Below are 70,088 nucleotides of genomic sequence, written 5' to 3'. Positions count from 1 at the left end.
AGTCAATGCACAAGGAGAAGTATTTGACAGAAGATACACAATCAACATGTGTCATGTAACTAAGTACTGGTGAAACACATGCCAGAAACCACCGACAAAGTCAGAATCAGCTGACAGACTATGCTTCAATGCTTTCACATATTCACTACTGACATCTTAAACAAAATTGACCATCTTCAGAAACATGGTTGTATTTCTATCAAGCACTCAAAAAGGCAGTTAACAGTTTGCTCAAATGAAAACAAAACAAAAACAAATTATATAATTCATATATGGACATTTTGAAGTATAAACATTTAAGCAAAAATGCACTTATGATAAGCTAACTGGGATACAGATTTGCACAAGTTGAGCAAAAAATGAATTTCAGTCAGTATACCATGTTCTTTATTTTGTCTGCCTCATCCATGATTTCTTCAAAAGTTAAGCCAGTCCAATCCTATAGTATAAACAGATATTCGTCAGAAGAAAAAAAAAGAATCAACAGCTAAAACTATAGGAGAAGCAAAATAGAGTGGGAAAGAAACATTAAAACGTATGGGGAAAGGGAAAGGCTTCTATTCTGTGTCTTTGATGTCTATTCCAAGTAGCACTAGACCACTAGCTATACATTCTTTTGCCATTTAGCACAGTAAACGGATACATGTAACAGACTATTTGCTGGCCTGTTGCAACCACAATATATTATTCTGAAGGTCCCATTACAATAAAGGACTTTGAAATAATGTTTGGCACGACCTTGGTAACTTATCATATGCAAAATCTGGTGGGAAGGTGACAATAGATTTTTCACCAGGAAGCATTAGCCGAACACACATTTCAAAACCCTCTGGTACCTACAAAATGCTTCGCTGATTTGTAAATTTAACAGCAAAGTTTCATTCAGTAAAATCATTGTATAATGTGACAGATCGATGTGCTAATATGTCCGCCTCATCCATGATTTCTTCAAAAGTTAAGGCAGACCACTAGCTATACATTCTGTTGCTATTTAGCACAGCAAACCCGAGGACTTGGCTCGATCTGGCTTGGCCTGCTGACAGATGGCACAAGAAGTCACATACTTATGCACAACCAAAAACTGAATCCAATTCACTAACACTGCTGCTACCTCTGCATATATGGGAGAGTGATCTTCTTCAGTTGGCCAATCAAAAACTGAATCCAATTCACTAACACTGCTGCTACCTCTGCATACCTCCATGTTTAAGCCCCTCTATCACCCAAATCCCCTTGACTACAGACCCATCCATCTTGACCAAGTTTACTCATACATAGCTCTTTCACTTTGGTATAGCACACCAAGACTGGTAATACACAGATCACAAGTTGTGGTACCCCAAAGTTGGGCAAAATACTGAAATGTCCACTTTCAGAGGTCTGAAACAGCTCTGCACCCAGTCTGACAGGGATTTTTGTAACACTATTATCTCCAAATTACACACAGTAACAAGACCAATTATTTGCATAAACGTGTTCACCTTACTGTGGTCTCCAACGTTGCTATGGAAATTTTAGTCCAAAAGGAAATGGATTAATCACAAACATGCTCCAAACTTGGCACCAAATACTGCCTTTCAGCTTACAGCTACTGAACCCAAATTCAGACAGTGCAAACCCGACAGTCTACATTTTAGCCAGTTTTACTCCAGTATTCATATAGAACCACACAAACCTCACAATAGGATACTTACTCACCAACTAAGTCTATCCAAGTTTTTTATAATTGTCCCTGACCAAATATACTTGGATCAAATTCTAGAGGGCTCCAAACTAGACAACCTGCTGAATTTCAGTTTCAGCTAACTGAACCAACTTCAGTTAAAGCCAACCTGACAGTCCACTTTGAGTAGTTGTTACTCCAACTTTTGTATAGGATCATGTCCACCACCCTTTAAGGAAGTTGTTCACCAATATATGGTCTTTAATTCCTCTACAAGCACCATGGTCTAAAACCTTATAGAACAGCCACAAATGAGCTCCAAAACAGCCATCAATACTGAATTCCAGATTCGGCTACTATTTAGAATCTGAAAATTCAGAAACACAACAGCACCACTTGGAACCATTCTTTTTCCTGGGTTCCAATAGTTCCTCTACATTTTTTACATAGTGACCCATAGCTAATTGGTCTGGAACGATTAATAGCTTGATCTGGCTTGGCCTGCTGACAGATGGCACAAGAAGTCGCATACTTATGCACAACCAATTTCATACCCGGCCAATAAAAGAACTTCTTCATTTTCCTATATGGGAGAGTGATCTTCTTCAATGGGTGCTATAATAACCTACCAAGACAGAGCAAAACAAACCTCGGTGGACGAATCTAGAATGCAAATGGTTGTCTGTGAACCTGTTTGTTCGAATATTCTGTGAACCTTGGTGTGTTTGAGAACTATGTGTACTGTTTATACTGTGTGACAACAAATATGTTTATGTGTGTACTAAACAAATCGCTGTGTAAAATGTGTGCCAATTGATACCTATACACAATAGACAAACGATGTGTCTAAATTGTGGTTGTACAGAGTACTATGTGAAAACTTATCTAAGCCATTCCACTGTCCATAATAAGGTTTCTTTATGGAGAACGGAGAACCAAAAGAAACAGATCAGATTGAACATAATGATGGTCGCACACCATTAACAAACATCTCAAATACTATAGGTAAAGGTTATTACACGCGTGTCGATTAACGTTTCAAACGTAGTATGTAGGGGAACACTAATACACAAAGTTATATTGTAGCTGATGAAAATGGATCGAAATCGCTTGGTCCAAATGTCGATGCTAAGGAACGTAAGAGGCAAAGGGAAAGGGAAAGATATGCTGCGATGACCGTTGAACAAAGAAACGAGAAAAATAGGAAGCGTCGTGAAGTAAGCCAACGAAATAAAGGACTTGCTATACAGACAGAGGCATCTAGAGGTGATGAAAGAAGTTAAATTTCACATTGTTATTATACCTACATACATGTACCTTATACAAAGTTGACGTGTATTATTTTGTATATGGGTGATATACAAAGAAGACATTAATATGAAGACATTTGAGACAGTTAACTTTGAAACAAGTGGCTGTAGCGCAATTGATTTCACAAACTTTGCAACACAAGGTAATAGGGTATACCAATCACAATTTTTTTCACCCATCGTTTTTTAATACATATTTGTAGCCATGAAAATCATTTTGCCGCTGTTGATTTGGCAGTTCCAAATAATAACACTTCACCGACCGATAATATTATCGAACGAGAAAGGCAAAGGCATAGAGAAAGACGTGCAAAAATGTCAGTAGACCAAAGGAACGAGTTGAATAGGAAGCGTCGTGAGGCGCGACAACAAAACAAGGGACAACATATGATGTCCACTGTGTCAGGAGGTGATGAAACACGTCAAATTTAAATTAATGTTTATGTGCATAAACCTACACTTAGAAAGTAATGTGTTCATTGTTTTTTAGATGTAGACGAAAAAGTAAATGTGAATCAAGATGATGATAGCGATTGGTTGCATAGGAATGATACATTCAAGGCAGACGACGTTTTCACAACCAGAGACCTTCTGGCACCAGGTACATGACTGTTCACTTAACTAAATTAGCAAAACAGCTGATTTCTGGCGGTTTAACGTATACATGCTTTATTCCAGGCGGTGTGCATGAAACTGTTGGTAACACACCCAACCATAATGAAAGGGCCGCCTACTTTAGAGAGCTGTACAAAAACTTAACTCCCGCTGAGATGGAGTTTAGGCGTGAACGCCTTAGGTTGTATGATAATACACCAAAGCGGAAAGGGTCAAAGATAGAGTATATAAGAAAACGTAGAGCACTGTTGGCTGACACATTGAGTCAGGAGTCAATCGCCATGGAGTCCCCAACATATACCCCTGAGGTTGTACACCCTACAACAGATGCAATTGAACCTGATGGATTCGTAGTTACCCCCTGCGACTGGGTTATCCCTGAAATCGCCGGTAACCCGTTCCTGCCAGCTCCAACACAGACCGAGGATGTCGATTCACCGCATATGTCTACTGGACCACTAAGACGTAAACATGTGCCACGTGGTGAAAGACAAGCTATCTTAGCCCATCGAAACCGGCAATTTGAAGCATCCATTTCAAGGAACATGGCTACTACGACTGAGGATACTATCAGTGATGCTGGTGAAGGGGCTGATTGTACACAACCCCATATGACTACAGAGAACAACAACAATGGTAATTACTTTCATTGTTTTCAAGTCGGATGAGTTGTTGGTCATTTTGGCTGACCGACTTGGACGATTAATCGTGACCAGTCTCGATTGATCGGATGACTTGAAAACAATGATTATTATCCTATCTTAAATGGATGCAGCATGACGGCGATAGCGTGTAGTTCGACTAAACGTGTGTTTCCATCAGTACAATGTAGGAATCAATGTCATGGTGATATCGTGGCAACAAATGAGAGTGCAAGTATGACCGAACAAGGAAGTGGGGTGGATCATACCCAGTCGAAGTCAAGGGTCATTTCCAATGGTAATTGTTAAGAATCTTTATTCAGGTTACATATTTTTACCAACCCTGTTATCCTGAATGCCCTTGTATTTTATCGGGCTTGTATTTTCACGTTCCAGTTGATGACGATGACGGTGTCGTATTTGAAGACGATGCTGATGAGAACGAGGGATACCTATTCGCTGGGCAATGTACTAATTTCAATCTTTTTATGGTATGATACCAATGCTTATATAGATACATATGTCTTACTCTTTGTTTCCAAAAAATATCAGATGAGGATACCGATGAAGATATAGAGATCGATGGTAGTCAAGATGAATCGACTGCCACTGATGTTCCTGATCCGTATGACAAGGTGTACAGCAACATCCCTGAAGAAACACATATGCTCAAGATTGTTCCCAACTGCGGTTATTGCACCGCGAAGAAGTTTGAGTATGAGACACCTGGTTTTTGTTGTCGTGGTGGGAAGGTTGAGCTAGCCCCACTGGAGACCCCTCCCCAACTCAAGAGGTTGTGGGATAGTGCAGACTCTGATGCTAGGCACTTTCGTGATAACATTAGGTTTTTTAATGGATATTTCTCTTTCACTTCCCTATACTGTTGCCTCGATAGTATGACAACTAATGTAAGGGATTCTGGTATATACACGTTCCGAGCATAGGGCATGATGTACCACAATATAAAGTCATTTGGTAAGGAAGGTGGGGCAGAGCATAAACACCTTGAGCTATACTTTTATGATGATGATCCCACACTCGAGCATCGGTACCGTAAGTGTCGCGAAGAGCATCAACAGAAAGACAAAGAGGTTATTCGACAGATAGTCGACATACTACGTGGAAACCCGTACTCCGAGCACCTTAGGACCATGGGCCATGTTGAGAACCTTGATGACTATCGTATCGCGTTGAATCTAGACCAGACGTTGAACCAGAAGACATATAACACACCTCTCACTTCGGAGGTGGCCGCTGTCTGGATCGATGGGAGTGAAGGGCGAGGCCAGTTCAGCAAGAGTGTTATGCTCCATGGGAAGGACAGTTCAAGCCACTGCATCCGCTCATACCATGGATGCTACGATGCACTATCATATCCATTGTTCTTCCCTAGAGGCGAACTTGGCTGGCACGCAAATATCCCAAAGGTTGGAGTATCCATGGACGAAGTGGATGCATATCGTGCGACACATAGGGCAAGTAATGCAAATGATGAAGATGCGGGTTAGTTGTTTGTTTAAAATTTGATATATTTGCGCATTATTAACTATCTTTTCAGCATCACTCACTTTATAATCCTTGCGTTTGCAGAATCTCCTAGCCATTTATGTGTGTCTGTACGTGACTACTACTGCTACAAATTTCAGATTCGCCCCGGGGTATTCAATCCAATACTTCATGGAAAGCGGCTTTTCCAGCAGTTCGCGGTCGACACGTACATAAAGATTGAGAGCTCTCGTTTAGATTACATACGCAATAATCAGGGTCGGTTAAGGGCAGACCTGTACCAGGGCTTGGTGGATATCATGCTAGATGGAGATATTAGAGCAGAGAATGTTGGCAAGCGAACTGTGTTGTCGACGTCATTTATTGGCGGTCCTCGTGACATGAGACGTCGGTATATGGATGCTATGGCTCTGGTGCGGAAGTTTGGAAAACCAGACATATTTCTTACCATGACATGTAACCCTAACTGGGATGAGATAAGGAGGGAGCTTCTCCCTGGGCAGACGCCGCAAGATCGTTCGGATCTTGTAGTGCGTGTCTTTCATGCGAAGCTACAAGAGTTAAAGCATAGGCTGACTAAACAAGATATTCTTGGTAAGGTCCGAGCCTACGTCTATGTCGTGGAGTTTCAGAAGCGGGGTTTGCCGCATGCCCATTTTCTACTCATAATGCAGAGGAAGTACAAGCTCACATGTCCTGAGCAGTACGACCTTTTGATCTCAGCCGAGATCCCAAGCAACAAGTACCCAGAACTACGAAAGATGGTTATCAAGCATATGATGCATGGCCCGTGTGGGTCGCTAAACCCTAACTGCCCATGCACTAAGGGTCGTAAATCGTGCAAGAATCATTACCCTCGGCCTTTCAGTGACACAACGTTGCAAGGGAAGGATTCGTACCCTATTTACAGACGTCGTGACGATGATCGTAAAGAAAAGGTCCGAGGGTGCGAACTGGACAATAGATGGGTTGTCCCTTATAACCCATACCTCCTTCGTCTCTTCAACTGTCACATCAATGTCGAGGCATGTGGGAGCATCAAGGCTGTTAAATACCTGTTCAAGTACATATACAAAGGCCATGATCGTGCGTCTGTTGTTATGAGAGATGCGAGCAAGGAATACGATGATGTTGATGAGATCAAACAGTATAGAGATGCAAGGTGGGTGACTCCTCCAGAAGCCTTGTGGAGGATATACGGCTTTGAGCTTAGCCAGATATCTCCACCTGTGATGCAGCTGCAACTCCATCTTCCAAACATGCACATGGTGGCGTTTCACGAGCGGCAAATGGTCGAGCGAGTCGTCAACCGTCTAGGTGTTGATAGGTCAATGCTCACAGCATATTTTGAGGCGAATAGTCTTCACGAGGAGGCTCGTGGCATCCTATATCGTGACTTCCCTGAGTGGTACACTTGGCAGAGTGGTAAGGGTAAAGTATGGCAGCGGAGGAAACGAGATACAGGCGGACAAGTCGGTAGGATAGTCTCTGCTCATCCGGCTGAGGGGGAGCGCTACTATCTTCGTGTTCTCCTAAACCACGTGACTGGTGCCGCCTCCTATGTGGATCTAAGGACAGTTGATGGTGTCACCCTACCCACTTTTCGTGAGGCAGCAGAGAGAAGGGGACTGCTTGAGTCGGACAACACACTAGATGAGTGTCTCACTGAACGTGCTCTTTTCCAGATGCCATCGGCGCTGCGACGGCTTTTTGCCACAATACTGGTGTACTGTGAGCCAAGCGATGTGGCTGTACTCTGGCAGAAACACAAAGATTCTATGTCCGAGGACTACCAACACAGGAGTCAGAACAAAACTCATGTTGTGCAGATGGTATTGATTGACATTAGGAACATGCTGCAGTCAATGGGAAAGGACATAAATACATTCCCTCTACCTCCTATCATCGACACGTATGACGATGCTATTGGTACTGCTAGGGAGGTTTACGAGGAGGAAAGTATCCAACCGACAGCGGGAGATGTGGCTCTTAAAGACTCTCTTAACGAGGAACAGAGGGCCGCCTATGATAAGATTATGTCTGCCGTTGACACCGATCAGGGCGGATTGTTCTTTGTGGATGGACCTGGTGGCACCGGTAAGACTTATCTATACAGAGTGTTGCTCGCGACGCTACGCAACCAGGGCAAGATTGCAGTGGCAACAGCTACATCTGGCGTTGCGGCTTCCATAATGCCTGGAGGAAGAACCGCCCATTCACGCTTCAAGATACCACTCACTATTGACGATGGCGCTGTATGTAGCTTCACGAAGCAGAGTGGAACAGCAGAGTTGCTACGGAAAGCATCTCTCATTATCTGGGATGAGGCTTCTATGACTAAGAGACAAGTCGTGGAGGCACTGGACAATAGCATGCGCGATATAATGGGTCGCCCTGCAATACCATTTGGTGGTAAAACCATGGTCTTCGGTGGAGATTTCAGACAGGTCTTGCCAATTGTTCGTAAAGGGTCAAGGGCTCAAGTGGTCGCGTCTTCATTATGGATGTCTTACCTATGGGAGTCCATGTCCCACTTAAAGCTTGTTAGCAACATGAGAGCAAAAAACGACCCTTGGTTTGCGGAGTTTTTGTTGCGCGTAGGCGGTGGAACTGAGGACACAAATAGTGACGGCGACATTCGTCTTCCTGACGATGTGTGTGTGCTTTACAGTGGGAGTGACAGCGATCTTGACAACCTAATAGACTTCGCTTTCCCAAATCTCAATGAAAATATGTCTGATTCCACCTACATCACTTCAAGGGCGATACTGTCAACACGTAACGACTGGGTGGATATGATAAATGCTAAGATGATTGATCGTTTTCAAGGGGAGCATATGGTGTACCATAGTTTCGATAGCGCCATGGATGATCCCCATAACTACTACCCACCTGAGTTCCTAAACACATTGACGCCTAATGGGCTGCCCCCCTCATGTTTTGAAGCTCAAGATTGGATGTCCTATTATATTGCTCCGGAATATAGACCCTGCAAATGGACTTTGCAATGGCACCAGGCTGATCATTCGTGGCTTCCAAAGAAATAGCATTGACGCAGAGATTGTACTGGGTCAACATGTTGGAAAACGGATTTTCCTACCGCGTATATCGTTGTGTCCCTCCGATGAAGAGATGTTCCCTTTCCAGTTCAAAAGAAAGCAGTTTCCTATACGGCTTAGCTTTGCAATGACGGTTAACAAAGCACAGGGTCAGACTATTCCCAATGTTGGTGTATACTTGCCTGAACCAGTGTTCTCTCATGGTCAATTATATGTTGCTCTATCTAGAGCGACAGCCCGATCGAACATAAAGATTCTTGTCATCCCAGCCGTCGATGGGAAGAAAAAGTCAAGGAAGGGTGTAAAGAAAAACCCCACCGTAGATTGTGGGACATATACCAAGAACATCGTCTACAAGGAGGTCCTAACAAACTAGACCCATATACGACTGAAACGGAACTCAATCTGTTGCATGCTAAATACATGTAAATGCATGATGCCCTTTGGTGTATAACTGATTTCAGAATCGTTTTGTATATATCCTATGTTTTATGATAACTGATTTCATGATCGTTTTGTATTTGTATATATATGTGGCTCATGCTGTTTACCATTGGTTTGCTGCAAGTTGAGATTCTGTAAATAGAAATGGCTGATCGTGTTTTTCTGCAGAACTATTTAGAACCCATAGCTCTTATTAAATAACAATAATAATAAGGTAATCAATAGATACTAGGTAAGTGCCCGTGCGTTACAACGGGAACATATAATACCACAAAACCCAAGGCTAACCAATACCCATCATATTCGTAGTGTAATTCGACCAACTTATTTAATTTGATAGCTATCGCTATCTGGATGCATTAGCTACTATAACTCAATCATCACGCTAGGTATATTGCATTAGCTAATATGATATACCTTCACGATTAATGTTCATAAAGATTTCTAGCAAAATTCACTGTCATTAGCTACTATGACCCACAAAATTCACTGTTTAGCTAAAACCTCTAGCAGTGAAACGATGGATAACTGTCATGATACAAATATATTGCGTTTAGCTAAAGTCCTAGGAAAATAATACATGTAAGTATTCCCATTCAGACAAATTGGAGTTCTCAGACAACTTTACCCACACTGGAAACATGAGGAGGGCCACAAGTGCCACCTTTGGTTTGGAACAAATCAAGCACAAGCAGATTTATCTCAGCCACCACCACCACCATCAGCATGGTCAATTTTCAGAGCCTGAGCCCACACTTGGGGGACTCCATCAGACTCAGGCGCTGAACTGGCCGGCTTCCTTGGCTGGGTGCCGCCTCTGTCGAACAGCCAGTCCTCACCTTCCTGCCCAGGCAATTCCATCATTTGAGGGGCTTCAGGAATGTTGTATATCTGGCTAAGATACTTGCAGTCGGGGTGAGGTGGCTTCCTAGAGCTTGTGCCATTCTCATAAGCAGCCACCGGATCGACTGGACCTCGCTGCTGACCCTGTTGGTTGCCATTGACCTTCTCTTCCTTGTGGAGCCTTTCAGCCTTTTCAATATTTATGGCTTCCTGCTTCACAGAAGAGAGTGGCGCGGCTACATGAGATGTTGTACCATTCTCCACACGATTGTTGGGGAGTGCTGGTCTCGGCAACTTTGTAGGTCGCATATCAAGGTTGTCTGTACAGCAGCATCAGAAGTCTTATAATATAAAGCACCATAAAAACGGATAATGGTGTCATACAAGACTAGCATGCTGTTAAGTGCAAAAGAAAAAAAAGAAAAGCTAGGAACTCACTTTGTAAGTAACCATTCGTTTCAGTGTTCTTTCGCTTCTTCAGGTTCTCATCAGGCATAACAGATTTTCCATCATCAACTGGTGGGGCTATAGGAGGGTCCGAGGGCTTCAAGTTAACACTATCTATCGGATAACTTATACTGTTTTCTCTTGTTTTATTATGCTCTTTGTGGTTATGTTCCCTTTTCTCCTTTGCCTCTTTCTCCTATTTCTTCTCTTTGTGTTTATCTTTCAATTTCCTTTCCTTTTTCTCATGCCGATCACTCTTTTTGTCCTCTTTCTTGGCAATATCAGGTGCCTCATCTCTGACCTTCTCCATCCTTTCAGCTCTCCCGTCTGCAGCATTCTCCACAGCTGGAGGCTTTGACATAACCAGTTTCTGATCAGTTGAAATGTTAGCACTATATAGAGGACAATGAGGAAACTGGTTATCACCACACAGCCAAAGTATCCGGTCTGCATGCTTTTACATATCCCGTCTGCATGCTTTTACCCATATGCCTGACCATATGGCTTATTGAAGCCATTAGTGATATAGAAGACTGAGCTTTTTCTAGAGGAACAGTTAATGCAAAGAACATAGTAAGAGTACAGGTATTCAGAATAAACAAACATGAACTAGAGATTTATGCAATGATATAAACTCTGGTTATCACCACACAGCCAAAGTATCCCGTCTGCATGCTTTTACATATCCCGTCTGCATGCTTTTACCCATATGCCTGACCATATGGCTTATTGAAGCCATTAGTGATATAGAAGACTGAGCTTTTTCTAGAGGAACAGTTAATGCAAAGAACATAGTAAGAGTACAGGTATTCAGAATAAACAAACCTGAACTAGAGATTTATGCAATGAAATAAACTCCTCCTGTGATATAGATTTCAAGATATTCTTCAGTTGATACACATCTCTCTCCCTAAGTATAACCGCAAACTTTCTCCAGTCAAGGGCATCATTGAAAGGCAGATCATAGTAGTCTGACAGAATAACTAAAAGGATATAGAAGAATATGTATCAGAACAATGTAATCAGGAAGGAACTAAATTACTCTATTCCCATAAAAAGGAAATAGAAAGAACAATGAGATGCATTGCCAAAGTTTGTAAATAGAAATACTAACCAGGAACACAACCATAGTGTATTGAGTCAGATATACGGACACTGTTAACTTGTGAACCACCAGGACAGATACAGAACTTGGTACGGTAAAACTGCTTCTGATAAACTAGCTCGTAAAAGCATGCAGTTAATGAGAGAGTACAGGTATTCAGAATGACTGGTTGTGTGAATAGTTAGTATGCAGTACGGTAAAACTGCTTCTGATAAACTAGCTCGTAAACTAGCTGGTAAAACTGCTTCTGGTAAGAGTACAGGTATTCAGAATGACTGGTTGTGTGAATAGTTAGTCATAAATGTGACGTGTGAAGGTAAAGATTAATGAGAGAGAAAAGAGAGAAGTCATCTTTAAACAACATGCAAGCATTATATTTTAGTAAGGTAGCAAAAACAAGTTCACAGCTGCAATATTCCATATGCTTGCAGTTTATTTACATTGTCAAACTTAATTCACCATGAACAGCTCTAATAACTTAATTCACCATGAATTGCTTCTGGCTTTGAGCACTTCATCCACCCACTGAATTCGTATATCCTCAACAGCGTCATCATTATCAGCATTTGCATATGGGCTCTCATAATTTTCCAGAACTGCATAAACAACTTGTGAAATCATTGAACAGTAGTAGCTGAGAATAAAGGAGTGACAGAAATTATAATGGCATGTCATTCTACACTTCCAGGCTTCCTGCTATATGATGCCAGAAGCAATTGGATATTACAAGTTTACAGGTTAAGGGAATGACCAAAAGCTTTATCTTGCGTGATTTGGACAATTTACAGGTCTATGAACCACCCAGGACATGTCCAAGCCCACCATAAGGCATCCTATCTAGAACTCTAGATCTATTTACAACATGAATTACTAGAAAGTTCTGTGATTATACTATACACATACTTGGAGAATTAGGTATATGTCTGCAAACAAACGTTTGATGCAAAAATTGTCCGTGCTCCATCTACCCTAAACCCATCCCTGACATCACACTGCATCACTGCTATTCCATTTGACCATGTGATCTCCTCTATGTCCAGGTCGATCACGTGGAGGTAGCACCCCTTGGAGCATCACGTTGTCGGTCAATAATTTGGTTTCGGGCAAGGCGTCAGTGACTCGGTGATCACTAATGCGTGTTAAGCCAAGCGAAGCGAGAGGGGACAGCTCAGCTGATAACGCTGGTGACTGGAGAGCCTAGCACGCACCGGACCCGTGAAGCCAACGGCGAGACCCCGTCCCAGGTGCAGTTTACAGATCCCAGGTGAGAGCAGGGAACAAGCTAGGAGATCGAGGAGGAGGTTCACCGTGTGAGCAGCATAGACAAATCATAGATCCCAGGTGCAGTTTACAGATCACATAGACAAATCACAGATCCCCGTATGAGCTGCTCACACGCATGTTAATCTTTCAATTATTCATAGTTGATCAATTATTCATAGATCCCAGGTGCAGTTTTGTAAGTGCAATCAACCCTAATTGTGGGTTTTGGTGATTAATGACAAAACAAACTATGATTCTAACAAGTTTGCTCCTAGTGTGTACACAGTATTTCTACAGACAGGAGAAGCACAGATCCTACGATAATAAAAGTATAAAGCACAGCGGATTTAAAATTCCACATCCAATGGCGTGCTCCAAGTGCTATGAAACAACGGCGGTGCTAAGTTTAAAATTCTTGAGTCATAGGAATCGCCGTACAATTAAGAGAGATCCGCGACGGTTAAGTAAGTTGTGAAACGAGCCAAGTTCAATTCTTTTGAAAACTCCTTTGAGATCATCTTTTCCAGATCATGAATGCTCTTGAGAAAAACAAATTTCACTTCCCACAAAGTCTCCACCTAAGTTCTCTTCAAAATTCTCAAAGTCTGGTTTCAGCCCCCAAAACCGGTTCAACCGGTCCTGAAACCGGTTCAACCGGTTTTGGTACTGTTCATCCTGCCACCTCTGCTCTGACCTGTCTGACAGTCAGAGCTGTCAGAAAAGTCGCAGCAGATATTTTTCTGAAACCGGTTGAGCCGAAATTTGACCCTACTCAGCCGGTTTTGAAACCGGTCCAGTGTCCGGCTGAGTAGACCAGTGGACCGGGATCCCCCTGGTAGAAACCGGTTCAACCGGTTTGAAAACCGGTTCAACCGGTTTTTTGCCCTTTTCCTCCCAACGGCTGCCAGCTTTTGGGGGATCCTTTATATACCCCCTCACACTCTCTCTCTCATTTACTACTGCCTCTCCCACGAATCTTTGGCTGACCAACCCTCAAACAAGAGCATTCACTTCACCTCTCACACCCGCAATCACATCTCCTTCAATCATTTGAAGGACCCTTGGTGTGAGGTGAACTCGATCGAACTCGCCGTCTATTTCATCTCGATTCTCCCATTCTCTTGTTCTTGAGCTCGTTGCAAACTTAACCGTGTGCGGATTTGTTACTCTTGGAACCTCGTGTTCCTTGACGGTTAGAGGTTGCTTGGGAGTCTCCAAATTTGTGGACGACCCCAAGAAGTTTGTATCACCCGCTCCTTGAGCAGATTTGAGAAGAGATTGCCTTGACCTTTGTGGTCGGCTTGTGGAGGATTAGGGTTGGAAAAGACCCGGCCCTTTGTGGGTTCCTCAACGAGGAGTAGGACACCTTTGTGGTGGTTGCCGAACCTCAGGTTATATCGCGTGTTCTTGTGTGTTCTTGATAAGCATTTCATATTCGGTGGTTGGTTCATATTATTCATTCAAGTAGTTCTTGTGTAGGGCAAATCTTTAGCTATTTTCTTTACTACTTCGAATTTGTTCAATAGATTATTAAATTCAAGTTGAGTGGGTTCAAACTTGTTCAGTTGTGATTAAAATCGACTGAACCGGTTTGCACCTGTGCAACTTTAATTTAACCTATTTCGAAGTTTTTAGTGAAAATTTTCAGGTGTAGCCTATTCACCCCCCCTCTAGGCTACTTTCAATTGGTATCAAAGCTTCGTGCCTCGTTTTACGCTTAACCGCGTGAGGAAACGATCATGTCTACACAACGGGACCATGTGGATCCTCTTCTCGAGGAAATCCCCGTCACATCTACCGGTGAGGAAGTGGACCCCAAGGTCCTCGACCTCGCCATGAAGATTGCCGAGAAAATGTTCCTCAAAATGAAAGAGGAAGATGCTAGGAAAAAGGCCGAAGAAGAGGAAACAAGAAGAAAGGCCGAAGAAGGTAAAGGTAAGGGAACATTTGATTATAATGACGATCTAGTGGATCTTTTGGTGTCTAAGGTATTGAGCAAGGTAAGTCTCAACACCGAAGGATCATCTACCAAAAGCAAAGGTAATGACTTTAGCAAAGTTCAATTCGATTACTCTAGAAATTATATTCCCAACTTCTCTTCCGCCCCACTTGGAAAGTTACCAACTCTTAGTGAGTTGAACTATGATGAGTGGGCCGACAAGATGAAGTCGCATTTAATCGGTGTGCATCCTAGTCTTTGGGAGATTGTTAATGTAGGTATGTATAAGCCCGCCCAAGGAGAAGAGATGACTCTGGAAATGATGCAAGAGGTTCATCGAAATGCTCAAGCAGTGAGCATAATCAAAGGTAGTCTTTGTCCGGAAGAATACCGGAAAGTTCAAGGAAGAGAAGATGCTCGTGACATTTGGAACATTCTTAGAATGTCACATGAAGGAGATCCCAAAGCTAAAAGACATAGAGTTGAAGCTTTGGAAAGTGAGCTTGCAAGGTATGATTGGACAAAGGGTGAGTCGCTCCAATCACTCTTTGATCGATTGATGGTATTGGTCAACAAAATAAGAGTACTTGGGAGTGAAGATTGGAGTGACTCCAAGGTCACAAGATTGTTCATGAGAGCTTATAAAGAGAAAGATAAAAGTCTTGCAAGGATGATAAGGGATCGTGATGATTATGAGGACATGACGCCTCATCAACTATTTGCAAAAATTCAACAACACGAGTCCGAGGAAGCCCCCATCAAGACAAGAGACTCTCATGCCTTGATCACAAATGAACAAGACAATCTCAAGAAGAGCAAAGACCACAAAGCAAAGAAAGTGGTCGAGACCTCAAGTGATGAAGATAGCTCAAGTGATGAAGACACAGCTATGTTCATCAAAACTTTCAAGAAATTTGTAAGGAAGAATGACAAGTTCCAAAGGAAAGGAAAGAAGAGGGCATGCTATGAATGTGGCCAAACCGGTCATTTCATAGCGGATTGTCCTAACAAGAAGGAACAAGAAGCCAAGAAGGAATACAAGAAGGATAAGTTTAAAAAGGGAGGCAAGACCAAGGGATACTTCAAGAAGAAGAAGTATGGACAAGCTCATATTGGTGAAGAATGGAACTCCGATGATGAGAGTTCTAGCTCCGAGGAAGAGGAAGTGGTGGCAAATGTGGCCATCCAATCTACCTCAAGCGCGCAACTCTTCACCAACCTTCAAGACGACTCCTACATTCCAACTTGCCTCATGGCAAAAGGAGATAAGGTAACTTTGTTTAGTAATGATTTTTCAAATGATGATGATGATGATCAAATTGCCATGAAAAATAAAATGATTAGAGAATTTGGCTTAAATGGATACAATGTTATCACAAAATTAATGGAAAAGCTAGATAAAAGAAAGGCAACTCTTGATGCTCAAGAAGACTTGCTTATCCTTGAAAAGGAAAGAAACCTAGAGCTTCAAGAGTTGATTCACAATAAAGATATAGAAGTAATTAACTTGAAAACCTCTATTGATAACCTTGCAAATGAAAGGAATGCACTTGAATCAAGCATGTTAAGCTTGAATGTTCAAAATCAAGAACTTCAAGTGCAACTTGAAAATTGCAAGAACATCAATGCCCCCACTTTAGTATTTGAATCTAAGTCTAGCTCTAATGATAATTCTTGCAAGCATTGTGCCAAATATCATGCTTCTTGTTGTCTAACTAACCATGCAAGGAAGCAAAGCCCACAGGTGAAGGTCAAAGAAATTTTGAAAAGATGCACTAGCAATGATGGGTTAAAGAAAGTTGAACCCAAGTACAAGTCCCTTAAGCACAACAATGGTAAAAGGGGGCTTGGGTTCAACTCATCCAAGGAAAACCCTAGCACAGTGCATAAGGGGTGGAGATCCCCCAAGTTCATAGAGGGAACCACTCTATATGATGCCTTGGGGAGGATCCACTCCTCAAATGACAAGTCATCTCAGGTAAAGGGTAACTTGAGTTCCACAAAGAGTAAGATGAAGGAAGTGGGATCCTTAAGTGGACAAAAATCTAATGCTCCCATTTCCCACTCATATCTTTGTGATTATATGTTGACTTGGGATTCAGGGAAATTGGTTGTGAAATATGTGGGTGCCTACACTAAACAAAAAGTCATGAAAAGAAGTGTGTGGGTACCCAAGGCTATAACTAACACTGTAGGACCCAATTCAATTTGGGTACCTAAAAGTATAGCCTAAACTTGTTTTGCAGGTCTACTCCTCTGGTGGGTCAAGTTGGGTGCTTGACAGTGGATGTACAAATCACATGACCGGGGAGAAAGACATGTTTCATACATTGCAACTAACTCAAGAAGCACAAGAAATTGTGTTTGGAGATAGTGGCAAGAGTAAGGTGATTGGTATTGGTAAAATTCCTATCTCTGACCAACAATCACTTTCAAATGTTTTATTAGTAGATTCCTTGAGCTATAATTTGTTGTCTGTTTCACAACTTTGTGGAATGGGTTATAATTGCTTATTTTCGGATGTGGATGTGAAGATCCTTAGAAGGGAGGACTCCTCAGTTGCCTTTACCGGTCGCTTGAAGGGCAAACTTTATCTTGTTGATTTCACAACAAGTAAAGTGACGCCTGAGACTTGTTTAGTGGCAAAATCCGACAAGGGTTGGCTATGGCATCGCCGACTAGCTCATGTCGGTATGAGGAATTTGGCCAAACTTCAAAAGGATAATCACATCATTGGACTAACAAATGTTGTATTTGAGAAAGATAGGGTTTGTGGCGCATGCCAAGCAGGAAAGCAACATGGAGTCCCACATCAATCAAAGAATGTGGTCACAACAAAGAGGCCATTGGAGCTTCTTCACATGGACCTCTTCGGACCTGTGGCCTACATTAGCATTGGTGGTAGTAAGTATGGTTTAGTTATTGTTGATGATTTTTCTCGATTCACTTGGGTTTTCTTTTTGAGTGACAAAGGTGAAACTCAAGAAATCTTAAAGAAATTCATGAGGAGAGCTCAAAATGAATTTGAGCTCAAAATCAAGAAAGTGAGAAGCGATAATGGGACGGAATTCAAGAACACAGGTGTCGAAGAATTCTTAGGAGAAGAGGGAATCAAGCATGAGTTCTCGGTGCCTTACACTCCACAACAAAATGGTGTTGTGGAAAGAAAGAACCGGACTCTAATTGAAGCTGCAAGAACCATGTTGGATGAATACAAGACACCTGACAACTTCTGGGCAGAGGCAGTCAACACCGCCTGTCATGCAATCAACCGCCTCTATCTTCATAAGATCTACAAAAAGACTGCCTATGAGCTTCTCACTGGTAACAAACCTAAAGTTGATTATTTTAGAGTATTCGGTTGTAAATGTTTTATTCTTAATAAGAAAGTCAAGAGCTCAAAGTTTGCTCCTAGAGTGGACGAGGGTTTCTTGCTTGGTTATGCATCAAATGCGCATGGATATCGTGTTTTCAACAATTCCACCGGTCTTGTTGAAATAGCGATAGACGTGACATTTGATGAGTCTAATGGCTCGCAAGGGCATGTTTCTAATGACACTGCAGGAAATGAAAAACTACCTTGTGAGGCTATAAAGAAACTTGCCATAGGTGAGGTGAGACCTCAAGAAAGGGATGATGAAGAAGGAACCTTGTGGATGACCAATGAGGTAGTTGATGTGGGTGCAAGGGTGGTGAGTGACAATGTCTCCACCCAAGCAAACCCATCAACCTCAAGTCATCCAAACCACGAAGAAAATCATCAAAGGATGCCAACAGTGGTAGAAGATGAACAAGAAAATATTGATGGTGAAGTGCCTCTTGATCAAGTAACTGATGAGGAAGAGCAAATACAAAGACATCCATCAGTGCCTCATCCAAGAGTCCATCATTCAATTCAAAGGGATCATCCGGTGGACAACATCCTGGGTAGCATCAGGAGAGGGGTAACGACTCGATCACGTTTAGCTAATTTTTGTGAATTTTACTCGTTTGTTTCCTCTCTTGAGCCACTTAAGGTTGAAGAAGCATTGGGTGATCCGGATTGGATAACTGCGATGCAAGAGGAGTTGAACAACTTCACTAGGAATGAAGTCTGGTCCTTAGTCCAAAGACCCAAACAAAATGTGATTGGGACTAAATGGGTCTTTAGGAACAAGCAAGATGAAAATGGCGTTGTTACAAGAAACAAGGCAAGGTTGGTTGCCCAAGGCTATACTCAAGTGGAAGAACTTGACTTTGGTGAAACATATGCGCCGGTAGCAAGGTTAGAATCAATTAGAATATTAATTGCCTATGCTACTAACCATGATTTCAAGCTATATCAAATGGATGTCAAGAGCGCTTTTCTAAATGGACCACTACAAGAAAGAGTATATGTGGAGCAACCACCGGGCTTTGAAGACCCAAAGAAGCCAAATCATGTTTATCTTCTTCACAAGGCACTCTACGGGCTTAAACAAGCCCCTAGAGCTTGGTATGATTGTCTTAAAGATTTTCTAATTAAAAATGGGTTTACAATAGGAAAAGCTGACTCTACTTTGTTTACTCGAAAAGTTGATAATGAATTATTTGTGTGCCAAATATATGTTGATGACATTATATTTGGTAGTACTAATGAAAAATTTTGTGAAGAGTTTAGCAAAGTAATGACGAACAGGTTTGAGATGTCTATGATGGGCGAGCTTAAGTACTTCCTGGGATTTCAAGTCAAACAACTCAAGGAAGGTACCTTTTTATGCCAAACTAAATATACTCAAGATATGCTCAAGAAGTTTGGCATGGAAAAAGCAAAGCACGCCAAGACTCCAATGTCATCAAATGGACATCTCGACCTAAATGAGGAAGGTAAACCTGTAGATCAAAAATTATATAGATCAATGATAGGATCACTGCTTTACTTATGTGCATCTAGGCCTGATATTATGTTGAGTGTTTGTATGTGTGCACGTTTTCAAGCAAATCCTAAAGACTGTCATCTTGTAGCCGTTAAGAGAATTCTAAGATACTTAGTCCACACCCAAAACCTAGGATTATGGTATCCTAAAGGCTCCTTTTTCGATTTGCTTGGCTATTCTGACTCAGATTATGCCGGTTGCAAAGTAGATCGAAAAAGCACTACTGGGACTTGCCAATTCCTTGGGCGGTCCTTAGTGTCATGGAGTTCCAAGAAACAAAATTGTGTTGCACTCTCCACTGCAGAAGCTGAATACATAGCAGCTGGGGCATGTTGTGCACAGTTGCTATGGATGAAGCAAACCCTTAGAGATTTTGGTTGTGAGTTTAACAAAATTCCTCTTTTGTGTGACAATGAGAGTGTCATAAAACTTGCAAACAATCCAGTGCAACACTCTAGAACTAAACATATTGACATTAGACACCATTTCTTGAGAGACCATGAAGCCAAAGGAGATATCGAACTTTTTCATGTGAGCACCGAAAATCAACTAGCCGATATCTTCACTAAACCCCTTGATGAGACTAGGTTTTGTTTTCTTAGGAGTGAGCTAAATATCTTGGATTCTCGAAACGTGACTTAATAACTAAAATTTTGATCAAATTTGATGATTGAAAATTGTTTGTTTGAGCAATATGAATTGAGAAATGTCATTTTTATCTTTATAATATCTCATGTCATATTTGCTAAGTGATATTACAGCCCTTCCGGGCAATATTTGAAATCTGGTTGAGTAAACCGGCTGAGTAGACCACTCAACCGGTTTCTTCCTGGTGGAAACCGGTTGAACCGGTCTAAAAACCGGTTGAACCGGTTTTGGCCGTCGCGCCGTCAGTCCGCGCGCAGTCTGCGCTGACAGCTGCGCAGTCTGCGCTGTCAGTTTTGCAGTCTGTGCTGTCAGACTGCCAGGTTTTGCGCGCAGTCAACACTGTTTTCTGCGCGCTTTTACTGCGCCGTTTGACCCGAAACCGGTTGAGCCGGTTTTGAAACCGGTTGAACCGGTTTTCGGCTTTCTGGCGGCCGACTCCTCTCCTTTTTATACCTCTCCCTCTCTTCTCTTCCTTTCTCAGTCTCGTTTCCAGCCGCCGCCGCCACTTCTGTTTTTCCTCTCTCCTCTCCAAACTCTCTCGAGCTCTCACCCGTTTGGAAGTGTGGTTGGAGATCCGTTCTTCCCGGCGTGTTTCCACCATCTTCCTCCTTCTCGTTGAGAGATCTTGCCCCCCATCTTCGGATCGAGGTATTGTTCTATGTTATTTTCTTGTACTCGATCCTACGCGTTCTTGATTATCTTATGTATCATTCGTTGGGTACATTTTGGTTTAAGTGATTGCAACACTTAGACTATCTTCATTTTGTCACAAACACTGTTTGAGATTAGCGATTTGATATTGTTCATTGTAGTTGAACCGCTCATATGAACGGTTGAAGTGCATGATTCAATCTCTTATGCGTTTCTTCTCAAGCGTGGTTGATCCTTGCTCATCATAGGTTCTATCTCTTATTTCTTAGAATGGTGCGACGAAGGAACCCGTCAGTGGTAGAATCCGACTCTTCGGATGAACAGGAGATCCATGGTGATACCCCTCCTCGCTCTCGATCCAAGCGAGGGCGCGGATGTGGAAATGTCATGCCGGGTACTGAGGCCTCCGGGTCTCAAAGTGCTCGGGGTCGGACTTCCCGGACTCCCTCCGGTAGGTCTCGACCTGCCACGAATCCGCAGGCGTGGGAGCCTGCAAGTGACGATGACGGTGGGAAGGACGATGAGGTTGATCTTCCCCCGGCGTCGGCTCCTGTGATTCGCGGCTTGGTGCTCCACCGGGCCGAGGCTCGGCGTGCTGGCAATGAGCCAGTCACGGACTTCACGGCCAGTGGAGGGTCTGCACTTCTCCAGGATCTGCGTTTCCAAAATCCGGTATTGCGTATTCACGATGCCAGGATCGATGGAAATCGTTTCTGGACTCTTCACCATGTTGATTTCTATAATTCAGTTATTCTTCCCAAGAAGCATCAGCCCATCCTTCATCAACGTTATATTAACTGGGAAGGTTGCGAAGCAATTGGAGACCCAGAGATGTCACAGGCACTGAGGGCCTGTGAAAGGAAGCAAATGAAGAACATCATGACATTCCATTATGATTGGAATGATGAAGTGATTGCACAATTTTATTCCACTCTCTGGATAAAGCTGGCTGATGAGGAGAGCCATTACAACTACCCCTATCTAAACTTCTTCATTGAAGGTAGTTGGTACAAGGTGAGCTATCGTCGATTTGCTCACATTCTTGGTTTTTCTGACGAGGATATATCTGGAGACAGGATCAAGATTCATGATTTCCGTCAGCCCACAAGAGATGAAGCCAAGGACCTTCATTTGTCTGAGTCTGGCAAGTATTGGGAGTCAACCAACATTCACAAGTATTATCGCTATATCAACTCCCTCTGCAGGATGACCCTCATTCCAAAAGGGGGAAATCAGATGAACATCCTTGGCGAGAGCAAAGTCTTGCTCTCTTTTATGAAACCAAACAGCTCAGAAAGGATTAATGTCTTTGACATGATTTGGCAGGAGATCATTCATGCAGCCTGCTTTCCTTTGAAGGGGTGTCTTCATGCCCCATTCATTATGAAGATGATTGAGGTCGTGACCCAATTCAGATTTGAGAAAGGCACCCGACATCAGTCATACACTCCCTTCTGGATTGATCCCAACAATCCAGCTGGGCGTCTCAGGAAAGCTCCCTCCAGTTCTCGTGGTCCTACATCTGCTGGTCCGTCTGCCGGTGCTGGTGCTGCTGCTGCTGCTGGTGGTGCCTCGCGCCCTTCCCCTGGCCGCGGATCTCCCACACCACGTGGTCGTGGTCGTGGTCGAGGTCGTGGACGTGGGATGGGTGCCCGCCTGGCCCACGGATTTGCGTCCTTCTTCTCCATGTGCCGAAATATTGCTGCAGATGTCCATGAGGTGGCTCGACGTCAGCGGGAGACCGACGACAACCTTCGTCGTCAAGCTTCTGCTTTGGGTACTCCCTTCGCCCCTCGCTCTCCTGATGTACCGCTTCACCCTCCTCCTCCAGATGTCAATGAGTGGTACCAGCAGGCGTATGGGGTACCTTTCTCTTCAGCCGATGACGTCGAAGAAGAAACCTATGTTGATGATCCGGAGCAGTTTGACCCTCCCCCGTATCACGGGGATCCGGGTCAATCGTCCTCTTACCCTCCTCCGCCCCAGGACCCGTCTGGCAGTGCTCCTCCTCCGGCCCAGTCTGGAGAGGAACATTTTGCCTACGACCTGGCGCAACACCTCTTTGCTCCACATCAACCTCCTCCCCATTGGTGATCCTTGGATTGTCGCGTCTCTCTCTTTTTGGTTCTTGGTGCCAAAAAGGGGGAGAACGTTTATTATTCAGTACTTTTATTTTTGTAATGAACACTTGGTCTGTAATAACTACTATTTGCTGCATGCATGGCTTGGAAGCCATAAACACTTGATGATGTGTTGAGACGAGCTCTCACTATTGTAATAGCTGTAGACCTTTTTCATATCATATGCTATGTGATGATGAGCTTGAATGTGCTTTTACTCTTTATATTCAATTATGTTTCATATCTCATCATTTTTTTGTGTATGGTGTTGATTGTTCTCTCTCTAAATATGTTGCAAATTGACATATCAAGTCAATGTTAATATCGCAAAACTCATGCACATATTTAGGGGGAGCTACACATACACAAAAGATTTTTTTATCACAAGTATTTGTAACTTTTAATTATTATTTCCATTCTAGTTTGTTTTGGCATCAATCACCAAAAAGGGGGAGATTGTAAGTGCAATCAACCCTAATTGTGGGTTTTGGTGATTAATGACAAAACAAACTATGATTCTAACAAGTTTGCTCCTAGTGTGTACACAGTATTTCTACAGACAGGAGAAGCACAGATCCTACGATAATAAAAGTATAAAGCACAGCGGATTTAAAATTCCACATCCAATGGCGTGCTCCAAGTGCTATGAAACAACGGCGGTGCTAAGTTTAAAATTCTTGAGTCATAGGAATCGCCGTACAATTAAGAGGGATCCGCGACGGTTAAGTAAGTTGTGAAACGAGCCAAGTTCAATTCTTTTGAAAACTCCTTTGAGATCATCTTTTCCAGATCATGAATGCTCTTGAGAAAAACAAATTTCACTTCCCACAAAGTCTCCACCTAAGTTCTCTTCAAAATTCTCAAAGTCTGGTTTCAGCCCCCAAAACCGGTTCAACCGGTCCTGAAACCGGTTCAACCGGTTTTGGTACTGTTCATCCTGCCACCTCTGCTCTGACCTGTCTGACAGTCAGAGCTGTCAGAAAAGTCGCAGCAGATATTTTTCTGAAACCGGTTGAGCCGAAATTTGACCCTACTCAGCCGGTTTTGAAACCGGTCCAGTGTCCGGCTGAGTAGACCAGTGGACCGGGATCCCCCTGGTAGAAACCGGTTCAACCGGTTTGAAAACCGGTTCAACCGGTTTTTTGCCCTTTTCCTCCCAACGGCTGCCAGCTTTTGGGGGATCCTTTATATACCCCCTCACACTCTCTCTCTCATTTACTACTGCCTCTCCCACGAATCTTTGGCTGACCAACCCTCAAACAAGAGCATTCACTTCACCTCTCACACCCGCAATCACATCTCCTTCAATCATTTGAAGGACCCTTGGTGTGAGGTGAACTCGATCGAACTCGCCGTCTATTTCATCTCGATTCTCCCATTCTCTTGTTCTTGAGCTCGTTGCAAACTTAACCGTGTGCGGATTTGTTACTCTTGGAACCTCGTGTTCCTTGACGGTTAGAGGTTGCTTGGGAGTCTCCAAATTTGTGGACGACCCCAAGAAGTTTGTATCACCCGCTCCTTGAGCAGATTTGAGAAGAGATTGCCTTGACCTTTGTGGTCGGCTTGTGGAGGATTAGGGTTGGAAAAGACCCGGCCCTTTGTGGGTTCCTCAACGAGGAGTAGGACACCTTTGTGGTGGTTGCCGAACCTCGGGTTATATCGCGTGTTCTTGTGTGTTCTTGATAAGCATTTCATATTCGGTGGTTGGTTCATATTATTCATTCAAGTAGTTCTTGTGTAGGGCAAATCTTTAGCTATTTTCTTTACTACTTCGAATTTGTTCAATAGATTATTAAATTCAAGTTGAGTGGGTTCAAACTTGTTCAGTTGTGATTAAAATCGACTGAACCGGTTTGCACCTGTGCAACTTTAATTTAACCTATTTCGAAGTTTTTAGTGAAAATTTTCAGGTGTAGCCTATTCACCCCCCCTCTAGGCTACTTTCAAGTTTGCTGTGCTCACACGCATGAAAATGGTCCGTATGACAAAAAAACAAGTGATTCTGCACTCGTTTCAGTTCTACACTATGAAATAACAGATTGTAACTGTCTTAAAGTATTGTTGAGTTTTGGATCATTTGCGAAATTAGCAATATTAATTTTTATGCATCTAACAATTTGTAATGCATGGCAAAGCACGGGCACTGACCTATATTATTATACCTTATGAATGTAGGTTTTTGTCCCGCGAGAATGGAATCTCTATTTGTAGGCTTGTCTCATAACAAACCAAAAAATTCGGTGGCAACCGCAATAGTTCGAGAAGGTATTATAATTTTCATAGTCTGTATGGATCAATTTCTTTTTAATGACTGGTTGCTCCTAGACTATAACTAATTTTAGTGTTATCTCATGACTGGTTGCTCCAAGACTATATTTGCACGCAAGGTGATCTTGCTCTCATCGATTTTATTAAGGAAATCCCTTGTGAACCAAGGGTAGAAGTCGTGCTTATTGATGATGCCTTTGTTGAAAGGAAATGGATGGAGTGTTTATTTCAACCGAACGCATATTTAGGTGACGAGGTAATCCACGCTTAGTTTTTTATATTTGGCGACGTTGTTATGTATAAGTTTTTTACTCATCCTGGTATTTTTAACCACAACTTACACACTTGCAGGTTATAGACTGTTACATAAATTTGATAAAAGCTCAAAAGCATCTAAAGTGCCGATCTGGAGGTCGCGTTCACATAGAAAATGCTTTCCAGTTCAATTTCCTGAAGCGAGATGGTGATGTTGAAATTAAAACAGAAGAGCTATATCCAAATAAAGACATGACACAAATATGTAGCGCTGAACGAAGGGTGTTACTTTACTTAGACCATGACATGGTACATATGAGTTTGCAATCTGAACAATTAGTGTATATATGTATTTTATTCTTATGCAAGTATTTATAACTGTTTTGTAGGTGTTTATTCCGATAAACATCCGAGAGACGCACTGGTATCTTGCCGTGATCCATGCAAGAAATATGGAGATACAAGTGCTCGATTCACTTGGTACTTCACAAGATCGCAAAGACCTCACTGACTCTGTGAGTATGCACAAACTAAACAATTATGAATTCAATATTAACTTATCCCAATCTCTAATTTTGTTTTACAATATATATAGATTAAAGGACTACAAAGACAAATAGATATGATATCTCAACGTAAGGAGTTAAAAGACCACAGGTGGCCAGACCTCCAAGTTGCTTCTTGGCCGCTCAGAGAAATAGACATGGGATATGCAAAGCAGACAGATAGGTACGTCCTAAAATCTTCTTTACCAATTTCTTCATTCATACTAAACTTTATGTTGATATTAATGTATATTGTAGCTCTTCATGTGGCCTCTTTCTTTTGAACTATATCGAATACTGGACAGGGGATGAACTGTCTGACAGTTTTACCCAGGTATATTATTACTACTACGACATATATGGACATCTACAGTCAGTGTTACATATATAATGCTAAAATAATTGTTTCTTATTTGTAGGATGACATGTCACACTTTAGGAAAAAAATGGCTGCTATATTACTATCTTTAGACCTGAATAAGAGAAGGGGGTGCCTGTTATACAAAAATGAAAAAGAAGATGACTCTGGAAGCCCATCAGATGTTGAGATATTAGAAAACCCAACAGATTCTAATAAGAGGAAACTACTCCACATGCTTGATGATAGCGAATTAGTGTATGAAGATGAGGAAGGCCCTATTACTCAAGCAGACTTGCAAAGGTGGTTTGTTGATGATTGGGATAAAAGAGCTCCTGTAAAAGTCTCTACCGATGGGTGCACAAATGACTTTTTAATGGTTGGTCTTTCCACAAAGGACATGCCAATGACCAAAGCCGATTCAATAGATGTTTTATGTGATTATATCATGGCAATAGAAGACGATACGACACTAGAGTAAGTGCTCATTGATTTATTTATTTTATGTATATCAACTACTTAGATACTTGATATAGACTTTCGTCATCCTACATTACAGGAGAACATGGGTGCGAAGTTTCAATCCTTTTAAGATAGAAATATCTGTCAAAGACCTGCAAAACATATTAACGATAAATCAAGATATGATTATAAGATGTTTTGACATGGCTGTTCGGCTGCTTGCCAATAAAGAGTCACGTAGGCCGAAAGAAGAAATCATAAATAATAGAAAGCATTATATGGACATGCGTTTTTGGGTAAGTTTGTTTCTAATTATTAATGTATTAATATATAGTATCTACATCTAATCCTCATGTGGACATGTATATATACTGTCCAGAGAATGGTTGGTTATGGTAAACTTCCAAAGTACCATCAGGATCCTACAACAGAAGAGTTAGCCAAAACACTCGATTGTTGGCCATCAATGAATTATTATATCACAGGTTGTAGATATGTAAGTATGTGTTCATTTCGAATGTATTTATAAAGGACACTTCTGTTGTAGGATCCTAATGACTGATATTTTGCAGGTTCTCATGCCATGGAAATTCAATGGATGTCACGCCCTTTTCGTAATAGATCATGTTAAAAAGCATGTGACTTTTATCGATTTTACACCGACTCAAGATTGGTGTAAACACATGCCATACAAGAGGTTCGCGGAAGCGATTATCATGGCCTCAAAAAAATATAAGATTGCTTACAGCAAGAAACGTTCTGGATGGGCGGAGGATATCTTTAAGTGGGAACATACAATTCAGACTGGTGTTCTAGTTGACTTAAGAGGGTATTTTCTTCGTACCACCTTCTCAGCAATTTAATTTTTTTCTATGATAATTATTGTATAAAACATAGTTGCCCAAATATTATTCTATAGGTTTAATACCAGTTACCTCGTTCTACAAGCTATGGCCATGTGGGGAAATGACAGACGACTGAAATTTGTTGGGGTGAGTGTAGTACGTTCGTTTTATGTTCAAAACTTACATTCTAGCTATCTCGTTCTACAAGATAATATGTTTTGTTCTCTTATCTCTTTGTCTGTAGGATGCAAAGACTCTTCGAAGAAACTTTGTGATTGATCTTTTAAGTTATGAGGACAATTCGTGCCGATATGCCATCCCTGCAAACATACAACAAAGACTTGTCGATATCGCTAAAAAGGATTAGCTTATTAGTGAACAGTTGTCGACACATTTGTCTGTAACTAAAATTCTAAATTAAGTATCAATGTTTCATACAAATCTTTTACTTCCATCGCAACGCACGGGCACATATCTAGAATATATATTGTTATCGTGTTATTGTACGATTACGTGGCATATTATAGTGATGATTATCTCTTGAAGGGGAAGTCTAAAATAGAATTTGAATGTCCTGGATCATTTTGTATGCTAATTTTAACAAATTTGTTTGCTGTAAAGGAAGCTCCAGACAGAGAAGGCACCGGCGGCACTAGGACCTAATTCTCTAGCCATCAAAGCAAACACTGTCCAGTTAACTGGTCATAGCATTTTTTACAATAACAGATAGGTTCATCACTATTATATAGAATATTGTTGGGTCGTATCAGATCTCTTGAGCAATAAAATAATCACTTTCTTCTCCTTATTCATTCATGGTCTTAGTTTTTTTCATTTGCTAATAGTAGTTTGCTGAGAGTCGAGATTATAGGAGCCATGGATAAGACAGAGAGCTGCTGGTGCTAGAGATAATGGTGATGGATCCAAGAAGACGGAGAACATGTGATCGACCTAAGGCAGTTTCAGCTCCAGAGGCAAATACTGAACTTCAAGTAAATATATTGATGTATGTTGAATGAACTTGTTACTTATGGTACAGTTTGTTACTGTGACATGATCTTTTTAGATGTTAATAAGATAAGTTTAGAATAGAGTTAGTCTTCGCACATTCAATATTTCACATAAACTCTACATTTTTAGATGATAATGATGTGGTATCCTTTGTGCAATCTGAAGCTTATCTTGTTCACATCGGAACAGATGTTGAAATTGCTCTTGATCAAATAATTGATTGTTTTTCCTGAGCTTTGATTATGACATATCTTACGAAGCAGACCACAATCTTGTTCTAAGTCTTGCATAATTTTCATTTTTCAGTCGGCTATGTGGAAGATCTATGAGCAGCAGCTGCATGAATGGGAATCAAAAGTATGCAGAATGCAGAGTTCATCAAATGGGTACCAAGAAAAGAAATTGCCTCCCAAGCCTGCATTGTTTGTCTTCTGTTTGAGGCCTCGTGGACTCCATGTACCATACAAGGGACCAAAGCAGCGTTCTCATAAGAAGCTTATGTCCACAGGCTGCCATAGCTTTTCAAGAGAGCATGATGGCTTTTACCGGCAAGCTATTCTCCCTTAATGGCTACTGTTTTTGGTTTGCAAATACTTAATAGAGCAAAGTTTTATTTTAAACTTTGATTGCAAGTAACTAAACTACTGCATTAGAAACTCGAAGATCGTATGCATACATTTATCTTGAAAAATGTTTTTTATGAAAAAGCATAACTTTGTTAGAATGTTCATTTTTGTTCCTAGAAAATATTGGTCAAAAACTGCTGTTTCCAAAACATTAGTATTTGCAAACTTGAGGGAATACTTAATGTAAGTTATCGTGTTATAATTCGGTTTCGTTGCAACGCACGGGCATCCTACTAGTAGTGTAATAATATAACACTTTTTTTTATTTAGCTCGGACACGCGCACCTGCAGGTGCGGCAGTCTGGCACACGCCGCCCTGCCGCGACGCATGGCGTATGTACGTGTACTTTGTATCCAGGATCCACCCACCACTGCTGGTCTCCGTCGATTTGGGCAAAAGAGGCAAGCAATCTGTGATCTTGATATGTCAATAGATTAAGAGATCAAAAGCAGCTCCGTATTATCATTCGCCTCGGATACGCTGGCCAATCTTTTTCTGTCCCTTCCCTTCCGTTTATCCTCTGCCATTTATCCCTGCTATCAAAAGTCCAAAAGAAATCCAGCCGATCGTCCAGCTGCCCTGCCATGGAAAGGCGCCGACCGAGGACCCCTCCTGCTACAGTATTACTACCACAGTACCACGACGCTGCGGCTGCCACCAGCCTTGCCCTTACACGCTACGCCCCGAGCTACTAGCTAGCTGCTAGCCTGCTCCTGCTGAGCCTCTCGCCGTCTCCCGTCTGGCACATCGCTATCGTTTGCCGCGGCGGCATGGACCGGGAGGGCCATTACGGAGGCCGCGGCGGCGGCAGGCTCCTGGAGTGCTTCTCCGACGAGGTGAGCAGCGGAAATGGCGGCGGCGAGGAGCGCGCGAACGACGGGGGTGGTCCACGGCCGCCGGCGCCCGGCAGCGGCGTCGTCGGGGCCTGGAAGCGGAGGCGAGGGCGGCCGCCGGGGTCCAAAAACAAGCCGAAGCCGCAGGCGGCAGCGGCGGCGGCGGCGGTCGCGCGGGACGTGGAGCCCGCGTCGTCGGCCATGCGCCCGCACGTGCTCGAGGTCCCCAGCGGCGGGGACGTCGCGCGCGCGCTCGCGGGCTTCGCGCGCCGCCGCGGCCTCGGGATCTGCGTGCTCGCGGGGACGGGCGCCGTCGCCGACGTCTCGCTCCGCCACCCCTCCTCCTCCGCGGACGGAGCTGGAGGCTCCGCGGCCGTCTTCCGCGGCCGGTACGAGATCCTCTCCATCTCGGCCACCTTCCTGGCCCCGTCCACGCCCGCCGCGGTGGCCCGCGCGACCGTCAGGGACCTCTCGGTGTCGCTCGCCGGCCCGCACGGCCAGGTCGTCGGGGGCGCCGTGGTGGGCCCTCTCGTCGCCGCCACCGCCGTCGTCGTCCTGGCCGCCGCGTTCACGGACCTTACCTTCCACCGCCTCCCCCTCGAGGACGACGCACCGGCGTCCGTCTCCGATATTGCCGGAGCCGACGAACGCCGTGGGCACGGGCGGCATCAGTACCCGGAGCAGCACGACGCGGGCGGGTCGTCGCACCCGCAAGCCATGGCTCCGGCAACTCAGCCGGTTCCCTTGTTCGCGCGCGAGTCCCACGAGTTGTGGCCCGCGGCGCCGGCAAGTGCACAGCGCCCACGCTCGCCGTATCAGTAGTGGGCCCCGACGAGCCTCCGACGACTATACGTCTGATTATTTCGTTCTGTCTAATTTCTGTCTGAGACATCTGATGGTCTGGCTAGTGTTAGGGTTTTAATTAGTATCTCATCTCATACATTGATGATGCTCTGGCTAGTCATTACTGTTAGACCATCTCCAGCAGCACTCCGCATGCGGCTCCGTATCCGTATTTTGCGGAGTCTAGCACACTATTCATCAGTCCAGCAGGCTCCGTATCCGGCTCCGTAAAACGCACGGCGTGTACCCAGACTCCCCATTTCCACGCTTTCTCTCTCCTCTCCGCAGCTCTCTCGCGGGCGCGCGCGCCTGCTGGCGGGCCCCAGGTGTCATAGACTGCATGCGGAGTGGGATGGGGAGTGTTGCTGGAAACGGAGCCGGATACGGAGAGGAGAGAGAATGTGTCGGCCGCGCGTTTTAGGGATACGGAGTCGCACACTGGTGGAGTTGGTCTTAGGGTTCGACGTTTCTGTTTTTTTTTCATAATTGATGAGCTGACGTATCTGATTCCAATGGCGAGATGAAGACATGCAAATAACTGTGATTTAACGAGCTGAAGTAGTTTGGTTTCACAGTAAGTTAGGGAGCCGGATGGTTCAAAATTTGAGTCTTACATTAAACTAATCCGAATCTATACTACTCCTATAAGATGCTAAGGAGGGCGTCCACAGTTGGGTGCCCCCGCCCCCGTCTCTCGCACGCGACCCGCACCCTCTCCTCACGCCCAAATCTGCGCGACTGCGCCTCATGCCGCGCCCCTGGAACCACCCCCGTTCCCCGTGCATGCAACTTCTATTGCCCCAAACGTCGATCAGCTGCTCCCCCGCCCCCGGCAAGCACGGGACGCCGCTATCTGTGCCCTCGATGCCGATTTAGCAAGGCCGTAACCGACATCTGATTTTCGGCGCACGATCTTCGACGTTGGTTTGGAAATGCCACCGCCATGTCCCACGAATCCAACACCTCTTCCACTGATTTGGAGATCCACACCGATCTGGCTGGCCTCTGCGTCTCTTACCGCTCGCTCACTCCTCCGCTCCTTGCCCGCCGCGGCCACGGCCAACTGGTTCCTTGTCACACGGCAACAAGTTTGGGAACAATGAGCCTCTGCTTGGCGCCCATCGCCACTTCTGTTGTCAGGAGACCTCCCCTCGACCAGGTAGGATCCCTGCGCCCTCGACCCGCAGATATGGCCACGACCCAGGTAACCGAAGCTCCTGCTCTATGCGAACCAAGTGCTTCTAGGGTTGGTTCGTCACATCTCTCACTGAAAAACAGAATGAAGGATTAGTTTTTTCTATGCTCGCTTACCTAATGCCTGCTTTTTCAAAGTAACTTCTTCGCATATGAGGCAGTTATCACTTCTCGATCATTTTCAAATATCCAAGCTGAACACATAAAGTTTTGTTTGTAACTAAATTGTGGTATGTTTGACTACGCGCATCTTAAAATAAATGACTGGATGGAGTCAGTTGCCTTGTTGGTGTCCAAGTAATTACCCGTCTTGGTAACACAGCTGACATGGTAAATGCGTTTTCAACAGGATATTTTTAAAAGTCTTGTCATCATTCGGTAGTCTTGTCATCATTCTACCGAATGAAGAAGCCAAGGTTCTGTGCTGACTTGATCCACAAAGGCCTGAATCACACCTTCCTGTTGATACTGAAAAATTTAACAAAAGGGTGGTCCTATAAAGTCGATCATATTTGTACTATGAATTCCTTAATTTTTACACCAATTTATATTATTTTCCTCTTTCTTGCAGGTTTCTATGGTACCACAAGTGGGTAAGTGAGATCTCTTTATCATTACAAATATTGCAGCAATCAAATGGTAGTACCGTTGGAGTTTTCCCAATGGTGAAGTTCTTGAAATGAACATGAATCCAAATATTGCTATTATTCAGATAGCCTTTTTCGGACAGCTATACTCAGACTGTTCCACTGTTGCTACTTAGGTTTTTTTCAGCTAGCCAGTGATCTGTAGCTAAGCAAGTATTACAACTAAAAAAAATGCTAGCCTACATGTGTACTGATAGGAATACTCATTGGGGGCAGGATGAACAAGGGCTACAGTTTCTAAAATATGATAAATGCATAGTTCTATTAGCATTTATTCCTGTATACATAACTTTCTGTTGTATCCTGCATGTGAACCTATTTGCTTTCATCTCTCGTGACTTTATTGGCTTGAAGCCATTTGCTATCATCTCTTGGTCATACATATGAGATCTTTTCATCTTCTCAAGCTTTTAAATTCATTTGATCTTCATCAAACTAAAAGATGAAGTCAATTTGCTTACTTTCAGCCTCCAGTTCTAAGTTTGTGCAAAAACTCTGAATGAGGGGTATCAAATTAAAAAAATAGTGCTTACATGCTAGATGATTACAAATGTGATCTGGGCTCAATTGCTCATTACTGTTTTATTTTGCTTGATGATCTGTTAATGAAAGTAAAAAGTACCCTCTCCATCATCGGTCCGCCGTCGGCCACGTCGCTCTGCGACCTCATCTTCATTCTGCACAAGCGCCCACCTCGTCCGCGGCACCACACAACGGCTCAGGCGAGGCACCCACCATCCATCGACACAGATGGGATGAGGTGAGGATTAGGGAGACAATTTCAGAGTTCAGACTTTGTTTCAATGTTTCGGACATTCAGAGCTTACATTGCCTCCAAGTTAGTTCTATTTAGATGTAACATTTGTTGTAGGTAATGCCCCTTTACTGTTCTTATTGATTAGCATGTTGGTACTTAACCTATTGGTGTGATGAACACAATCCAATAGTAATCTTGAAATCTGAAACATAGGCTTAGTGCAGTTCGTTTAGCCTAAAGAATTAGGGGTGTATTGTTTGATTGCTTATGCATTATGCAATTTGGTTATAGAATTTGTGACACCTGATCTGCATCTCCAGCTCCTTCACACCCGTGCAACAGATAAGGTAATTATTCTATTTGTTTGGTTGGCATGGATGAATTTTCTGAGTCGATAGGCTTCAAATTTGGGCTGGCTCCGCCACTACTTCTGGGACAGGACATTTAGAGCTCTTAGCAGGTTGACTCACACAGCTTTCATATAAAAATCTTAGTGCTTATCTGTTTTCCCCTTTAATTCATTTGACTTGCAATTAGTCAATAAACATTCTGCAACAACATCTGATCCTCCAAACATCCAAAAGATACTTAGTTACTTACCTTACTTTTTGGCAGATGCACTTCATTTTACCATGCCCAAACAGACTGAATTGTGATACTTTACCAATAATAAACATTACTCTCATTCAACAAACAATTCCATTGCCCACCTGAATCGAAAATTTTATAAATTAGTTGTCTAACATTAACACATATCCAGATGGTTAAATGATGTATCTTACATGACCTGCTATCAGTGGTGAAAGGCATTGCAATGCACGTGGCTTTGTAGGATCACTTCGGCATGTGCTATAGCTCTTAATCTTCTTCGTCAAGAACCCATCCTTACTCCCAAGAAGGACCTCCATCCCTGCAGGCTTCCCAGGTTCGCACCAGTTAATCTCTGGCTCATTCTCAGCTTGACCATTCCAAGAGTGCAGAATTATTTAGCATTCACTAACAATGTTATATTTAAAGCCCATACAAGATTATCAACCAATTCAACAAGTGAACACCCTATTGCACCATTCAATAATTAAGTTACAATATTAGAAAACTGTTAATTGGACACCATTTTTATTCAAACTTCCAAATGCAGTACTGTTCTTGATGGTGTTCAGTTCAGGTTGTGTGTAGGTACTAAAAATGCTATAAGTGCAAAGAAGAGCTGGAAAATTGTTGTATGTTAACTAAAATAGTACTATGTTTGTTTATTAGCTGCAAGTTTTATGTATTAACTTCAAGTACTACTGTCCATGATCCTTATCTCTACTACTCTATATGTCTCTAACGAGGGCGTCCACAGGATTCACCATGCCCCGCCAGCGCGGACCACGCCTTCGCTCGCGATGCCCTTCCCTGCTCGCGTCCGCCGCCACGCCACGGCCGCTGCGTCATCCCCGCCTCCCCCCCACCCATCCCCTCCGGTCATCCCGCCTCCCCCCACGCCGCACACAGCCCGCCATCCACTCTCCTGCCCCATCCCCGCCTCCGTCATACGTGCCCCGCTCGCCCGAGATCTGCTGCAGCAAATGGGGTCTCCCCCGTGATACCGTGCCCCTGCCTCGGCGCACCCCCTCGCCCTCGTTAGAAACAAACTTATTGTTCTATTAACATTGTAGAACAATAAGCATATGATGCAATAGATCATACTACGTTGCGCCCCGCCTGCAAATCCTGCTGCGCCCCAGCAAGCCATGAGTACGCCTGGTGTGGAACTACTATGAATGTCGCAACACCTGGTGGAGTTGGAGGACCGACGGAGGATAAAGGAGAGGACAGCGAGGCCGGGTCTGAGGTCAGAGCGGCGCGGGAGTGAAGGAGACTAAGGTAAATGTTTAGACTGACCAAGACTATAATACATTGGGCAGCAAGTTCAATTGCTTATAAACAATTATTCGAAGGGTACTGTATCAGTAAGGAAAAACAAATTGATTCTATTATTTTACTGATGGTAGCACCATTGGTGTGATGGCTCTACCATCTGAGTCAGCGTTCGAGTGGTTGTGGTTTCTAGATTTGGCTAAGCACTGATTTTGTTCAAACATCTGATTTGCCTTCAGGACTGGATGTGGGCTGCTTCTCCAGATAAGCTTGTTCTTCAAGTGTAGCACCACCGGTTAATACTGTAGTCTGAAATTTGAGCTAAAGAGGCATTGCATGTTTAAAATTTTAGCTAAATATGCATTGTTGTCTAAAACTGGGCTAAATATGCATTGACGTCTTAGATAACCTATTGCTGATGTCTCAGATGCATGCTTTTATTTTAATAAACACTTGCTTGGGTAATTTGAGCTAAATATGCATCATGTCGTAGCCTTGCTTCATTGAGAAGCAGTGATCTTTGTTCTTAGTTGGAATGTGCTTCCTTTCAGACAAGGGTGACATGATCTTTTATGTTCTCAGTACCAACACCTCTTTTGTGTAATGTTGTCTTAGTGAACCTCATGATTAAATTGTGACATGTGTTGCAGGCTTTAAATCCGCAGATTGTGAGCAACAACCTGTTCCGATCTCATCAAAGCAGCAGCATGTCTGAAGTAAATTTGCAGTTACCGTTCTGTTTACTTTTCATCATGCAGCTGTACTCGTCCTTTACTTTTTAATCTGTAACTGCATTCGTCATAAATGCAATAGAATTTCAGTAGACCAATTGAGAGTAGTATCTGAGGCATGAGCCTGTTTATATGTTGATGTTGCATCTGTATTCATAAAAAAGGTAGAACTACCCACATGAGTGGGGTCTCAGGAAGAGATGAATCGAGACAAGTCTTCCTCTCTAAATACAGAGATGCTGCTTAGAACAACCTGGTATCCTTGAAGGAAGGCTTGAGCCTGTTTATATGTTAGCTATTGACATCTGTAGTTCATGAGTGCGCGACACTTCCATTTTTTGGTTAAGAGTTATTTTGTTTAATTGTTGATCACCGTGATTTGATATATGGAAACATTGGCACGATTTTTTAAGGCACTAAAGATGTAAATGGAGGTTCAGAAGCGACTACATGAGAAACTCGAGGTCTTTTATTGAAAACTATTAATTTATTTCTGTTTTTTACATCATTTTAGTTTACCGACAATCCTACTATGACCAGAAGTCCTACTTTGTTGGGGCTACTTCTACAAGCTGATATTTTGGCCCATTCTCAATATTCACTTATTAACTGTCACGTTACACCTAACAGTGGTTTCTTCTCATGGTTGTAGTAATGCTTAGTTGTCAATAATCTATTGTTGGCAGTTCTCCTGTTTTGTCTTATTGCTTGTAGTTTATGAGTCCTTTTTAGCTTCAAGATCAATCTAAATTTTCCTTGCCAACTTTCTTTTGCTTGTCTAAATAAGTTATGTTTTCAGGTTCAAAGACAACTGCAACTAACAATTAAAGCACAAGGAATATACTTGCGGATGATCATTGAGGAGCAACAAAAGCTTGGTGGATCAATTAAAGCTTCTGAGGGTCAGAAACTTTCTGATTCACCTCCAAGCTTAGATGACTACCCAGAGATCATGCAACATTCTCCCAAGAAACCAAGGATAGACGCATTATCACTAGATTCAGAGCGCGATATAGCACAGCCTAAATTTGAATCCCATTTGATCGGTCTGTGGGATCACGACATTGCATTCCCAGTGGAGGAGTTCAAAGCAGACCCTGCTATGAGCAAGTCATAAGGCAAACTTCACCTTGACAGAAAATTTTCAGAGTTGACCACCTGCTAAAGAAAAATAAAAAATATGTACCTTGGATAGGGACTTGTTCCAAGTTTTTCTATATCTTGGGTAAGCAAGTGATTTGGAAATGGTTATACATGACAGGTGCTGCATGTCTGTCATATATAGCAAACTCTGGTTATTGTTCTACTTGTTTTTTGTCATAATTTTTGCATCAAAACTGAACTATTAAGTGGAAGTATAATTTACTCATCTCGAGGGGGATGGAGCATGTTTGGCTGATTGTCGTTATAGTTAGCCTCTCTGATAGTGTTCTTAGATGTACTTCTATATATGTTGCAGGACATTGAGAGTGATGACAAGGATCTTGATTTTGAGGTTGATGATGGAGCTGAGGATGAACCTAAAGCATGATCTGAAAGATGCCCCAGCCGAACCTGCTATCAAGACAGTTGTGGCCCTAGCTGCGCCACCCAAAGAGACAGAAAGACAGCTGTCTAAAAAGGAGATGAAAAAAAGGAACTAGCAGAACTTGATGCAGTATTGGCTGAGCTGGGACTTTATGGTATTCGATCAGCGCTACACAGGATGGTGAGAGTCATACATGTTTCCGTTAAAACTGCCTGATCTATTTTGTATGCTCCGGTTTAGAGAGAGTCTAAACAATTTTGAGTATTTTGAAATTCTAGATGAGTTGTAAATTTCCAACAAGACTATTGTAGTAATAGAGGTTAGACGTTCACGTGTAGGCATCACATTGGTGTGCTTTTGGGTTACCCACTTAGGTGGATTGCCTGAGTCATTCATGAAATATTATTGTGTATCATCGCAACACAGTGAATTGGTTGTTGGCAAAAAGAATTTGAGACAATTAGACTTTGTTAATATAAGTATTTTTCAATTTTATGTAATCGTTGTGCACTTGTGCTCAAACAATTTATCGAATAATTGTGCACCGTCTCAACACACGAGCATTGTACTAAGTCAAAAGAAGACGTCTACCGTGCTTTACCCACTTACCCTGGACACATCATTAGTGAGCAGTGAGTTGCTACATTTTATTGAATATTAGTGCTACAGTGATATTTTGTTACACGAATTTGTATATCATAATGATGTTTGTCATTCTGTATTTATGTTTTATACTAAGTTTTAACTCTCGTGGCAACGTACGGGCACATACAGGTACCTCACTAGGTCCAATAGAAAATGACTTCTAATAATACCGATCCCTCGTGTCGCGTAGCAAAACACATGGATTTATATGATCTCCGTAGCAACGTACGAGTACCTCACTAGGTCCAATAGAAAAATGACTACTAATAATACCGATCCCTCGTGTCGCGTAGCAAAACACATGGATTTATATGATCTCCGTTGCAACGCACGGGCACCCAACTAGTATAACAATAAATTAAGAGTAGAATGGCTCCCTCTAGATATATGCCAGCTTATGTGGGTACATTAAAAAATTTACAGCATTTCGTACCATAGATCTTACTTGTATATTAGTGCTCTTGTCTTCTTCGGCAAACTTATTAGCTTCTCCAGCGACAACAGCATTATTACCGTAAGGGCCTCTTTGGATATCCTATGAATTAAAACAGATTACAACATGGGGATATCCTTTATATGCACTAAAACAGATTACCGTAAGATGCCAATATCCTATCCTGCTTGATTAATTAACGTTAATTTATAAGACTTCCTCTATTCTAAATTATAAAATATTCTAGTTTTCTAGATTTATAGTTTTTTTTCACTGTATTTTTACTATCTGAAGTATAGAGAAAAAAACATGCAAACTCAGTGTGAACTATATTTTTTTATAGATATTTTACCTATAGGCTTAACCAAAATTAGAAATACTAGTCGATTTATCTCAAAGACTAAAATCGAAAACTATATTCCTTTTTCGACCGAACTTTCACTGTCCATATCTCTTCGTCATATTTGTGCGGATACGGTGACAGGACAGCCGGCCATGCAAATGCATGGCAGCGGCTAGACAGGACGAGTGCATGAAGCCGCCGTTGCAAGCAACACATGCAGGGTTGCAAGCTGCCATGCCAGGTTGCGCTTCACACCTTCGCGCTCAGCAGGAAACTTCGCCAGGAATCGTCGGCCGTGGCGCGCTGTACTTTCCGGCCTTCCGTTCCGTGCGTGCGTACAGACTGCACGGTCGTTATTCCTTCGTCTCATCTCAATCCGTTCCATGCGTCACCAATGCATGAAAGAATGCAAGTCCTCTAAGCATGGATCCATCCAACATAGGAGTAAACCAAAAGGCAAAAGCTAGCAGCCGTTCGTTTCGGGCTTTCGGCTGCTCCAGCGTGGTTCTCGGCGGCGCGCGCGGGAACAGACCGACGACCCATGCACTGCAGAGGACGGGAGGACGATTGGGGATGGGGCTCGCCGTCGCGATGGCGCAGCTTTCGGAAAGCCTGGCTCGGATCGCGATGTGGATACCGATACGTTGCTGTGCCGCTGCAGTCCCGCGTCGTGTGCTTTGGGCGTGTTTGCGACCCTGCACCAGGCTGGCTCGGCCTGCTCTACTGGCCCAGTTGGTGCAAGTGACCTTGTTTGTGTTCCTGTACAAGATGAGCTCGGCCCAGGCGAGATTGTGTTTGCGACCCTTTTTGACAGCTGGGCTAAGAGGCCAACTGCCCAACTGCCAAATTGAGAATATGTTTGGCAGCTGGCTGTGGTCGGCCTGGCCCATAGATAGAAAATAGAGACAATTGTCATTATTATCATTGCTATTTACAACAATACATGCATTACAGCTGAGTTAGCCTTAGACAATTTTAACTTAACTGAATCAATTATTGTCATTGCTATTTACAAGTTACAATCAAAGAAGCCATGATCAGGTAGTTGGGCATCCATCTGCAACATAGTCAGGTAGTTGGGCATCCATCTGCAACATATCCATCAAAGAAGCCATGCAAGATTGACAATAGCAATGATTTTCCTCAGATATTAATTGCATTTTCATGTGATCTTTTAACTTGGAGCATAAGGAACATAGCTGGGCAGCCATGAAACCATGATATTCATCCAACCCAGCCATCAAGTCATCTTTTGTGGATAACAGTTGCATTGGGCATGGATGTGCCCCATGGTTCCAAGGCAATAATCACAACATGGTGGAAACAACATAATTTTCAGCATATGCCCAGTACCTCACAATTTAAAGATCATCCACATTAACACGGGCAATAATGACAACATGGTTCAATGGCAATTATGTCATCATAGGAATAAAGGAAAGCACAAGTAAACACGGGCCTCAGCTGCAGTACAACACATCAAATGCAAATGCACCTCAGATTGGTGTATATAGCATCATTGGCCAAGTAAAAACTTCAATCATAGTATGAAATGGATGAAATAATATAAACTTACCACAGCAGCCAACAGAGGCTACACAAATAGTGCCTTACAATAAGTTTGAGCCCAACAGCTTAGGGTTCAAATGGTGTCCACCCAAATGTTACCTATTGTTAGCCACCCTCCTAGGTAAATTAGACAAAAGGACTGGTGGGAGTAAACCAGACTGCACACCAAAATGTCTACAACAAACTATTCCCAGCTATAGTCAAAAGAGAGAGTGGGTAGGAAGAGAGAGTGGGTGGTGGCGCACACCAACATGTAATTCACCTACATGTAGTAGTTCTTGGCTAGGAAGGTCCTAAGCCAAATGTTTCTATGTGCCTCAGTCATGTGAACAAAGCCCCTGCCTTGAGCCTTGTTGTCCAGGAGGAAGGTGTAGGCAACAATCAGTGCCTCCTCAGAATAGCCAGGCATCTCCATCACAGCTAGGTAGAGGTTAGCATCCACATGGGCAGGTCCAGTCTCTCTAAGGGCATTAGCCACATTGTTCACTGCATCAGACATATTGGTCAACATAAGCATCTCATCCTCACTGAAGTTCCCTCTCTTCCTCTTCCTACCCACAACTATGGAGGGGTTCTCGGTGGCCTTGCTACCCTCTCCAACATCAGTTTGTGCTCTCTCTTCAGAGATATAGGTGAAGGCAGGTCCCTCAACCTTGGCAGCAACACTATCAACCTGGTTCTGTCCTAAGGCTTCACCAGAACCAAGTGCAAATTTGCCAGTGGCCATAGCATGGCCAAAAATGGCCTCCATCTCAGTGTAGAACCTAATAGGGCAGTTTAGGAACTCTGCATCTTTTGGATGGTCCTGATCAAGTAATTGAAAAGATAGTGTTTTAGACAAGTAAAAAAACAAGGAGTCATAGGAAACAAATCATAGTGCTACCTTGCAGTGGCCAAGGTAGTGCTCCTGATCAAGCAAGATAGCATTGGAGTCACTATCCCATAAAGCCCCACTAAGGTCTTTGAGCTTAGACACCCTAGACCATTTCTGCCTCCATTTCCTCAAGTGGTTATACACCTGAGTTGGGCTCACTGCCTCCCCACTGTACTCCTTAAGGGCTTTGGCAACAGAGTTGACATCCTTGTCCTTGAAGACCTTGTCAGGCCTGCTACCATCACTAAGAAGTTGAGCCATCCTCCTAAGAATAAATCCAGAGGTGTTGTTGTTCCACCTCATTGCCCTAGGACCCCCGGGAACAGCAGCAACAAGTCCAGCTGCTGCTGGAGCAGCACCAGCACTAGATGCAGTAGCATCATCAGCGTTAGCTGGTGCACTAGCACCAACCCTTATCGTCTCAGTCATCACATCAGTAGCTGGGACAAACCCACCCTGATCACCAGCTTGACTTGTGTCTTATACTTGTGAAAGGGCTTGTTGTCCAAGATACGAAACCTGTTCTTCAATGCACCTATAGCCCTCTCCACAGTAACTCTAAGTGATGAGTGTCTCAGGTTGAACAGTTCTCTTGCATTGGTAGGTCGATTTCTGCTCCCAAACTCACTCAAATGGTACCTAACCCCCCTGAAGGGGGGTAGAAAGCCAGTGCGGCATGCATACCCCGCATCTACCAAGTAGAATTTACCTACAATGTGAAATCTACTGTGAGCTTGTGTGACATTGTAGAATTTACCTACAATGTGAACTTGGTAGTGCAATTACCTTGTGGGACAGTGAACCCATCATCCCTCTCAATGGCATCAGCCAGGATAAGTGCATCATGGGCAGACCCCTCCCAGCCAGCTAGAACATATGTGAACTTGAGGTCAAAGTCCACAGCAACCATCACATTTTGTGTCGGGTTAGTTTTCCTACCCCTGAAAGCTTGCTGCATGTGTCTAGGCACCCTTGCCAGCACATGGGTGCCATCAATGGCACCAATGCAGTCCTAAAAACCATATACGTAAGATAAATGAACATGTGAATATGAACAACTAATGAACCCAAGGTAGGCAAATACCTTTAAATATGGATTCCATCTATAGCTTCCAGTGATCTTTGGGTGAGTGGTAGGGCTAGGTGCCTTGATAAGTTCCTTCCTAAGCTCTCCAACAGCATACAAAACATGATGAAAGTGCTTGTGTACTGTCTGAAATCTGAATGGACCTCCTAAAGGCCTGGTGCACAACTCTAAACCTTTGGTTGTGACCAACAACATGCAGGAACATGGCAACTTGCTCCTCTACTGACACCCCCTCCCTATCAGTTACCAGTCCCCTCTCTCTAAAGGTCGTGCATAAAGCAAAAAAAGGGGCTCTCTTCATCCTAAGCATGGAAATGCACTCTACATCAGTGGAGTTGTAAATCATGTTGAGGGTCCTCTGTCTGTGAAGTTCACTTTGTTCCCTAAGTACATAGACTAGAGGATCAGGCTCTACTTCAGGATCAATCCCTTTTCTTTTAAGCCTAGTTGTAACAAATGAAACCATCACTACTGTCAAGGCAGCTGCTTGCTTACACAACAGCTCACGGCTCAAAGAGGGATCCATCTACATGCATATAACAATGATAAAAGAATTAATCTAATCATACCCTGCTTGGCCTCAGCATGCTTGCAAAATGAATCAGTAAGGAAAAAGAACACGGCTGCATCATCTATATGATACCTCCAAGTGAACGTAAAGGACAACATCATCAACCATTTTAATATAAATCCAAAGCAAACCACATGAAAAATCAAAATAGCAGCAGGTATAACATGAACAACACACTGTACCAAACCCTAACTCATGAAGCATGAACCAGAAAATAGAACGATTGGGGGTTGATTTCACCTTGGGGTCAAGGTCGTAGCAACGGAGATGGAGCAGATCTAGAAGTATATGAAGCAGATCGACCAGAGAAGAAGCAGATGCCCAAAACCACGGAGTCCCGGCACCAGGCGGAGCTGGACGCAGCCGCGACGCACAGCCGCTCGCCGCCGGTCTCTCACGAGGGGGGGGAGGGGGTGGAAGTAGAAGGAGCAGCGAGGGGAGGGGGAAAAGGAGGGAGCACCGTCGCCATATATAGCCGGAAGAGGATTCACCGGAGGGCACCTTCCCCCGCGCGCGAAATCCTCGCCATTCCCGCGCGAGCCCGCGCGAGCCACCCCGCCCGCCGCCAGATTCGCCTGCGTGCGCCGCGCGCAGCCGCGCTCCCAGGAAACGAACCCTAGCCGCGTTTCTTGGGAGCCAGGCGAAGCCGGCTTTTTGGCTGCTTTGAGCCAGGCCGCGAAACGGGCCAACATGGCAAACATCGCTACTTGCAGCCCACGAGCGCAACCGGGCTACAGGGCCACCCTCACAAACACGCCCTTTATTTCTCTGCTTTCCGTGGAAGGAATGCTCCGTCCGACCCATTGCTTGCTTTCACGGCTTTCTAGCAGGTACTGCCAGTGCCTGACTGCATTTGCCGCTGCACGCGAACTGTGACCCGTAGGTTCCTCGTTCTTTCGCGGTACATATACCATGAGTAAAACCGAACACCGTTAATATTGTTAGAGTGATCCTATATTTATAAAGTCATACAATTTTTATGCGTATGAAATGAAAACAAAAAATATCATCTAAAATTTATACACATGCAATGGAAACTTTTACAATCTATCATAATTATTGGATCTACCATAAAAATATAATTTGCATGCATGTGCTTGTGTAAGTGGATGTGGTTCAATGTTTGGTCGAGTTTTTATGCTATTTATATGAAATATTTACGCTATTTCTATAAACTATTTATGCGCAAAAAAAACCATAATTGTGACGTGGGTCCCACGCGAGGGTTGGGGTGTTGGATCGAAGGTTTGACTAAGACGCGTGAGAGAAGTTTGACCTGATGCCTGATTGTTTGGTGTGAACCAGGGATTGGCTAATGCGGACGAGGGGAAGGCTAGGGCTTCCGTAACTATTGGAAGTCCTGGGCTTTCAATATACCGACTATATATATAATTTTTATATATAGTATACATATATACAAATATTTATTTAAACACGATTATAACTTTTATTTTCAAATTATTGGTGTGTATATGATATCTATCTTTTATGTAAGATAAACAAACACGAGTCACGATAGTAAATGTCCACGACACACGACGAAAATCGTGCTTTAATCTCGTTATGTTTTAAAGGTGTAGTAATTATACTTGCTCGTGGATACGTCCAACACACGACGAAAGTCATGGTTTAAAATTATAGTGGTTATACCTACTCGTATAAGAAGTAGAACAAACAATAGTTTCATTTACAAAAAATAGAGATAGATATATAAATTGTAAAAAATAGGGATAAAATACACTGTCACGCCTCAAAACACGCAATTGTCCTTTTTTTTAAAGAATGGAGAGACAAATCGGATTCCGGCCGAAGTTGAAGAGGTCTCAACTCTCAATGGACTTCTTACGCACCAATACAGACTTGAGATTTCTGTCGCCGAAAGAACAAAACAGGCTTCAGGCGTGGCATACAGCCCAACCCAACAATCTTCAGACGCGGACTGTTTCAGCCCATCGAACAAGGTGTCCTTCCTTCTTCACGGGCCACGGCCTGTTCTAACTCACCAAATACTCCTCTCTCCACTTAACGAGCACCACCAGTTCCTTGTTCGGTCGGAACGCAGCGCAGCGGCGGCGGCGATAGGGAGAGAGGAGAGAGTCTGCAGGATCCAGCAGGCCGAGGGAGGAGTCAGCGGCGGGCCGGAGAATATGAGCGGCAACGGCGCGAAGAAGGTGGTCGATGCGGCGGTGAAGGCCGGCAGGACGATCATCGACTGGGACGGCATGGCCAAGTTGCTCGTCACCGACGAGGCGCGCAAGGAGTTCGCCGCCCTCCGCCGCGCTTTCGATGACGTCAACCACCAGCTCCAGACCAAGTTCTCCCAGGTGTCCGATCTCGCTTTTCTTCTCCTTCCCCCTTGGGCTGATCTGACCTAGGGTTTCCAGATCTGTCGCTGCTCTTTCTGCGCTGACCCAGATCGATCCGTTTGACTAGTCTATGTACAAATGGTGTCATGCGGGGTACTCGAGGGAATCAGCTGTGTTCGCTTTTTTTATGTATGGTTACATTTTTTCTTGAGCGCTAGTGGTCTCATGTTGACGTAACGTTGTTTGATTCTAGTTATATTTGTACAAATTAGGATAGGTATCCTGCATTTTCACTTTGTGGTCATTATTAGCGCTTTACTTTTTATTATTGATCCGTAATGAACACAGCAACCGGACACTGTTAGAACCATTACAGTTTATCCTGTATTTAGTCAACTTTGAAACTGTGCTCAAGCCCTCCATTACCTGGGATCTGGGAAACTCTTCTGTTATGAGAATGTTTGGTTCAATCTCTGATGAAAGACGATGGATGCATTACATTTGAATAACCGAGTGATTTCAGAGAAAATACATGTTCTATCAATAGAGAAGGACAGCTTTTGTTTTTTGAGACCAGAGAGGGCCAATCTTGGCTTCATATGTGAACAAGGTGTTTTGTTTTCTGCTCGAAAAGGTTTGTTTTACCCTCGTAAGTTGTAAGGTTTATATTATTCAAACTGCAGTCACATATTGGGTTCTTTTATACTCTTGGTAGGCTGCAAGCTTCCTTTGATTTAGCTTAGTACGGAGTTGATCGAGTGATCTCTCCTGTCATGTTGGGTGCTTTTATTCTTGTTCATTTGCTACGTTATCTTGAAAGTTCCTGGGAGGCAGCTGAGGCATGCACTATTCCTCAAATTTGCAGTACTGTGTCTTCCACATGTGTTAGTTATGTATCCTAGATCAATGGGTCTTTGTTCTCTAAACCTTTTACTTATTTTGTTTGCAGGAACCCCAGCCGATTGATTGGGAGTACTACAGAAAAGGAATTGGATCAAAAGTGGTGGATATGTACAAAGAGGCTTTTGAAAGTAAGTATCCTTGTACGCCAAACCTAATTTCAATTATAGAATCTAAAAGGCGCGTTTTCTGTGAACATCAAGGATATTCTAAAGTGTTTGTTGTACTCTGTTGATTATCTTTTTTGCAATGTGAAAAGTTTTCTGGTCTGTTGATTTTCAAGCTACTTTCTAGTTTCTGTCTAAAGATTCATACTCATGGATATCCCATATATCTCTGATTCTCAGATACCAATGTGTTTTTGGTCTGAGCATCTGGTATAACAATTGCCCCAGTGTTTGTAAAACTATAGAGTACTGTTAGATGGACAAGTTATTATATGTACCCCCATTAGTATTTCTATTGAATACTTGTGTTGCAATATGGTAGCATTTTTTTTACTACAAGCTATGGAAATGTAAGGCTATGTATCATACCTTGGTCTATTAAGAATACATTACTCTGTACACATACACCTCAGTTTGTTGCGATGGATGCCCTACACTAGTCCTTGGTATATTTGCTATAGAGTGCCTGTTTGGCAGACCTCCGCTCTATGATTCTATAGATCTGTTAGCCGATTCTCTAGTAGAGTGATTCCCTAGCAAGCGTGCATCTATGTGACGAAAAATGTTTCACAAATAGTATACGAAGTGATTCCTGAGGGGTCGGAGAGTGTGGAGCAGGTTGGGAGCGGTGGGGAGCAGTTTTTTTTGGCTCCCACTATAGTACAAAACAGAGACTAGATTCACTCAGCTCCCACCATGGAGCAGTTCAGTTTTTTTCGTTTGGCTGCGCAGAAGTGATTCTCGCTGGGAGCAGAGCTGCGGGAGCTTTGCCAAATGCTCCCTGAATGTACTTCACATGATGATTGTTGGTCCTGTGTATGCCATTTTTTTCTATATAATTCTGTTCTCTTTGTCCACTTTCTGAGGTAGTAAACTTGAAATAAATGCAGGCATCGAGATCCCGAAGTACGTCGACACAGTTACTCCCCAGTACAAGCCAAAGTTTGATGCTGTGGTCAGCAGCTGTTGCTCTCACACTTTTGTATTTTAAAGTTTATTGCCTGAAAATCTATTCTGTTTTTTGTGTTTTCTATCTTGAGTTGCTCTACCAACATTTCCTAGATGAGTGCATCCAATTTTTTAGTTCCCGTATTAACTCCTTACCTTATTGCTGATGTGCTTCTTTTTGGTTCTTATATTTATGTTACCTGTAGATTGCTGAATTAAAGGAGGCTGAGAAAGAGCATCAGAAGGAGTCAGAAAGGATAGAGAAGGAACTTGCTGAAATGGAGGAAATGAGGGTAGGGGATATTCTTCAGTGTTCATATAATTCCATTTCCAGAATCATTAGCATTTATCGTCATTTTTAAAGACACCATACCCTTTCGCTTTAATATCTTGTTTATGTGTACAGAAAAAGATCAGTACAATGACAGCAGATGATTACTTTGAGAAGTACCCTGAACTCAGGAAGAAGTTTGACGATGAAATCCGTAACGATAACTGGGGATATTGAAGAGATTGGAGAGAACTCTTATGATGCCATTTCCATGTCCGTGAAGAACCAATAATTTTCCTGTGCCCTGAATTGGGTGGTTTCCATAGCATGTGCACGGGGTTTGGGTGGAATGCCTACAGAATCGACTGTGTCAAGCTTTCTTGATTCCGTAGAAACATGTTTTGTTTGACCTCATCATAGAGGATCTCCGCTTTTATCGTACAAAGATTGTGATATGTTCTTAGCTTCTTTCTACCTGAATAAGAGGATTTCTGCAGACCCTTTTCCAACTGACTTTCTGTGACGCATTGGTCTGGATGCTTAATTTTTTTGTTCGGTGCAAGTGTGGCACTTGTCCTACGTTATGACCTGTTAGAAAGTTGAAACTGCCCCGTCGTGGGCACAACAGTCTATCGTAATGTCTGTAGATCCAAATACTGATATACTTCTCGAATATTTGTCGTTTGATAGTTCAATTTTAAACTAAAACGTGATAAATAAAAAAAACTAGTTCAATTTTAAACTAAAACGTAACAAATAAAAGATTCAATTTTAAACTAAAACGTGATAAATAAAAAAGAACTAGTTCAATTTTAAACTAAAACGTAACAAATAAAAAAGAACGAAGGGAAATTACTAGTTAAAATGTAACAAATAAAAAAGAACGAATGGGGGTATGTATTTTGAAGGATAAACGTATGATTCTTTGTTGAACTGAAGACTTGGTTTGTCCTACTGTTTTGAACGTAATGTTTTTTCTCCGAATACAGTGAAACCGAGAAGTGCCTCAGGTGGCCGTGGGGCTGGATATGTATTGGAGTGCACTAGGGTGAAACTTAGTTTAATTTTCACTTCAATTTACTAAACATGTGGATTGGTGTGGAGTATATCCAAACAAGGCCAATGTGGATTTGATTGGATTTCCTCCACTATTGAAAATACGCAGCCTGGTTCAACACTATTCGTTTCACTTTCATTTGCTCAGCGAGACAAACATTAGCCAACACTGACCCCACCGGTACTGAGTGGCCCAGCGAGCAGCTCCGGCCGGTACACGGAATCCGGGCACCCACGGTTTCCACCAAAGCGACGCGCCCCGCGACATGGCGGTGGTGCGCCTGCGCGTATCTCCACGCCTCCGCTCCATTCCCCTCCTGCTCTCCCAGCCAGACGCCGCTACAGTCCGGCGTAGTTTCGCCTGCGCCAGCGCCTCCCAAGCCCCCGCACCCGCGCGGGCTATGGCGGCCCCGTCCTCCTCATCCGCGACGCCCTCCCCGTACACGACGCTCGTCGGGCGCGTGAGCTGCGAGCGCGAGATCAAGCGCAGCAAGTTCATCGCCATCGCGGCCCCGGTCCCCAACGAGCGTGCCGCCATGGCCTTCCTGGATCAGGTTGCTCTCCCCTCCCTACACGTAGTTCCTCGTATATCCATCCAGCTGCAGCAGAATCTGTGCCTCATGTATAGTTAGCGCTGCGATTGCGGTGTAATTGCGGTGCCCCATTGTTTTGCCTGTGGCCGATCAACTGACGTTGGGTCATTTTGAACACTAGAAAACGCTGCATCGAGGAATTCACCCATGTAATACTAACTTCAAACATGTTTCCACTCATCTCCACTGTGTCACAAGTCACAACCTGTGGCCGTCAGTGAGATCAAGCCGACGGCGTGAGCAGCAACAACCGGGACCAGAGGAGGATCTCGATACGGACTACGAAGCCTCGCTTCCTTAGCTTTATCTTCTCTATTTTCTTTCTTGCCCTTCCCCGTTCAGACTCTTGGAACTTGTACACAGTGGGTGGGTGGCTCACTTGCCAGTTAAATCACTGAACATCTTGCTATTCATCATGGGTGTTACACACTGCAAACTTATCCATGTATTTGTGCAATTTCCAACTCTGTTTTCTTTTTTAAACACAGTAAGAGTAAGTAACTAAGTTAACGTGGTCCACTTGGTTTTGTGTGATAGGTCAAGGATCCACGTGCTACCCATAATTGCTGGGCATACAAGGTTTGTAGTTCCATCTCAAACTTGGCATTCACATTTGCGTTAACAGTGAATTTATCTTGCATGTATGTGTGTTTAGCTGGGAGATCAATTCCGTTACAACGATGACGGTGAACCTTCTAGTACAGCTGGGAAGCCAATATACTCTGCCATCATTTCCTCTGGCATTGATAAGGTCATGGTGGTTGTGATTAGGTATCATTTTGTCAAGTAACATACTTCATTTACATGTTCTGAAAAGACCTTACCAATCCATTTTAGTGATCAGTAATTTGTACTCCTTCGATTCCAAATTATAAGTCATTTTGCCTTTTTTAGATGCATTACTTTTAGTATGTATCTAGACAATGTATATATAACTGCATAGTAAAAACTATGAATCTGAAAAAGCCAAAATATCTTATAATTTGGATCGGAAGCAGTATCATCTATATTTTGTACACTCCACCACATTTTGACAGTATTCCTTCGTGTAATTATCACCTTAGCTTATCTTGTGAAACCAAAGGTGTTTTGAATGACATGAATAGATATTTTGGAGGCATAAAACTGGGAACCGGTGGACTGGTGAGGGCTTATGGTGGGGTTGCTTCTGAATGTCTTAAAGATGCTCCTACTTGTCTTGTGAAACCAAAGGTGATTGATGTCTAATTATTTAGTATTTTTTATCGATAATAATGTTTACATGGTGTGATTCACATTCCAGGCTCGTGTGGGTATGGAAGTACCATTTAATCTGTTGGGAACAGTCTATCATCAGGTGATTATCATTAATTCATCATATTGTTTTTTGGAATGTAGCACACGTGTAAAACTGGATTTTACCTACCTTTTTTTGTCCTTCATTAAAACATAATTACTTTGAACTGTTTTAAGCATGTCTCAGTGTATTGATGGTGTGCACAAGCACTGGATACTAATTATAAATTATCCTTGAAAATTAAGGTCTAGGTTATCTAATTTGCACGTTCACTACAACATACAGACTTACAGAGTAGGTTGTACATCTAATTGTTTGATCTACCATACAGTGTGTATATTTTGTATTACCTGCAACTGACCTGATTCCAGTAACTTCTTGGACATCCTTTTGCAAACTAGAATGTTTTCTGATACTAGTAGGTTTGGTTCTGAAATATGATTCTCACTGTTAACCAAGTATACAACTATGATGAGCCAAAAAAGCACTGGTGGCCAGGCAAAGGGTGTCGGCAGCTAGTGCAGCGCTGCCGCCACCCCTGTGGGCTACCAATGACCCGACATCCAGTTAACCCTCAAGCCTTGTTATCTCTTATTTAAGATCATAATTGTAAGGTTTCATCTATAGGTTGTTTAAGGATGTAAGACTTAAGTCACATTTATAAATAGAGAGGAGACATATGTAGGAAAATAAAGAAGAACGAATTAAGAGGTTTAACCTCTCATACTCTTGCTCATGCCGGTGTCGGCAGCAGGTCCGCTGTTGCCCCCCTTCCCTTTTCTCCTAAAGGATGGTTAGCCCTAGGGCAGTCGCTCCCCTCTCTTCCCTGGTTAGTGTTTACAGTACTGTGCCATTCCCTGCAATTCTTCCTCAATCCTCTCTCAAATCTCTGGTGATGGACATACAACAGAAACTGAATAGAGTTGAACTCTTAATTTATGAAACAGCAACCGTACTCCGTAGGTATTTATATATGTCATAATGAAGTACTATGAATTATGACATGTATTGTTGTCCCAAATCCTATTGAAGCGGTTCTAAGTAGTACTCCACCATTCCAAATTGTAAGTCATTCTAGCTTTTCTAGGTACATAGTTTTTACAATTAGGAACAACGAGAGCATTGCTTTGCCAATGCTAACATATGCTTGTGCTACACAAATTTCTGAAAGTTAACATTGAACAGTTGCATTATGTAATCTTGTATTGGATGGATCTATGCCCCATTGAGGGTGGTAGCGATAACTGCAATATAAAACTAATTGTTGTTAGACTACCCGTCTAGGGTTTGTGTTATTCCCTGTGTAATGACCGTTATACCCCTGTGTAATGGGCCTTGGCCCAGTTACTCTCTCTATTTAATATCACTCCCAACCCCTGATTAGGGTATGGGTTCCTATTCTAACATGGTATCAGCTAGGTTTAGTCTTTTTTCCTCTCCCCGAGCAGCCACAGCCGCCAGGGGTTTTTTCCCTCCACTGTAGCCGCCGCCGCCGGCCTCCACGCAGCCAGCGCCGCCGGCCTCCTCCCTCCCTCGGCCGCCGGCCCCTCCTCCAGCCGTCGGCCCTCTACCTCCCTCCCCTTCCCCACCGCCGAGCCCCGTCCCCCTGCTGCGTCAACGCCCGATGGACGCCCCTGCTGCCACCACGGCCGGATTCCACGTCGGGGACATCACCGGCCCTGGCACACACCCCCCCATCGCCCCTGCTGCACCCAGCAGCGAGCTCACCCATGGGGGGCCCCCTACATCGCCGGCCTTGGTCTGATCCACGCCTCCTCCCCGCTGCCCCTGCGTCGCAGCTCACCACCGGGCTTTCCCGCCTTCGCTTCACCCACCTGGAGTCACCGAGTCGCGCCCTCCACCGACTCCCCGCTCGTCGGCACCCTCGCCACGATCCAGGCCGCTGTGACGGCCTCGCGGGAGCGCGAGCGCGCTGCCTCCCTCGCCCTGGAGCGTGAGCGTGCCCTGGGCGCCGCTCTGACCACCCAGATGGCCACCACGCAGCGCCTCCTCGGCCGTCCGACACTCGCCGATGCGGCGCCCCCAGAGGACCCCCACGCCTCTGACGTCGACGCCGACCTCATCGCTGCTCTCCACGCTCAAGCCGCCGGCCTGCACAACATCCGGGCCCTCGTGTCCGTGGTGTTTGATCCGGCGTCCTCCCACTACCCTCGGTGGCGAGGACAGGTCCTTCTCACGCTGCGGCGATTCGTCCTTGACGACCACGTCCTCGTCGACCACGACACTCCGTCGCCTCGCTCCTGGTGCCTCATGGACAGCGTTGTCCTCTCGTGGCTCCACGGCACCATCACCGTTGAGCTACAGGACATCATCCGCGACCAGGCGGACACTGCGCGCCAGGCATGGCTCGCTCTCGAGGACCAGTTCCTCGGGAATCGGGATGCTCGGGCACTCCACCTCGACGCCCAGTTCCACCTGTTCTCTCAGGGGGACCTCTCCGTGGGCGAATACTGCCGCCAGATGAAGGGCCTCGCTGACTCTCTCCGCGATCTCGGTGAGCCAGTTGCCGATCGTACCTTGGTGCTGAACCTCCTGCGTGGCCTCAGCCCCCGCTACGGCCACCTGAAGGCTCTCATCAAGAGGAGCGTGCCCTTCCCCACCTTCCACGCCGTGCGGAACGAGCTTCTCCTCGAGGAGCTCACCATGGCGAATGAGGCACCCACTCCTGCCTCGGCCCTCTACAGCGCTCCCACCAGTGGTCAGCCGCCTTCAGGGGGCCAGGCCACCCGTCCTCCGTCGACCGGGGCTCCCACCCGCCCCCCACCTGCCGTCCCGGCGGCCCCTCGTCCGACTTCCACGACCGACGGGGGTCGTCGCTCCCGCAAGGGCGGCCGTGGGAGCGGCGGCTCCTCTCGTGGTGGTCCCTCCGGCCGGGGTGGCGGCCACGCGTGGCCGTCCTTCTACAACCTCTGGACCGGGACCATCGCCATGTGGCCGGGCCAGGCACCGAGTACCCCCCGTCCTCCGGCGCCCGCCCTCCTGACTACACCTCACTACGGCGCACCTCCTTATGGTGTTCCCGTCGTGCCCCAGGCTCCGCCCGCGCTCCTGCCCCCGGGGACCCACACCTCGACGGCTTGGTCCCCGCCGGCTGGTGGTTGGGACAGCACCTCCCTCGCTGCTGCTTTCAGCACCATGGCGATGACCCCACCCCCCTCCGAATGGGTGATCGACTCCGGTGCCTCGTACCACACCACCCCCACGGCAGGCACGCTCTCTCGCTCTCATCCCCCCTCCCCTCTCACCCATCCTCGATCGTCGTTGGAAACGGTTCCACTCTGCCAGTCACCTCAGTAGGTGCCTCGGTTCTCCCTGGGCCGTTTTACCTCAACGATGTTCTCGTAGCTCCCCACATCACCCACAATCTTCTTTCTGTTCGTCGATTCACTACTGACAACTCTTGTTCCATTGAGTTTGACCCCTCTGGTTTTTCTGTGAAGGATCTGGCCACCAGGACCCTTCTCGCCCGCTGTGACAGCTCGGGGCCTCTCTACACGCTCCAGCCCTCCACCGCCGGCGTGTCTCCACCTCCTGCCTTTGTCTCCACCACCTCCTCCACCACATGGCATCGACGTCTCGGCCATCCTGGACCCGACGTCATGACCAAGATTACCAGTAGTCTCGATCTTTCATGTAGTAGGGGACATTTTGAGGGTCTCTGTCATGCTTGTCAGTTAGGCCGACATACTCGTCTCCCATTTACTACTTCTTCTTCTCGGGCTGAGCAGGCTTTTGATCTGGTTCATTGTGACCTTTGGACCTCCCCTGTACTCAGTCTTTCTGGTTATAAATATTATCTGGTGATTTTGGATGATTTTTCCCATTTTCTCTGGACCTTCCCGCTTCGGTTGAAGTCGGACACATTCACCACCCTCACACACTTCTTCACCTGGGTATCCACTCAGTTTCGTCGCCTGGTCCGTGCTCTGCAGTGTGACAATGGCCGCGAGTTCGATAACAACGCCTCTCGCACCTTCTTCCTCACTCATGGCGTCCAGTTGCGTCTCTCGTGCCCCTACACTTCTGCCCAGAACGGCCGAGCCGAACGCATGATCCGCACCACCACCAATATGCTCCGCTGTCTCCTCTTCCAGGCGTCTCTCCCTGCCAGCTACTGGGCAGAGGCCCTGCATACTGCCACCCACCTCCTCAACCGTCTTCCCTCGAAGGCGGTACGCCACCCTACCCCCCACTTCGCTCTTTACGACACAACCCCTTCCTATGACCACCTTCGCGTGTTCGGCTGTGCCTGCTACCCTAACACTTCCGCTACCGCTCCACATAAGCTTTCTCCTCGCTCCACCCGCTGTCTATTCCTTGGCTACTCCCCTGACCACAAGGGGTACCGGTGTCTGGACCTCACCTCCCACCGCATCATCATCTCTCGTCATGTCGTCTTTGACGAAGATGTGTTTCCCCTTGCTGGCTCCACCCCACCCACCGATCTTGACTCCCTCCTCGAGTCCGATCCGATTCCTCCCCCACCTTCGGCTCCCCGTCTTGCGCCGTTACCTGCTCCTCGTGCGGCCCCCACGACCTCTTCCGCGCCACGCGCGGCCCCGTCGACCCCGCCTGCGCCACGCGCGGCCCCGTCGGTCCTGCCTGCACCACGCACGGCTCCGTCGACCCCGCCTGCGCCACGCGCGGCCCCGACGATCCTGCCTGCGCCACGCACGGCCCCGTCGACCCCGCCTGCGCCGCGCGCGGCCCCGTCGACTCCGGCTCGATTCGCCAACCCCGCCCTCGTCTACCATCGCCGCGGCCACGCCACTACCTCGGCGCCCCCCGACGCGTGCCCATCGACGAGTGCGGCCCGATTCGCCGACCCCGCCGTCGTCTATCACCGCCGTGAGCCGGCCCCTCCAGCCGCTCCCGACGTTCCGGTGGCTCACTCCGAGTCATTCGTATACCACCCGGTCGTCATCCATCGCGACCCCGGGCACGTCCACCCGATGGTGACTCGACGCGCTGCTGGCGTTCTCCGCCCCGTCGACCGGCTCATCCTGGCAGCCGCTACGACCAGCACTCCACCCGACGCTTCCCCGGTACCCTCCTCCGTTCGCACTGCCCTCGCCGACCCACACTGGCGTCGCGCTATGGAGGAGGAGTACGCGACCCTCTTGGCCAACCACACTTGGGACCTGGTGCCACGTCCACCAGGCACCAACGTGGTCACCGGCAAGTGGCTATTTCGCCACAAGCTGACCTCGGACGGCTCCCTCGACCGCTACAAGGCCCGTTGGGTCCTTCGGGGCTTCACCCAGCGCCCCGGAGTGGACTACGACGAGACCTTCAGCCCTGTCGTCAAGTTCGCACTATTCGCGCCGTCCTCTCCCTCGCCCTCTCCCGCGACTGGGCGATCCATCAGCTCGATGTCAAGAATGCCTTCCTCCACGGCACTCTGACGGAGACTGTCTACTGCAGCCAGCCCACCGGCTTCGTCGACGCTGACCGTCCGGACCTGGTTTGCCGGCTGAACCGATCCCTGTACGGCCTCAAGCAGGCGCCACGGGCTTGGTACAGCCGCTTCGCCTCCTACCTGGCCTCCGTCGGCTTCGTCGAGGCCAAGTCGGACACGTCCCTGTTCATCTACCGGCGCGGCGACGACACCGTCTACCTCCTGCTCTACGTCGACGACATTGTGCTCACGGCCTCCACCGCCGACCTCCTTTGCCGCACGATCGTCGCCCTTCAGCGGGAGTTCGCGATGAAGAACCTGGGGCCCCTCCACCACTTCCTCGGCGTCACCGCCGAACGTCGGCCTCAGGGTCTCTTCCTCCACCAGCGCCAGTACGCCATCGACATCCTGGAGCGGGCTGGCATGTCTGACTGCAAGCCCTGCACCACGCCTGTCGACACTCAGGCGAAGCTCTCTGAGGACGACGGGCCTCCGGTCGCCGACGCGACGTCCTACCGGAGCCTCACCGGCGCGCTCCAGTACCTCACGTTCTCCAGGCCCGACATCGCTTACGCCGTCCAGCAGGTGTGCCTGCACATGCACACTCCGCGGGAGCCCCATCTCACTGCGCTTAAGCGGATTCTACGCTACCTCCGCGGCTCCCTCGACTACGGCCTCCTACTCCGCCCATCCCCGACGTCGGAGCTCGTGGTCTACACCGACGCTGACTGGGCTGGCTGTCCCGACACGCGCCGGTCCACCTCCGGCTACGCCGTCTTCCTGGGCGCCAACCTCGTCTCTTGGGCCGCCAAGAGGCAGCCCGTCGTCTCTCGCTCCAGCGCTGAGGCCGAGTACCGTGCCGTGGCCAACGGCGTGGCCGAGGCCTCCTGGCTGCGCCAGCTCCTCCACGAGCTTCACAGTCCCCTCCAGCGCGCCACCCTCGTCTACTGCGACAACGTCAGCGCGGTCTACCTCTCCACCAACCCCGTGCAGCATCAGCGCACGAAGCATGTGGAGATCGACCTGCACTTCGTCCGCGAGCGTGTCGCTGCCGGTGACGTCCGCGTTCTCAGCGTCCCCACCACGCTTCAGTTCGCCGACATCTTCACCAAGGGGTTACCGTCGAGTGTCTTTTTAGACTTCCGATCCAGTCTCAACATCTGTACAGGATAGAGTTGTGACTGCGGGGGGTGTTAGACTACCCGTCTAGGGTTTGTGTTATTCCCTGTGTAATGATCGTTATACCCCTGTGTAATGGGCCTTGGCCCAGTTACTCTCTCTATTTAATATCACTCCCAACCCCTGATTAGGGTATGGGTTCCTATTCTAACAATTGTAAATTGAGTAGTTCACAGTTTATTTCCCAACACAAAGCTTAGTGAATTGCCTTATAAAAGAAAAGGCTTAGCTCAGCTAGTCCCCCGAATTAGCTGGTTCTTCTTTCTTCCTTTTTTAAAATCCTACTTATCATGTGCTTCTGTTGCTTATTGTCACTTAGTTCTTTGTTTTATCCATGTTCTTTCAACATGGTTATGCCTTGCTGCATCTCTTGCTTGATTTGTACTTTCAAAAGCATGTGTGACTGAATTAAATGTTCAAACAGCTACAACATTTCGAAGCTGAAGATATCAAACAGGACTATGACACTGGAAAAGATGGTACCGTTATGGTCATGTTCGAAGTGGAATATGAAAAAATTGAGAATCTTGGAAATGCAGTGAACTCAGCTTGCAGTAGGAAGATAGAACTATATCTATAAACCACAATCACGGGTTAAGGATGAGTGTAAGTGTGGAGACACGCAATCGTATGTACTTGCAAGCCTCTAGTTCTTATTCATTTGCATCGATATTTATTCTGGAATCTCCATGGTTTTTTTTTTCACCAAGCATGTAGGCACCAGAAATATTCAGCGCCTTATCCAAGCTAACTGCTAGAGTGCTAGGCCATATTGAACTGCTCCAGTGTAAACTGTACAGTCATCTATCTTTTGAATTTCACCATGGTAATTGTTTCATGACCTTTTTTTTATTATTTGTTTTGGTTCATTGTGTTGACATGATGGATGGTATCTTTTCTTTAATATCAGTCTTCACGGTAAGCCACCAATATTTTGATCTTGAGGGACATTCTTGCCTTCCAAATGTTTTTGTAGCTACTATTATGTTCTGAACGACATCGGTGTTCACCGTGAACTTGCCACACTATCTGTTTATGACCGGCAATTATATGCCAGGAGGCCTAAGACTATAGCAGGCCACAAGAAGCTAAGCCGTCGGCCTAGTTAGGATAGGATTTTTTACTAGGGAGGAAAAATAGGAGATCCTCTTAGATTAGGAGTTGTTACTAGATAGGAGATGCATTGTTAGTTGTTGAGCCATAGGATTGTAACAAATAAAGGACAGAGGAGAGTTAATATAAAGAAGGGATTTATCTCCTCATCTCTTTCACGTTCCAGCCAGCTGCCGTGCGCCAGCACGGCGCCACCAGTTTGTCGCCGCAGAACCCAAACAAACACATTGCTGGTCAGCTTAGTTCAAAATGTGTTGGATTATATAATCTGGCCAGATTATAATCCCAAACAAACACCCCCTATGTCATGCAATCTTGTTAGTTGCTGGTTGTAACTCTTAATCAAACCATAGTCTTAAGGTCAAGTGCATCTCTTACTATGGATTTACTGTGCAGAACATTCTTGTTCATTGCAAATATTGAACAAGCCTGGAAATTGTCCTTCAGGGACACGTTGCCACAAGTCTCAGACCAAAAGTCAGTATTGCTTCCGTTACCCTCTATCATTCCCCTTCCTTTTAGATAGATATGTTTAATTTTGAGGAGATCATTCCGCACAGGGGAATTGGTATTTTTTAGCTTTGGTATATGCACTAGGAACATCATGCTGCCAATAGTGTTACTGGACAAGAATAATGTAGGAATCTCATTTGGCTCAGTAATGTATAAAGACCAAGTAATACTTCAATAACAGCAAAACAAAGTGGTACAATAGACTGGCTGCAATCACAAGCACACCACATGCTAGCCACTATCATCAAAATAGCAGAACAAACATGGCACACACACTGAAAACGACCATATACGATGAGCCAAACTCCTGACTAACAGCATGTAAAGAAAAGTCTCCTGCTACATCGAACTTCAAGGGCTGGTGGTTTGTGGGGATGGGGCGGTGAATGGAGGCACCTGGAGTCCGGGAATGGTAGGGATTGTTGTTGGAATCGTAGTTGGAATGGATGGCAAGGTAGTGGGAATCGAGGGCATTGGTGGCAGGGTAACCGGGACTGCAGAAATAGCTGGTACGGTGGTTGGAACCACCGGGTTTGGGAGAGATGGGATTGCGCCAGCAGCTGTTGGTGGCAGGGCTAGCTTTGGGATAGGAATGGACGGGATTGGTGGGATTGTCATCTTGGGGACCTCCGGAATGGAAGGCATTGGAGGCAGCGTCAGCGTGGTTGGAACCGCTGGTATGGTCGGCACTGGAGGCAGTTTGGTTGGAACCGCTGGAATGGACGGCTGAGCAGGCGTGGCCTCTGGCGCAGCTGCTGTGTCCAAGAGATGTCGAGCTGCAAAGCTGCCATTGAAGGCAGTCAAGACTAGGAGCAGGGCGAGAAGACGGCAACCAGATCCGCCACGAGCCATGGCTATCACTGCGTGCGTATTTGCTTTGGGTGTATTAGAGATGTTTTGCTCTTGGGCGATGCCTGTGAAGATGAGACCTGATGCTGGGACTATTTATAGCAGCATCAGCATGTGGTCGGGTGAGCAAGGGCAATGGTCATCGTTGGTTGCTCACCTGTGTCTGCCTTCTGAACTCAGCTGACCTCTGGTTGTTTACCAGCCAATGCGCTCTGGAGGTATCAGGTGTAGTTTGATCTGGGAGTTGGGAAGTTCCTGCTCATTTGTTGAACTGAACTTTGGATAGTCGGTCTAGTTGTTGGATGTGTTGCTCTAACCTTTTGACAGTCTCGTTGTATTAGAGGGGGGGGGGGGGGGGGGGGGGGGGGACCCACAAACAATTTCAATGCATCTTACAATGAGAAATTAATAACATTGTACGCTCTACCTTACTGTTTCATTTGCATTGTATTTTATAATAATATATTTCATAAATAATAATATCTTTCTTTTGGTTTAGACAAATTTAAAATTATTTGTCTCCTAAAAAAGAATTACATTCTTTGCACGGAGAGGTACAAGTGCATTGAGTTCCATCACAGCAGGGTCGTGGATGGTAGTGTTACCACAACTGTACGATATATGTACTATGACTTGGGCAAACTTGTTTTCAAGAAAAAAATCTAAGACTTAGTCAAACTTAAAAAATGGTTTAGCAACGCTAGAAATCGATTTATTCAGTGACAGAGTTGGCACCATTGAATATTTTTTAAAGACACATATGATTAGAGATGGATTGTACCATAGCACTTCAAAACTGCCATGTCATACTAACGCAAAAATGATAGTTCGTGTATCTTGAGAAAATACAACTGTGTTACATACCAGTTAAAGCGGTCTACGCTTGACAAAGTTTCTAGTGAATGATATTCATATTTATGGTTCTAAATCAATTCATCACAAAAATGTATTTTATAATTAATCTAGTAGTATGTAATTAATATTATAAATATACATCTGCTATTCGTCACGCTAGGTGAAACTTCACGCAACGGTAATTATTGAGCGATCTTCAGCCGTTAACGTGAAATGACTAAGCGATCTTTACTTATTACCGATGGTTGAAGCTTACCTAAGGTGAAAATAACGCTGCCCATTATAAATATGGATACTTTTTATTTAAAATTGGACAAACTTAAGAGACTAAAATATGATAAACTAATGCACAATATTGTTTGAGTTACTTTCTTCATTGCCATGTCATGTTACTAAAAGAACTGAAAGCATCTAGGCCCCTGGTTGGTTTTAGTGATTAATGACAACGTAATGTTATATGTGACTAACGTGTGTTTTGCAGAGACAAATGGTAAGTTAGGTCGCATTACATATAGATGTACTACACAGGTGAAAACAATCCCGAAGATAAGAACTTGAAGCGAGGGCTAAAGCGACGAAACGAAAAGTGAAGGTCTACGAAGTCCGAGTGTCAAGGAGTTGCGGATACTCGTGATATAGTTAGGTCTCTTATTTTGTTTTAGCCGTAATATAAAGAGGGGTTGTCGATGAGTAGTTTGACCAAGAGAGTTCTAGTGTAGTGTTGGTGCATATTCACACTCACATATAGTGCTAGGTGTCACTCTAGAACATACTCACAAGTTAGAACGAAAACCGATTTGAAAAACAGTAGAAAATAGAAGTTAGGGTTTCTGGCCTTGGGGCACCGGACTGTTCGGTGTGCACCGGACTGTCCGGTGCGCCCTCTGCCAGGTGGGCCAGGTTGGCCCGGGGAAGAGTTTTCCCCACACAGAAACCCGAGAGCGCAAGGTTCACAAGATGAATTTTAGTGGCGCACCAAACCGTCCGGTGTGTCATCAGCCTAACGGCTAGCTGTCAGAACTAGTCGTTGGAGTCAACCGTTGGCGCACCGGTGGGGCACCGTTGGCGCACCGGTGGCGCACCGGACTGTCCGGTGCGCCCACGCGCAGAACATTGCTTGCAACGGCTAGTTGGTGGGTGAGGGCTATTTATACCCCCTCCATCCACCATATTCAATGTCTTGCCGCCCACATTTATTCCTGCACATTGGTAGTGCATTGCAAGCACCAAAAGCCTAGTGAGGTGATTAGAGAATCTTAATCCCGCATTTGGACCTCATTAGCGCTAGCGAGAGCCACCTAGAGCACACATCACTTGCATTAGGCTTCTCTTGGTCAAGCGAAAGCCTACGACTTGTTACTCTTGGTGATCGGCATCACCTAGACGGCTTGGTGGCGTTGCGAGCTCGATGATCACCGTGGAGATCTTGTTGGTGACCCGACTCAAGTTTGTAAGCGGTTGTGAGGGATCCACCGTGCCGGAGTGGCAAAGGATCATCTCATAGTGAGCACTTGGTTCTTGCGAGGACCAAGGGGGAGCGATACCCTTGCGTGGGTGCTCCAACGAGGACTAGTGGAGAGTGTCGACTCTTCGATACCTCGGGAAAAATTGGAGGAGTCTTCTTAACCTTGCTTTACATTCCACACTTAATTCAAGCATTTTACATTGTGTATTTGTTTAGCAAGTATTTGAAGTATTGTCTTAACATTGTTGTATTTCTAGTATTATTCTCTTAGTGCTAGTTGTTAGGGGTGAAGTTGGGCTCTTGCTTAGGTTTTAATTAGTGTTGATTTTTAGAAAAGCCCAATTCACCCCCCTCTTGGGCATCGTGATCCTTTCAATTGGTATTAGAGCCTTGTTGCTCTTAGATTAGCTTAACCGCTAGAGTAACGATGTCCGGTGGGGATGGACCTCCTCCCGTTTTTGATGGTGACGATTTTCCATATTGGAAAATTCGTATGGAAGCATATTTAGAGGCTATAGACATTGGTGTCTACAAAGCCGCCACACAAGGATTCCCCGAATCTAGAGATCTCACAAATCTTGTAGGTGAAGAGTTTAATTATGAGAAATGGAATGCTAAGGCCAAAAACACCCTTTTTAGAGGCCTTTGCAAGGATGTGTTTAATAGAGTTAGAAATCATAAAAATGCTCATGATTTGTGGATGGACATATGTGCTCTACATGAATGAACTAGAAGTGAGCGTGAGGAGAGATATCACATTGCTATGAGAAAGTTAAATTCTTTTGAAATGCTTGCTAATGAAAATGCCAATGCTATGTACTCACGTCTCAATATTCTTGTAGAGGAAGTAAATGGCTTGGGGCTTACACAAATCTCACAACCCGATGTTGTGAGGAAGATTCTTAGTGTCCTCCCTATTGACAAATATGGACACATTGTCACTGTGCTGCATCAGATGGATCTTTCAGTTACCACACCTACACAGATATTGGGAAAGATCAATGCTCATGAGATGTACATGCACATCAATGACAAGGATGAGTCATCTTCCAAGAGAAAGGATTTGGCTCTCAAAGCAAATCAAGAAAGAAAAGGAAAAGCTAAAGTACAAATTGAGGAAGAATCCTCAAGTGATGATGACCTTGATGGTGAGGAATACCACCAAGATGTTAAAGAAGCTCAACAGAGAAGGCATCAAATTTGATTCAAGAAAGAAGAAATTCTTTTCCAGCAAAAGAAAGCACATTTCTAAGATAGATTGCTACAACTGTGGAGAGCTTGGTCATCTTGCTCATCAATGTAACAAGCCCAAGAAGAACAAGTTCAAGGGCAAGAAAGAAGATGACAACGATGACGAGAAAAAGGAAAAGAGATTCTTCAAGAGGAAGGATGGAAATCACAAGAGGTTCCACAAAAAGAAAAATGGAAAGGCATATATTGTTGGTGATTGGCTCACTAACATTGAGTCATCAAGTGGATCTTCTTCAAGTGAAGAAGAAAATGATGAAAAAGTTGCCGCCATCGCTGGGGACTTCTCTTCACCACCACCATCGCCATCATCGACTTCTCACCTATGCCTCATGGCTAGAGGTGACGTGATAATGATGATGAATTTGCTTCACCTTCCTATGATGAACTAGCTGACTTGCTAAAAGAATACACTCAAATCATTAGAAAGTCAAAAGCTAAATGTGATAAGTTGAAAAATGAAAATGAATCTTTGAATGCCAAATATGACGTAGTTATGAAAGCTAGTGATGAAATGAAAGAAGAAAACAAAACTATGTCATCCACTGTAAATGAGCTCACATCCTCCCTAAAAGATGCTAAGGATAAATGTGACAAGTTAAATGAAGCTAATAGGGAGTTGAAAGATAGACTAGTGAAAATCAAGAAAGACTATACTAAGATTAAATTTGATCATGATAATCTTCTTGTTGAAAATGAACTTTTATCTTGCAATACACATGAGGCTATTAACCCTGTTGTTAAGATTGATGTAGCAACCTCATGTGATGATTTGAGTCAAGGAGATCAAACTAGTCTACATGATGAATTGACCGAAAAAGTTGAAGTCTTGACTTTAGACAACCAAAAATTGAAGATATATTTGACTGATGAAACTACTAGAGGAAAGGTTGCCATTGAGAACAATGATTTCAACAATGAGTTAGCAGTGGATAATGAAAGGCTTAAAAATGAGGTTAAGAAACTTAAGAGTGAAAATGAACATCTTGCAACAAGTGTGCAAAAGTTCAACAAGGGCCAATACCTCCAAAATGAATTGCTCATGAACACTATCATGAAAAACAACAAGAGTGGTATTGGATACAATGCTTTTGTGCAAAAAGAAAGCTACTACTCAATAAAAGCCAAGGCAGACTCATAAGCCTATCAAATGCTTTGAGTGTGGAAAAGAAGGTCACTTTGCCCACAACTGCAAAGCCAAACCACCAACTCCCTTGCCTAAGCACTCAAGACCATTTGCTTTCAATGCTCATTATGTTCTAAGAAAAGTAGCAAATAGAAAGGTCAAAGTTACATTCTTAGGTCCACCAAGCAAGAGTAGACCTAGACAAATTTGGGTTGCAAAGTCCTTGATTGAGAGAGTCACTGGTCCTATGCAATATAGGGCCCTCAAAACTCAAGATTGATTTGTCTGTGGATGTAGGTGAACTACAAGACCGGTGGGAGCCATTGGGTTATTAATAGTTGATGCACACAACATATGACAGGAAACCAACGAATGTTCACCTCACTTGATGAGAATGTTGATGGACAAGACAAAATCACATTTGGGGATAATTCAAAAGGGAAAGTTCAAGAACTTGGCAAGGTGGCAATTTCAAATGATCTATCAATTTCAAATGTTCTCTTGGTTGCACCTTTGAGCTTCAACTTATTATTAGTGGGTCAACTCTGTGACCTTGGACTTCAATGCTTATTCACTCCAACAAAGATTATTGTATCAAAAATGGATGATGAATCAATGGTGTTCAAAGGATTTAGATACAACAATCTCTACTTAGTGGATTTCACCTCTGAAGATGCAGACTTGAGAACTTGCCTCTTTACCAAAGCATCACTTGGATGGCTTTGGCATAGGAGGCTTGCGCATGTTGGGATGAGCACACTCAAGAAAGTATTAAAGAAGGACATGGTTAGAGGATTAAAGGATGTTGTATTTGAAAAGGACAAGCCTTGTAGTGCATGTCAAGCTGGGAAGCAAGTTGCTAACACACATCCTACAAAAGCTTTCATGTCAACATCAAGGCCACTGGAACTACTTCATATGGATCTATTTGGACCTACAAATTATGTAAGTGCCGGTGGCAACCTCTACTGTCTGGTGATAGTTGATGATTTCTCAAGATACACTTGGGTGTTCTTTCTTCATGACAAATCTGAAGTTGCATCTATATTCAAGAAGTTTGCCAAGAAAGCTCAAAATGAATTTGATTGCAAGATCAAGAAGATTAGAAGTGATAATGGTAAAGAATTTGACAACACCAACATTCATGAGTACTGTGATGAGATTGGGATCAAGCATGAAGTATCTGCAACATATACACCTCAACAAAATGGAGTTGTTGAAAGGAAAAACAGGACCTTGATCACACTTGCAAGAACAATGATTGATGAGTATAACACACCAGAGAGGTTTTGGGCCGAAGCTGTCAACACTGCATGTTATGCATCAAACAGGCTATTTCCTCACCGGCTACTTGCGAAGACTCCCTATGAACTGCTAAATGGGAAAAAGCCAGACATCTCCTTCTTCCGGGTGTTTGGATGCAAATGCTACATCTACAAGAAATGCCATCACCTAGGGAAGTTTCAATGACGTTGTGATATTGGTTTTCTATTGGGTTATTCATTATAGTCCAAAGCATATCGAGTATTCAATCATGCCACTGGCGTGGTAGAAGAAACATACGATGTGGAATTTGATGAGACTAATGGCTCCCAAGGAGCACTTGAAAATCTTGATGATGTAGGTGATGAGCCACTTAGGGAAGCAATGATGAACATGCCAATTGGAGCTATCAAACCAAAAGAAGATGAAGAAGAGGTGCAAAACATTGACATGCCTTCTTCATCAAATGTACCACAAGATGATGAAAAAGATGAGAGGCATGCAAATGAAGATACATTTGTCTCTCATGAACAAGCAAGGGTACAAGCCAAAGATGTTGATGCTCCAGGATCTTCTTCCCAAGTGGTTGACAGGAGAAACTCATCACTACTTCAAGCTCACCCTCAAAACCAAATCATTGGGAGTCCTTCACAAGGGGTTATTACTCGATCACATAGACATGCTTCTTTTATTGAACATCACTCCTTTGTTTCTTGTGTTGAGCCTACATGTATAGATGAGGCGCTACAGGATCCAGACTGGGTGAACGCCATGCATGAAGAACTTAATAACTTCACCCGTAACCAAGTTTGGACCCTGGAGAAGCCCCCACAAGATGCAAGAATCATTGGAACAAAGTGGGTGTTCATAAACAAACAAGATGATCAAGGCGTGATTGTTAGGAACAAGGCAAGACTTGTTGCAAAGGGATTCTCTCAAGTTGAAGGCTTAGATTTTGGAGAGACATTTGCACCGGTTGCTCGACTGAAAGCCATCCGTATCCTACTTGCACATGCATCATGCTATGATATAAAGCTTTATCAAATGGATGTAAAAAGTGCATTTTTAAATGGCTTCATCAATGAACTTGTATATGTTGAGCAACCACCTGGATTTGAAGACCCTAGATATCCTAACCATGCTTACAGGTTGTCCAAGGCGCTATATGGGCTAAAGCAAGCTCCAAGCGCTTGGTATGAGCGTGTTCGCGACTTTCTCATCGAAAAGGGCTTCAAGATCGGGACCGTCGACACAACTTTATTCACAAAGAAACATAACGATGATATTTTCATTTGTCAAGTATATGTTGATGACATAATCTTTGGCTCGACAAATGACTATCATTGCAAGGAATTTGGTGAGTTGATGTCGAAGGAGTTCGAGATGTCAATGATTGGTGAGCTAACGTACTTCCTCGACTTTCAAGTCAAGCAAATGAAAGATGGTAACTTTCTCTCACAAGAGAAGTATACCAAAGACTTGTTGAAAAGGTTCAACATGGAGAAGTGCAAACCAATCAAGACACCCATGCCAACAAATGGACATCTCGACCTAGATGAGGGAGGTAACCCGGTTAATCAAACTCTCTACCGTTCTATGATTGGTAGTTTATTGTATCTTACCGCATCTATGCCCGATATCATGTTTAGTGTCTGCATGTGTGCTAGATTTCAATCTAATCCTAAGAAAGCTCATCTTCGCGCTGTTAAAAGAATTCTTAGGTATCTCAGGAACACCCCAAGCATTGGTCTGTGGTATCCCAAGGAGCTTCTTTTGACTTAATTGGCTATTCCGATTTGGATTATGCTGGTTGCAAAATTGATAGAAAAAGTACTTCTAGGGGTGCCATTTGCTTGGGAGACCACTAGTATCATGGACATCCAAAAAGCAAAACAGTGTTGCCTTGTCAACCGCGGAAGCAGAATACATTGCCGCAGGTGCTTGTTGCACACAAATTTTATATATGAAACAAACTCTTCTAGACTATGGCATAGTTCTAGAAAAGGTACCTTTGTTGTGTGACAACGAGAGTGCTGTTAAAATTGCTAATAATCCTGTACAACACTCTCGCACCAAGCACATTGATATCCGTCATCACTTCCTTAGAGATCATGTTGCTAAAGGAGATATCATTTTGGAAGGAGTGAGGTCGGAAGATAAATTAGCGGATATTTTCACTAAGCCACTTGATAAAACCCGCTTTTGCATGTTAAGGAATGAATTAAATATACTTGATCTCAAAAATTTAATTTAAGATGTCAAATAGTTTTGTCAAGCTTGCATTTGCATATTTACCTTTCTTGTATTGCATCTAGGGCTTGTCTAACCTAGTTGAGATAACCGCCAACAAAGCGAATGAAAAAGCTTAACTCGGGCTCAAACTTGACAAGTCTTAGTTTTAAGCTTTTAGTACTTAAATTCTTACTTACTATGCAATTGTTGGTTCTTGAGATATGAATGAGGCACTACACTTCGGGGGAGTATTCAAAACTCAAATCTTTCATAAAAACCCCTAGTGCAACGCCAAAATGCAAATTTCACCATTTGCCTATTTTCCCTAAAAATTATCTAGCCTATGTCAAAATATTTTGAAAATTATGAGAAAATATATGAGGGTGCCAATACCTGTCCCAACAAGTGTTATTTTGTGTGATTATAAGTTGGGATTTGGTTTGGTTGAAAACTAAATAGAAAATTTGAAAAATTCCAAAATTTCCTCTGTTTGGGCTCACCGGACAGTCCGGTGTGCACCGGACACTGCACTGGCACCCGCGCGCGCAGATCCCATTTTCCTGTGCGCTGTCCGGTGGTTCACCGGACAGCTACTGTGTGCTGTCCGGTACGCCCATAAACGGTTTTTAAAAACCTTCTCCCGCCCGAGCCCGCGGCCAGGCTTCATTTTCTTCTCTGCTCTGGCACTGTCTCTGCTCCTCTAGCGTTTTCTCCTCGTTGCCGGTGACCCCAGCTCCTCTCCGGCGATCTTCCAGCGACCAGGCCTATGCTCGGCCCTCCCCTCCTCTGGTGAGCAGCGCCAGTTCTGTCACACCCGGTTTTAGAAGGCAAACCGAATGCGAACCATGTACGTGCCAGGATCAGTTATTCACGTACACAGCAGTTACATAATATGGACATCATCACACAGTGCTCAAAATAGTATTAAAAGGGAATAATAGTTGATTACATCATACGTCTGAGACGTCCATATAGTTCTTACAATAAATCAAAGTGCGGAAAAGAAACGTAGATAAACGCGGCCTTCACAGGCAGCCGACTGGGGGTTGCCGCTAACCCACACCTAGAACTCGTCGTAGTCTTGGAACTCCTGGAAGTCTCCTTCCACAGCTTCATCTTCGCCTGAGCAGTGGTTGCAATGCTGACAACCTGGGGGGGGGGTTTGGTGTGTAGAGCAAGGGTGAGTACACATCAACATACTCAGCAAGTATCCTGTTTGGCTGTAGTGGACTAGCTTTATGTGGGGATAAGTCAAGCAGTTGCTTTTAGTTGGTCAGATTATTATTTACTAGTAGAAAGCCAAGTTTTAGCATTAACCCAAGTTATTAACCCGATGTACCCTTTCCAAACGGAAAGAATACCACTTACCAGCACCATAGTCATAACCAGAACCATCGATCTCATAGCCACCTGTACCACAATGTCTCTGATCAAGTACCACTAATCACTGGAGCTCCCTTGGCCGCTCATAACCGTGAGCACGGCTGATATATCAGTTTTCAAACACTCTGCAGAGGTTGTGCACTTTACCCACAAGCCGTGATTCCCTCTTGCCTCGGGCCGATCAAACCCTTAAACACTACCAAGATGAATAGGCAGGGTTTCACTACGTAGCCTTTACAAAGATTCCCCGGGGCTGTAGCCACCCGTTAGGTTTCCTAAATGCACCGCACTCCTCCCCAAGGGGCGAACCCAAACTTGGCGGAGCGAGCCGCATACACCGAGCCCCATTGACGGCACGACGGCTAAGTGAACTACACCCCGGATCCTCTAATTATTCAGCTAAGGGCACCCCATTCCACCCTCATGGTTGCACTGTTTTCCCGGGCGGTCATCCATAGAACAGGTCCTTACGGAGAGGCACTCGAGAA

General features: G+C 44.5%; 7 protein-coding genes and 1 long non-coding RNA gene across 10 annotated transcripts; 6 read left to right on the top strand and 2 right to left on the bottom strand.

The window, feature by feature from the left end:
- Nucleotides 1-25,341: 25,341 nt before the first annotated feature.
- On the top strand, nucleotides 25,342-26,944 carry LOC109941972 (putative ubiquitin-like-specific protease 1B). The gene is made up of 8 exons (XM_020543269.1): nucleotides 25,342-25,414; nucleotides 25,519-25,673; nucleotides 25,769-25,981; nucleotides 26,062-26,187; nucleotides 26,268-26,401; nucleotides 26,476-26,551; nucleotides 26,637-26,833; nucleotides 26,920-26,944. Exons 1-8 carry the CDS (start codon nucleotides 25,342-25,344, stop codon nucleotides 26,942-26,944), a joined length of 999 nt encoding a protein of 332 aa, XP_020398858.1.
- A 17-nt stretch (nucleotides 26,945-26,961) lies between these two features.
- LOC109943492 (uncharacterized) lies at nucleotides 26,962-27,429 on the top strand. The gene is made up of 3 exons (XR_002266340.1): nucleotides 26,962-27,052; nucleotides 27,135-27,333; nucleotides 27,417-27,429. It is a non-coding gene; the product is annotated as an uncharacterized lncRNA (long non-coding RNA).
- Nucleotides 27,430-29,794: 2,365 nt separating this feature from the next.
- Nucleotides 29,795-31,778, top strand: LOC103643159 (AT-hook motif nuclear-localized protein 17). The gene has a single exon (XM_008666317.4). It carries the CDS (start codon nucleotides 30,291-30,293, stop codon nucleotides 31,173-31,175), a length of 885 nt encoding a protein of 294 aa, XP_008664539.1. The 5' UTR covers nucleotides 29,795-30,290; the 3' UTR covers nucleotides 31,176-31,778.
- Nucleotides 31,779-40,502: 8,724 nt separating this feature from the next.
- LOC109941966 (uncharacterized) lies at nucleotides 40,503-42,975 on the bottom strand. The gene is made up of 5 exons (XM_035961800.1): nucleotides 42,865-42,975; nucleotides 42,567-42,792; nucleotides 42,263-42,489; nucleotides 41,790-42,242; nucleotides 40,503-41,711 (listed from the first exon to the last, which is right to left on the bottom strand). The coding sequence occupies exons 2-5, from the start codon at nucleotides 42,736-42,738 to the stop codon at nucleotides 41,169-41,171; spliced, it is 1,395 nt and encodes a 464-aa protein (XP_035817693.1). The 5' UTR covers nucleotides 42,739-42,792; nucleotides 42,865-42,975; the 3' UTR covers nucleotides 40,503-41,168.
- A 2,324-nt stretch (nucleotides 42,976-45,299) lies between these two features.
- On the top strand, nucleotides 45,300-48,553 carry LOC109939200 (ATP synthase subunit d, mitochondrial). The gene is made up of 5 exons (XM_020546655.2): nucleotides 45,300-45,762; nucleotides 46,694-46,775; nucleotides 47,702-47,766; nucleotides 47,966-48,052; nucleotides 48,166-48,553. Exons 1-5 carry the CDS (start codon nucleotides 45,586-45,588, stop codon nucleotides 48,265-48,267), a joined length of 513 nt encoding a protein of 170 aa, XP_020402244.1. The 5' UTR covers nucleotides 45,300-45,585; the 3' UTR covers nucleotides 48,268-48,553.
- A 687-nt stretch (nucleotides 48,554-49,240) lies between these two features.
- LOC100279965 (uncharacterized) lies at nucleotides 49,241-58,422 on the top strand. 3 transcript variants are annotated; one of them, XM_008674761.4, is made up of 7 exons: nucleotides 49,241-49,640; nucleotides 50,217-50,258; nucleotides 50,335-50,450; nucleotides 50,786-50,891; nucleotides 50,962-51,015; nucleotides 57,978-58,159; nucleotides 58,264-58,422. In XM_008674761.4, exons 1-6 carry the CDS (start codon nucleotides 49,353-49,355, stop codon nucleotides 58,131-58,133), a joined length of 762 nt encoding a protein of 253 aa, XP_008672983.1. In that variant the 5' UTR covers nucleotides 49,241-49,352; the 3' UTR covers nucleotides 58,134-58,159; nucleotides 58,264-58,422. The 3 variants fall into 3 exon arrangements, with proteins under 3 accessions (XP_008672983.1, XP_023157734.1, NP_001146385.1); XM_023301966.2 differs by lacking the exons at nucleotides 57,978-58,159; nucleotides 58,264-58,422 and adding an exon at nucleotides 51,710-52,412; NM_001152913.1 differs by having other exon boundaries at nucleotides 49,320-49,640; nucleotides 57,978-58,390.
- Nucleotides 55,735-57,698, top strand: LOC118476103 (uncharacterized mitochondrial protein AtMg00810-like). The gene has a single exon (XM_035964217.1). It carries the CDS (start codon nucleotides 56,684-56,686, stop codon nucleotides 57,545-57,547), a length of 864 nt encoding a protein of 287 aa, XP_035820110.1. The 5' UTR covers nucleotides 55,735-56,683; the 3' UTR covers nucleotides 57,548-57,698.
- Nucleotides 58,423-59,328: 906 nt separating the features above from the next.
- Nucleotides 59,329-60,097, bottom strand: LOC100281002 (uncharacterized). The gene has a single exon (NM_001153921.3). It carries the CDS (start codon nucleotides 60,029-60,031, stop codon nucleotides 59,531-59,533), a length of 501 nt encoding a protein of 166 aa, NP_001147393.1. The 5' UTR covers nucleotides 60,032-60,097; the 3' UTR covers nucleotides 59,329-59,530.
- Nucleotides 60,098-70,088: the final 9,991 nt, after the last annotated feature.

The sequence above is a fragment of the Zea mays genome, chromosome 1 (assembly GCF_902167145.1).
Source record: "Zea mays cultivar B73 chromosome 1, Zm-B73-REFERENCE-NAM-5.0, whole genome shotgun sequence".
NCBI lineage: Eukaryota > Viridiplantae > Streptophyta > Magnoliopsida > Poales > Poaceae > Zea > Zea mays.
The sequence above is the reverse complement of the archived record's forward strand: the minus strand, read 5'-3'. Positions and strand labels throughout refer to the sequence as shown.

Excerpts from the sequence above, each read along its gene's own strand:
- LOC109941972 (XM_020543269.1), top strand. The coding sequence starts at position 25,342 with ATGGAATCTCTATTTGTAGGCTTGTCTCATAACAAACCAAAAAATTCG. Across the intron at positions 26,188-26,267 it reads GCAAAGACCTCACTGACTCT|ATTAAAGGACTACAAAGACA; the intron begins GTGAGTATGCAC and ends CAATATATATAG. Across the intron at positions 26,834-26,919 it reads CTTGATGATAGCGAATTAGT|TCTCTACCGATGGGTGCACA; the intron begins GTATGAAGATGA and ends CTCCTGTAAAAG.
- LOC103643159 (XM_008666317.4), top strand. The coding sequence starts at position 30,291 with ATGGACCGGGAGGGCCATTACGGAGGCCGCGGCGGCGGCAGGCTCCTG.
- LOC109941966 (XM_035961800.1), bottom strand. The coding sequence starts at position 42,738 with ATGCAGCAAGCTTTCAGGGGTAGGAAAACTAACCCGACACAAAATGTG. Across the intron at positions 42,490-42,566 it reads TGGGTTCACTGTCCCACAAG|GTAAATTCTACTTGGTAGAT; the intron begins GTAATTGCACTA and ends TTCACATTGTAG. Across the intron at positions 41,712-41,789 it reads ACTACCTTGGCCACTGCAAG|GACCATCCAAAAGATGCAGA; the intron begins GTAGCACTATGA and ends TTACTTGATCAG.
- LOC109939200 (XM_020546655.2), top strand. The coding sequence starts at position 45,586 with ATGAGCGGCAACGGCGCGAAGAAGGTGGTCGATGCGGCGGTGAAGGCC. Across the intron at positions 45,763-46,693 it reads TCCAGACCAAGTTCTCCCAG|GAACCCCAGCCGATTGATTG; the intron begins GTGTCCGATCTC and ends TTTTGTTTGCAG. Across the intron at positions 46,776-47,701 it reads GTACAAAGAGGCTTTTGAAA|GCATCGAGATCCCGAAGTAC; the intron begins GTAAGTATCCTT and ends AAATAAATGCAG.
- LOC100279965 (XM_008674761.4), top strand. The coding sequence starts at position 49,353 with ATGGCGGTGGTGCGCCTGCGCGTATCTCCACGCCTCCGCTCCATTCCC. Across the intron at positions 49,641-50,216 it reads CCATGGCCTTCCTGGATCAG|GTCAAGGATCCACGTGCTAC; the intron begins GTTGCTCTCCCC and ends TTTGTGTGATAG. Across the intron at positions 50,451-50,785 it reads GTCATGGTGGTTGTGATTAG|ATATTTTGGAGGCATAAAAC; the intron begins GTATCATTTTGT and ends TGACATGAATAG.
- LOC118476103 (XM_035964217.1), top strand. The coding sequence starts at position 56,684 with ATGAAGAACCTGGGGCCCCTCCACCACTTCCTCGGCGTCACCGCCGAA.
- LOC100281002 (NM_001153921.3), bottom strand. The coding sequence starts at position 60,031 with ATGGCTCGTGGCGGATCTGGTTGCCGTCTTCTCGCCCTGCTCCTAGTC.